General features: G+C 46.3%; 1 protein-coding gene and 1 long non-coding RNA gene across 3 annotated transcripts; one reads left to right on the top strand and one right to left on the bottom strand.

The window, feature by feature from the left end:
• Nucleotides 1–45,118: 45,118 nt before the first annotated feature.
• six6a (SIX homeobox 6a) lies at nt 45,119–47,493 on the bottom strand. Its single transcript, XM_072491794.1, has 2 exons — nt 46,635–47,493; nt 45,119–45,791 (listed from the first exon to the last, which is right to left on the bottom strand). Exons 1-2 carry the CDS (start codon nt 47,204–47,206, stop codon nt 45,611–45,613), a joined length of 753 nt encoding a protein of 250 aa, XP_072347895.1. The 5' UTR covers nt 47,207–47,493; the 3' UTR covers nt 45,119–45,610.
• A 46-nt stretch (nt 47,494–47,539) lies between these two features.
• On the top strand, nt 47,540–60,906 carry LOC140403651 (uncharacterized). 2 transcript variants are annotated; one of them, XR_011938373.1, is made up of 4 exons: nt 47,540–47,680; nt 54,641–54,912; nt 59,913–60,052; nt 60,232–60,906. It is a non-coding gene; the product is annotated as an uncharacterized lncRNA (long non-coding RNA). The 2 variants fall into 2 exon arrangements; XR_011938371.1 differs by having other exon boundaries at nt 47,542–47,680; nt 59,913–60,906.
• Nucleotides 60,907–72,089: the final 11,183 nt, after the last annotated feature.

Genomic DNA, 72,089 nt, shown 5'->3' with positions numbered 1-72,089 from the left:
TAAGGGAATGATGAAGGCGACAGACGGAGTTTGGGGTGTTGTCACAAGTAAGGCGGTGGAGCACCTTAGGAAAGCGAGGGGCACGATCTCCGAGCATGTGGAGAAAACCAGTAGAATGCTGGTACAGCAACTGAGGAAGAGGGAGGCGGCTAGGGAAATAGGGTAGGTAGTCAACGGGGGGAGGGGAACTTGGTAGGGGATCCGGAAGGGCTGAACAAGGTGTTCAGGAACTTCTTTAGTAAGCTTTATACCTCGGAACCTCCCGTGGGGCCGGAGGGGATGAGACGCTTTTTGGACGGACTGACCTTTCCAAAAGTGGGTAGGGGGTTGGTAGACGGGCTGGGGGCCCCGATTAGGACCGAAGAAATATTGGAGGGCTTGAGGGCCATGCAATCGGGCAAAGCCCTGGGGCCAGATGGGTATCCGGTGGAGTTCTATAAAAAGGATCTCTGAGATAGTGGGGCCGGTGATGGTTAGGGTTTTTAATGAGGCAAGAGACAGAGGGGTTTTACCCCCTACGATGTCAGAGGCCACCATCTCCCTGATACTGAAACGGGACAAAGACCCGGAGGCATGCGGATCCTATAGGCCAATCTCTCTGCTCAATGTAGATGCAAAATTACTGGCCAAGCGTTTGGCTTCTAGTATTGAGGACTGTGTGCCGGACGTTATTATGGAAGACCAAACCGGGTTAGTCAAGGGCAGGCAGCAGGTGGCCAATCTAAGAAGGCTGCTAAATGTGATCATGATGCCCCCAGAGAGTAGGGAGCTAGAGGTAGCCGTGGCAATGGATGCCGAAAAGGCTTTTGACCGGGTTGAGTGGGACTATTTATGGGAGGTGTTGGGGCGATTTGGATTCGGGGAGGGCTTTATCGACTGGGTTAGGCTGCTGTACCAGGCTCCGGAGGTGAGTGTAAGGACGAATAGGACGACGCCTGACTATTTTAGACTGTACCGAGGGACAAGGCAGGGGCGCCCCCTCTCCCCACTGCTGTTTGCGTAAGCAATAGAGCCGCTGGCAATTGCCCTGAGAGCTTCTAGGGGTTGGAAGGGGCTGATACGGGGGGGTCGGGGGGGGGGGGGGGGGGGGGGGGTGGAACACAGAGTTTTGTTATACATCGACGACCTGCTCTTATACATCACGGATCCAGTGGCTGGGATGGATGGAATCATGGGAATCTTAAGGGAATTCGGCCGGTATAAACTGAACATGGCAAAGAGTGAGTTGTTTGTAGTCCAGGCGAGGGGCCAGGAGGGTCGCCTGAGGGGGCTGCCGTTTAGGTTAGTAGGGGACAGTTTCAGATACTTAGGGATAGAGGTGGCACGGGACTGGAGTCGGTTGCACAAGTTGAACTTATCCCGGTTGGTGGAGCAAATGAGGGTCGAGTTCCGGAGGTGGGATGCACTCCCATTGACACTAGCCGGCAAAGTGCAGATGGTTAAAATGACGATCCTCCCGAGATTCTTGTTCGTATTCCAGTGTCTCCCCATTTTCATTCCGTGGTCCTTTTTTAAGAAGGTCAATAAAATGATTATGGGCAGGAAAGTCCCCGCAGGTGAAGTGGGTGATGCTCGAGAGGAACTGAGGGGAAAGGGCCAAATTTTAATAATTACTATTGGGAGGCCAACATAGCTATGATAAGGAAATGGATGGTGGGTGGGGGGTCGGTTTGGGGGCGGATGGAGGCTGCTTCGTGCAGGGGCACCAGTTTGGAAGCTCTGGTTACGGCGCCCTTGCCGCTCCCGCCGGCACGCTACGCCACCAGCCCTATAGTGGTGGCGAATTTGTGGATTTGGGGCCAATGGAGAAGGCATGTGGGGGAAGTGAGAGCATCGGTTTGGTCCCCAATTTGCGACAATCACCGGTTTGCCCCAGGGAATATGGACGGTGGGTTCAGAATATGGCGGAGGGCTGGGATTGAGAGGATGGGGGATCTGTTCTTAAAAGGGAGCTTCCCAAGCATGAGGGCGCTGGAGGAGAAATTTGGGCTGGCAAGAGGGAATGATTTCAGGTACTTGCAGGTACTTTCTACACAGGCAGATTCCATCCTTCCCACGCCTGCCACTTAGGGGGATCCAGGACAGGGTAGTGTCCAGTGGATGAGTGGGGGAGGGGAGGGTCTCGAATATATATAAGGAACTTATGGGGGCAGAGCAGACGCTGACCGAGGAGCTGAAGCTTAAGTGGGAAGAGGAGCTCGGAGGTGAGATAGAAGAGGGCTTATGGGTGGAGGCGTTGAGTAGGGTAAGCGCGACCGCAACATGCGCTAGGCTCAGCCTGATCCAATTCAAGGTCGTCCACCGGGCCCACATGACAGTGGCCCGGATGAGTAAATTCTTTGGACTGGAGGATAGGTGTGCCAGATGTGCGGGAGGACCAGCGAACCACGTCCACATGTTCTGGGCATGTCCAAAACTCAGGGGGTAATGGCAGGGATTCGCGGACGTTATGTCCCGGGTACTGAAAACAAGGGTGGTGATGAGTCCAGAGGTGGCAATTTTTGGGCTTTCGGAGGACCCGGAAGTTCAGGAGGAGAGAGAGGCCGACGTCCTAGCCTTTGCTTCTCTGATAGCCCGGCGACGAATACTTCTGGCATGGAGGGACTCAAAGCCCCCAAAGTCGGAGGCCTGGCTATTGGACATGGCGAGCTTCCTCGGTCTGGAGAAAATTAAGTTCGCCCTGAGAGGGTCACTGTCAGGGTTCGCCCGGAGGTGGCAACCATTTATCGACTTCTTTGCGGAAAATTAATCGTCAGCAGGGGGGGGGGGGGGGGGAGAAGCGGGTGCGGGGGGTTAGGGCAACGTAGCTTAGGGGGTTAATTAGGCGGGTCCTTGTGGGATGGGAGCTGATTTTTGCACTATGTTGATTGTTCTTTGTACACTGTTCTGTACTGTTGCTGTTTACTATGCCAAAATGCCTCAATAAAATTGTTTATTAAATTAAGATGTAGCGCTTGAAGATTTTGTTGGTGTCCACCTCACAGTGGCTGTCAAATTTGTCCAGGATGGTTTGGGACTTTGTTTTGCCCTGCCCTTCGGAAAAGTGAAAGGAGTTGAAGATCTCTATCGCATGGTCATCCACAGTGGTGAGTAGAAGAGCTATCTTCCACGCATCGGTTGCGCCATTGAGGTCGGATACTTCCACGTATAGTTGAAATTTCTGCTTGAATGATCGCCAGTTGGCACTAAGATTGCCGGTGGTCCTGAGCTGATGAGGAGCCTGAATCTTGTCCATTGTGCCTGTATTCAGTAGCTGGTTGTCACGGATCTTGCTGTGTTGAACTAAATAGATTGAACAGTCACTCCTGGTATCACGTTGTGTTATGCTGCTTCGGATAACACAGGCTGCTACTTAATGCAGTCTTAACTAAAGGATGCTCCAGACTCTGAAATGAGTTCAATGTGTTTATTGAACTATTAACACAGTTCTCAAATGAGTTCGGCTCTCTGCTAATCTAATTGTAGTAACTCAGTCTAACTGTACCAGCTTGCTCTAAGCCACGTGCTGGGGTGTGATGTTGCTGATCAACCCTGTCTAACTCTCTAGATGTGGAAAGAAGCAGGGTGTGAGTGCCTCATCCCTTTTATAGTGTTTATGTCATGCCCCCTTGTGGTGATGCAACATCTGAGTGTCCTGACTGTCCATTGGTTGTGCCCTATTCCGAGTGTTCATTGGTTGCATGTTTGCATGACCACGCTGTCGGAGGATGTGGTGGAAGCAGGCACATTAGCAACATTTTAAGAGGAGTCAATGGGTACATGAATAGGGAGGAAATAGAGAGACACGGACCAAGTAAGGACAGAAGGTATTTTTTAGTTAGGGCATCATGATCAGCACAGGCTTGGAGGGCTGAAGGGCCTGTTCCGGTGCTGTACTTTTCTTTGTTCTTCTTCTTTGTGAGCCAAACTTCTGCTGGCGCAGAGGGCACATTGGCCTCAATAGTCCAGGTGCTTTGGTGCCAGCTGACTCCTGCTATACTGAGTCCCATCATCGGACTGTTTCCCCACATCACCCCAGTCTAGACTGCTTTCCCCTGATGGCGTGAGGTTAATCACATCCCTGGCCCCTGATAATTCTGGGGTCAGTTTACAGATCTTTTCTCTACAAGGTCCATGGTCAGTTTTTTCATGTGCCTGATTCTGCGTACCTTGTAAGCTGTCATACCAACTTCCAGCTGTTCCTCAGCCTTGCTGGCTTTCTCCAGATTCCTGAAATTTTGCTCCTGCTGAGCCTGGCATTCCCTCTTACTCTCCGTAGATTGGTATTGCAAATATTTTACCTCGCTCCTTGAAGCATCATCCTACCTTTCACTACTTAATTCTACAGCACGGTAGCATTGTGGATAGCACAATTGCTTCACAGCTCCAGGGTCCCAGGTTCGATTCCGGCTTGGGTCATTGTGTGTGCGGAGTCTGCACATCCTCCCCGTGTGTGCGTGGGTTTCCTCCGGGTGCTCCGGTTTCCTCCCACAGTCCAAAGATGTGCAGGTTAGGTGGATTGGCCATGCTAAATTGTCCTTAGTGTCCAAAATTGCCCTTAGTGTTGGGTGGGGTTGCTGGGTTATGGGGATAGGGTGGAAGTGTTGACCTTGGGTAGGGTGCTCTGTCCAAGAGCCGGTGCAGACTCGATGGGCCGAATGGCCTCCTTCTGCACTGTAAATTCTATGATAATCTATGATCCTGTCAGCTAGTCCACTTTGCCTTCCCAATTGTTTTCCCTGTTTTCACACTCTTCTTCCTTCTGTACTTGCTTAAGTCTGTTAGAATTCCTCATGCACAGGGCTAAGCCTCATGCAGCTGAAAGCGGTGCACAGAGCGCACCCGACAAGAACCCAATTGAGCAGGTTCTTCCCAGAGGTGGAGGAAAATGTGAACGGTGCCAGGGAGGCCCAGCCAACCACACCCACATATTCTGGGCATGCCCCAGACTTGCCGGGTTTTGGACAGCCTTCTTCAAGACAATGTCCAAGGTTGTGGGGGTGAGAGTGGAGCCGTGCCCAAGAGTGCCAGTCGTTGGGGTATTGGGCCAGCCAGAACTACTTATAGGAAGAGGGCGGATGCCCTTGCCTTTGCTTCTCTAATCGCCCACTGGACAATTCTGCCCGGCTGGCGATCAGCAGCACCACCCACAACTGCAGACTGGCTGGCAGACCTGTCGGAATTTCTCCACCCAGAGAGACCTTGATGCTAACAGCCAATAAAGTGAGGGGTGTTGTTGGGGTTGGGGGGTGTTGTTGGGGTTGGGGGGGGGGGGTGTAAACAGGGGAGCCTACGAGACTGCAAGGAGAGGACAGGGAAGTGGGGGGAGGCCAGAGAGAGAGGAGGAGGAGGCCTGAAAACAGTCAAAACAGATATCGGGGGCCCAGAGCAACATAACAAGAAACAGAACCCCCAAAGTGAGGTGGGCAGGGGGGTGGGTGGGTGGGAGGAGGAGGAAGGGCAAAACATCGCACACATTTAAATAGAAGATAACTGCCCACTTTATAATAAGCGACCCAAGAAAAGACCCTAAAACAAGAGGGGAGTGGGTGGATCACGCGCGGCACCAGCATGCCAACTCCTGGATCATGTGTACCCACTCCGGGGGCAACCCTAGCCCATGCCCCACTGACCACCCATAAAGCCCACCGACTGCTGAGGCCTCTGGCCATGAGGTGAAGACTATTGCTAATAGGGAATTGGCAATCGTGGTTAAGTGAGCACTTCAAACATCCCAAGTGGGTCCCCGTGGGTGGGCGGGCTATGGTGCATGTGGGAATCATTGCCTAGCATCCTGATCACACCTTGATGCATGGACACACGGAGACTGTGCTTGAACACTGCGGGAGGCAACACCACACACGCAGCAGCCAACATCCGAACACCCAGGGGATGGGACACAGCTCCGGGGACATGACCATGGCCGGAGGGTGAGTAAGTGCTACGGGAAGGTGGAGGGGGGATGTCTGGAAAGATGGGCCAAGGATTCGGAGGTCAGCAGAAGAGGGTGACAAAGGCATCATACTGGTTGTGCTCAAGTGTTTTTAATACGTCACAGGTGTCATACAATTCCCCACTCCCGACGGTGCCAGCCCACTCTCCCATCACCCTGATGTGTTGGGTACTCTGCTACACAGACGAAACCAACACGGTTGCGAATGGTACAACTCAGTTTTATTGCTAACATTTATATACAGTGGTAAACTGGTTACTGAGGTTCGATCATTACCCTAGAATCTGTGGACCTATTCCTAATTCTATCCTGCTGGAATGCTCAGGAAGTGTCGTGTTCCCTGTTTTGTACTGTGTATGCTCTTGCCTGTGATTGGCTGTGGTGTTGTGTGTGTGTTGATTGGTCCATTGATCTGTCCATCAGTATGTATGTGTGTTTGCACTATGATATTTGCCTGAATATCATGACACACCCTTTACCTACTGTCCCAACCTCTCACTCCTCCTCCGGTGCCCTCAATGATCCTCAATGTGCTTAACCTTCCTCTACCACTACATCTAGGTGTTTCCCCAGGATGCACATTTGGGGTGGCGGCAGCCAGCTGCTTACCTCATCCCATGGCCTTCAATGGCCCTGGCGGGCATCTTCGGGAGCTCTGGGGCCGCAGTTGTCGATAGCACATGCACAGTTGAGCCGACCTGTCACGTGTTCTGACCTTGAGAGGCGGCCTCATCAGAGGGGTGGAACTCAGGGGTGATGGTGGCCTCCAACTACACTCCATGGGACGGGTCCGGCTTGGCACCCAGCGCCCCTCCTCCTGCTCAGTGCCCATAGGGTCCTGGGGTTCACCTCAAGACGGAGGGGTAGCTGGTTCGAGCCCCGGCTGCCCCTGCATCATCTGGCTCTGCCAACCCTGGCTGCTCCCCAATATCTGCACCAAGGTGTCAATGCCCTCGGTGACTGGGACATGCTCTGCAGTGCCTCGGCAATGCCCAACTGCAGCTGGGACAAGCTGCACAGCACCTCGGTCCTTCCCATCTGACAGTGGGACATGTCCCGCAGCACCTCATCAAGGTCAGCCTGGTACTGGCTGACATCGCCCAGCGTGTTGGACATTCTGTAAAGGCCCTCAGCCGTGGCTGTCACCGACTGCGCGATGTTTTGGACACCTTCACTAATGCTGCCGACGTTGTGCACCAAGCTCTCCATTGCGGAGAGTGGTGAGGATCCTGATGTCTGGCACACCACCGCCAGTCTGGACCCTCTCCCAACAATTGCGGGAGAGCTTTTCCCGAGGAGACACAGAGGGGGCATTGTTAGCCACACGTGTTGTTCACAGTGGTGGGAGGAGAGTCTGAAGGAGGAGTTGGGGGGGTTGAAGGGGAGGGTTTGGAGGAAGGGTTGGGTGGTTGAAGGGGGAATAGATGCTTCTCTGGCGGGGGGGGGGAGGGGGAGAAGAGGTCTCGGGGCGGGGGGCATTGTTGTCTACTCATTTGTGCTGCCCAAACTTCTTCCTGCACTGGAGGCCAGTCCTCATGGTCACACTCCCGATGCTCACAGCCGCCCCTACCTCACCCCAGGCAGCACTGGCTGCCCTATGGTTGACCCTCCTGGACCCTCGGGGGAACAGGACATCTCTCCTGGCCTCCACAACATCCAACAGCCACCCCAGGTCAGCATCCCCGAATCTTGGGGCTGGTCGATGCCATTGTTGCGAGTGGGCTGGGGTTGGCTGAGCAATTGCACCTTAAGTGCTGTTCAACCTTGTTAGTGGGGAGCTGGAGAATGCGGTGCCAGCGAATCAGCTGGTGAGCATTCATCTGCAACGAGTAGCCAGTGTGGCCTCATTAAATGGACAAACTAATGTAGAATAGCGTTGCAAGCCTAACTGGGCTAAGCACTGGGAAGCTCGCTGCAATTCCCGCTCGCTACAACACTTATAAATCTTTCCGGAGTGTCACGCCCTTAGAGATCGGGGCAACCTTTCAAAATGATGGTCCAATCTCTGAGTTCAGCTCCCAGTGCTAAAAAAAAATCGAAATTTCTTGGGCTAAACCGGTGAGAAACTCCCCAGAGTCCAAAAAAGTGATTGTCATTGAATAGCGGTGGAAAGCTCACTGGCAGAAACGGCGGGAAATTCCCTGAAAAGCCTGCCACAAATGAACTTAGAAAGTTTTACGGAGAATCATGCCCATGGTATTGCTTCAGAGGCAATTGGGAGCAGGTGAAGCTCATTGGAGATTGAGCGCTGGGTTTTTCCCCAGTCGACGAAGGCTTCTGGAAAGGGAGCGGATCCAGAATGGATAAGTGGAAACCTCAATAAAACAGTTATTGATCATCAAAATGTCTTCTGCTGCCTATTTCGATACATGGATTTTCACCTATAAACAATTGATGCATGCTCGGAGGGTATTCGTGGGCTGGGCACACTGGAGTGCTTTCACTGGATTTCTGGACATGTGCAGACCAGTGCTCATGCACTGATGGGCATTGGTGGCCATACTGCGTTGGCAAGAAGCACAGTCCTTAATTGGAAAATGAGATGTGGGTGTACGTGAATGATTAATTTAGTATAACTCAGTCATTTTTAATTCTGGGAAAGGTATACGAAGAGGGTGGAAGTGGGTAGAGAATATTTCAGAGCACATTCAAGAACATATGAGTCAGAAACAGCAACCAAAGAGTGAAAAGATGTGTAAGTTCAACCTGTACCCAAGATATAAAAGGGGTGATGCACGATCAATTGCACAAAGACGAGAGTTGAATACAACTGAGGCTTTATTGCTCTAAGATGTGTGGCCTCCCACAGCAGCTGGCGAAATGGCTGCTGCACGGAGGACACACATATTTATACTCCGCCTACTGGGCGGAGCCAGCAGGCAGGGACTACCGTCGTACCTGTAGTATAGGTCCTTCCATACATCACCTAATATAGGTGCAACTGTGCTTTACCACATTCACCCCCTGTTAAAATTGACTCAGGCGGGGGTGGTGGAGAATTATATACAACAACTGAATTTGACACGTACAATTTTTGTGAGAACAAAAAATTTAGTTTGAAGTCCAGTGGACCAGTAAGAGATTCAACCGGGCCGGGGCCTTGATGTGCCGCTGAGAGCGACGCAGTGTTGGCGGTGATGCCGATGCTGGTCTGGTCTTCGGTGACTCCGGGAGCGTGCCAAAATCCTCTTCATCCTTGGGCGTGGGCAGGGGGAGGACGGATGGTCCTGGGGGGGTTGCTGCTGGGAGCACCGGGGGAGGGGAGGGTGGCGCCGGACCGGAGGGGGTTGTGGGGAACCTACTGGTGCCAGATCCCTGAGGGAGACAGTATCCTGGCGGCCGTCGGGGTACGCCACGTCGGCATACTGGGGGTTCGCATGGAGCAACTGCACCCTCTCCACCAACGGGTCCGCCTTGTGGATTCGGACGTGCCAACGGAGAAGGACGGGTCCTGGAGCTGCGAGCCAAATCGGGAGCGACATCCCGGATGTGGACTTCCTGAGGAAGGCAAGAGATGTTCATGGGGTGTGTTGTTAGTGGCGGTGCACAGCAGTGACCGAATGGAGTGGAGTGCATCTGGGAGGACCTCCTGCCAGCGAGAGGCTGGGAGGTTCCTGGACTGTAGGGCCAGTTGGACGGCCCTCCATACCGTCCCGTTCTCCCTCTCTACCTGTCCATTTCCCGGGGGTTATAGCTGGTCGTCCTGCTGGAGGCGATACCCCTGCTGAGCAGGAACTGACGCAGCTCATCGCTCATGAATGAGGATCCCCTATCACTGTGGATGTAGGTGGGGAAACCGAACAGAGCGAAGATAGTGTTTAGGGCTTTGATGACGGTGGCAGGCGTCATGGGATGGCGAAGGGGAATCTGGAGTACTCATCGACCACACTGAGAAAATACGTGTTTCGGTCGGTGGAGGGGAGGGGCCCTTTGAAATCTACGCTGAGGCGCTCAAAGGGGGGGGGGGGAGGCCTTCACCAGGCATGCACGGTCCGGCTGGTAGAAGTGTGGCTTGCACTCCGCACAGACCTGGCAGTCCCTGGTGATTGTCCGTACTTCCTCGACGGAGTAGGGCAGATTGTGGGCCTTTATAAAATGGTACAACCGTGTGACTCCCGGGTGACAAAGGCTGTCGTGCAGGGCCCGGAGTCGGTCTACTTGTGCGCTGGCACATGTACCTCGGGATAGGGCGTCTGGGGGCTCGTTGAGCTTGCCAGGGCGATACAAAATCTCGTAATTGTAGGTGGAGAGCTCGATCCTCCACCTCAAGATCTTATCATTCTTGATCTTGCCCCGCTGTGTGTTATTGAACATGAAGGCTACCGACCGTTAGTCAGTGAGGAGAGTGAATCTCCTGCCGGCCAGGTAATGCCTCCAATGCTGCACAGCTTCAACGATAGCTTGGGCCTCTTCTTCGACGGAAGAGTGCTGAATTTCTGAGGCATGAAGGGTGCGGGAAAAGAATGCCACGGGTCTGCTTGCCTGATTGAGGGTGGCGGCTAGGGCGATGTCTGATGTGTCGCTCTCCACTTAAAAGGGCAGCGTCTCACCTTGCCGATATCGGCTCTGATATAGGCGAAGGCCTGTTGAGCCTCGGCTGTCAGGGGAAAATGGGTGGACTGTATGAGTGGGCGGGCCTTGTCCGCATAGTTTGGGACCCACTGGGCGTAGTATGAAAAGAATCCCAGGCAGCGCTTGAGGGCCTTGGGGCAGCGGGGGAGGGGGAGCAACATGAGGGGGCGCATGCGGTCGGGATCGGGCCCCAGAACTCCGTTCTGGACCACATAGCCGAGGATGGCTAAGCGGTTTGTGCTGAACATGCACTTCTCTTCGTTGTAGGTGAGGTTTAGGAGAGTGGCGGTGTGGAGAAATTGGGAAAGGTTGCCGTCGTGGTCCTGCTGATCATGGCCGCAGATGGTGACGTTGTCTAGGTACGGGAAGGTGGCCCGCAAACCGTGCCGGTCGACCATTCGGTCCATCTCCCTTTGGAAGACCGTGACCCCGTTAGTGACGCCAAAGGGAACCCTGAGGAAGTGATAGAGGCGACCGCCTGCCTCGAAGGCAGTGTATGGACGGTCAGCTTTACGGATGGGGAGCTGGTGGTAGGTGGATTTGAGGTCTACCGTTGAGAAGACCCGGTACTGTGCAATCTGATTGACCATATCTGATATGCGTGGGAGGGGGTACGCATCGAGCTGCGTGTACTGATTGATGGCCTGGCTGTAGTCCACGACCATTGTGTTTCTCCCCAGTTTTAACTACTACCACTTGGGCTCTCCAGGGGCTGTTGCTGGCCTCGATGATGCCTTCCCGAAGCAGCCGCTGGACCTCGGATCTGATGAAGGTCCTGTCCTGGGTGCTGTACCGTCTGCTCCTGGTGGCGACGGGTTTGCAATCCGGGGTTAGGTTTGCTATAAGGGAAGGTGGATCGACCTTTAGGGTCGCGAGGCCGCGCACAGTAAGGGGTGGTAGGGGCCCGCCGAATTTCAGGGTTCGGCTCTGGAGGTTACACTGGAAGTCCAGGCCGAGTAGTAGGGCAGCGCAGAGATTAGGGAGGACGTAGAGGCGGAAGCCGCTGAATTCTACACCCTGGACCGTGAGTGTGACCGTCCAATACCCCCGGATTGCCACGGAATGGGATCCGGAGGCCAGGAAGATTCTTTGATTGACGGGGTGTACCACGAGGGAGCAGCGCCTTACCGTATATGGGTGGATGAAGCTTTTGGTGCTCCCGGAGTCCAGCAGGCAAGAGATCACGTGTCCATCGATTTTAACGCTGGTCGATGCGGTAGCCAGGTTGCGCGGACGAGACTGGTCGATGGTCACTGAGGCGAGTCGTGGTTGGTCGTCACTGATGTCGGATGATGGGGTGCCCGAGTCCTGGAACGCTGGTGGTGCCCATGTGCCATGTGGGAGACAAGGTGGCGGCGCCTGAAGACCTGAGGGAGGACAAAATGGCAGCGCCCATGGGCCGCACGTGGCAGGGGTTGAAAAAGATGATGGCGCTTGGTCTGAGGGGGAGAAGATGGCGGCGCCCACTGGCCGCGCGTGGTCTGGGGAGGTGAAGATGGTGGCGCCCATTGTCCGTAAACGAGGGGGGTGGGGACGATAGCAGCGACTGCGCGGGCCTGGCACACCGCGGCGAAGTGCCCCTTCTTACCGCAAGCGGGCTGGGCAGCGTTGGCAGGGGTGTTTCTGCTGGCCGCAAAAGTAACATCGGGGACCCCCGGGGTTCGCTGGCTGGCGTGTTGGCTGGATAAGGCCCCCGCTGGGGCGGCTGTCTGTGTGGTCCACGATGCGTAGGAGGGGTGGGCTGCGTTGCTGGGGGTGTAGGCCTGGATATTGCGCGAGGCGACCGTCATAGAGAGCATTAGCTTCTTTGTCTCTGTGAGATCGAGCGTGGACCCCTCTAGAAGTCACTGGCGTATGAGGACCGACCCAATCCCCGTAACAAAAGCGTCCCGCATAAGGAGGTTTGAATGTTCCGTGGCCATAATGGCCTGACAGTCACAGTCCCGCACTAGTGGGATTAGGGCCCACCAGAAGTCTCACCAGGGAGTTGAGAGCGAGTGGCGAGTACATTCCTGGCGAAGAGCATGTTAGTCTTCTGGGCGTAATTTTCTTTGAGTAGCGTCACGGCTTCGGCGTAGTTTGGCGCATCCTGGATCAGCGGAAAGACGTTGGAGCTCAATCTCGAGTACAGTATCTGTATTTTCTGAGCCTCCGGAAGAGGGCTTGGCGCTGAGTTTATGTCCACCTCGAAACAAGCTAGCCAGTGCTGAAAGTCCTTTTTGGCGTCGCTTGATTGCGGATCCAGCTGCAGGCGATACGGAGGTCCATCTTCTGAAAATCATAGAGCAATAAATTGATGCACGATCAATTGCACAAAGACGAAAGTTGAATACAACTGAGGCTTTAGTGCTCCAAGATGTGTGGCCTCCCACAGCAGCTGGCGAAATGGCTGCTGCACGGAGGACACACATATTTATACTCCGCCTACTGGGCGGAGCCAGCAGGCAGGGACTACCGTCGTACCTGTAGTACAGGTCCTACCATTCATCACCTAATAAAGGTGCAACAGTGGTTTACCACATTGGGTAATATCACTTAAATTATATTTTGAAAGCTACTGGTCAGTTACTGTGCTGAATAAAATTAATTACAGCCGCCAAACTAGATCAATGTTGAATCACTGGATATCATTGAGTGGTGACTCACAAACACAATGGCCCGGAACTTCCTGCTAGTAGCAGGAAGCCACAAACCACCTATTTTAAAAGAGAAATGTACGCACTTACCTGCGCTCCGGTGATACAACAAACCTTCCTTCTTCTTGGGCAGCCTCCAGTGCCCCGGACTGCAGAGTCTCCAGCATGGTGCAGGAGGAGTGCAGCCCCACCCCATTATGACGCAGCCAGCTTGGAAATGCCCATTGAGGGCAGGCATTTAAACAATAGATTTATATAGAAAATAACAGGTTAACCTTTTTAATAAATGTTTTAAAGGTATGTAGACTTTTTTTCAAACAGGCATTACTATTGTTATTAATTCATTTAAAGTAATTTTTAATTTTTTTATGATTAGAAGTGATTATTTATAAGTGAACATAGGTTTGGCTACTTGTTTTAAATCTGTGAAACTATTTAAATCTGCACTATATTATTATATAATGTTATGCGTTGCATGCTTAAAAATGTTTGTATGTTTTAATTTAGGTTATGGTCTTAAGAATTTAAAAGCACCCCTGGGCTTTTTGCTGTCACTGAACTTGTAACATCTGTTTTTTTTTATTAGTGTTTAAGATCACTGCAGCGCAGAAGAAAGCCATTTGGCCCATCAAGTCTGCACTGACACTCCGAAAGAACACCTTACCCAGGTCCACGCCTCTGCCCTATTCCCATAACACAACCTAACCTTTGAACACTAAGGGGTACTTCAGCAAGGCTAATCCACTTAACCTGCACCTCTTTGGACTGTGGGAGGATACCAAAGCACTTGTAGGAAACAGCAGTGGTTAGCACTGCTGACCCATAGCAGCAGAGACCTGAGTTCAATTCCAGCCCTGGGTGACTGCCTGTGTGGACTTTGTACATTTTCCCAATGACTGTGTGTGTTTCCTCCAGGTTCTTGAAAAGTTTAATGATGGGCTGACTGGCCTCCTTCTGCACTGTAAGAATTCTATGGTTCTATTCCATGGTTCTAGGAAACCCATGCAGACACAGGGAGAGGGTACGAACACCACACAGTCACCCAAGATCAGAATTGTACATAGGTCCCTGTTCTTGTGAGGCAACAATGCTAACTAGTGTGCTACTGTGTTAAATATGTTTCTGCTTTGTTTACTTTCATTAACTTATTCATTTAGAATTATCTCAATTAAATGTTGTGTTCTGATGTTTCAGTAAGACATTTGTAGAAGCTTCCAACGTTTAATGTAAAACTTTTATGAACAAAATTAATTTTATAAATACAAATCTTTGAAACACGTTTTTAAAAAAATAATTTAGAGTACCCAATTCTTTTTTTTCCAATTAAGGGGCAATTTAGTGCAGCCAATCTACCTACCCTGCACATCTTTGGGTCGTGGTGGTTAGACTCATGCAGACACAGGGAGGATGTGCAAACTCCACAGAGACAATGACCCGGAGGCGGAATCGAATCCGTGTCCTCGGTGCCGTGAGGCAACAGTGCTAACCACTGTGCCACCGTGCTGCCCAACTTTGAATCACGTTAATATTTAAGTTAACATTTAACTTTATTAGCTGAACAATGACATAAAACTACCTCAACTTTTACATATATCTTACAATAAAATATATTTTCTCATTTAAACACAATTGTTCTGTCTATTTGTAAAGAGGAGGGGCGAGGGGAAGGGGAGGGCTTTGACAATTGTTAATTGACAAGCTCAACATCTGAAAGCAGCAGCTGCTGATGTACAGTTTTGAGATGTCGTTTGGCAGGATACTCTTAGGGGTGGTGATTGATTCACTGCAATACCTGTCACACAGATAGTTCACATTAGCTTAAAGAGGCTTGCATATATCAACTAAACTTTGTTCAACCATTTGAATAATTACTGAGGCTTCTAAGAATGAACATTACATCAGGGAGACTCGTAAACAACTCATCTTGAAATACATTGCAAAATCCAAATGTACTTTAGCTCTAAATCAGCTGGGAGGATAGGCATGCTAACATTAGTGTCCTAGGAAGGAGTCAATATCACCAGTATCAAGGCCATGATCATCTGAAAGCAACTCTGCTGGGCTGTCTATATGCTTAGGATGTCAGAGTCCTGACTGCCAAAGCAAATCTTCTTCCCCCAGCTCAAGGAAGGATCCCGAACAAGAGGAGGACAAGGATCCACAGAACCCATAACCAGTAACATTGAGTATCTTAGGTGGGCAATCATACCCATTAGTGAGTAATCACTGCATTCAATTCATCAGAGTTCCTTTAATGGAATTAACAACCTCTTGACAACCAAATTTTAAGAAAAAAATGATTTCACCTTCTGTGACTTCAAACTCACTTTATACAGTAAAGTACCATTTTAATGGAATTAACAGCCTTATGGCAAACTAAAGTTTTAAAAAATAAATTCATTTTATTTGCATTTTAAACATATTAACAAACATTAAACACTAAGAATATAAAACATTAACCTACCAAAAAAACTGTCTCCCAATGTCTCCTGCCTCTGCTAGACTGAAAAATGTCTGTGTAAATAAAAAGTTGTAAAACTCACCAAATATCCGGGTAAGTGGTCCAGGTTAGCACTGTGGCTGGATTTTTCATTCAGCTGCTCCAGCGCAGCGCAGGGATTCAAGCAGTCAAAGTAAAGCCAGCCGGGAATTTGAACAGCGCGTGTTTCCAGTGCGCATGCTTGAAGGCCCGCACTTCCGGGACATCACGGCGCAGCAGTGACTTAAGTTGCGTCTCATGCAAGAAGTTACGGGCTAATGAGAGCATACCGAAAGCAGCTGTGACTGGAGAATGCAGCAAGATCTCTGCATTGCTCCAAATCTGATCTCTCGCACTTTCTAGTTTTCTTTCTGCAGCTTTGTCAGCCTTACCTTCAGCTACCTAAGCCCTAAGCTCTGGAATTTCTTCCCTAAGACTTCTACCTCTTTATCCTCCTTCAAGATGTTTCTTAAAATCTACCTCATTGTCTTGTCCTTTGGGCACTTGTCCTACTAGCTATTTGAGTGTCAAATTGTCACTTGTGCCATTATCAATCCCTATTGTCTTGTACCTTTCTTGTTTTTAATTACTCCTACTTTCCATCCTATCACAGGCATTTGCTTTTCTTTTTTCTTCCACCAACTTTCCCTGTCTCTATACTTAAAAACTGTTCTTCTAACTTTTCCAGTTTTCATGAAAGATCATCAACTTAAAACACTAACTCTCTTCTCTCCACAGCCGATTACTGTATTTCCAGCATTTTCTGTTTCTATTATTGATTGATAAAGCTCCCATCTTAATCAATAGAAAGCCCTGGGAAGCATGGTGGTGAAGAGACAACAGAGTAATCAGTAAACCACTTGAATTTTAACTCTGCTAGCACCCGTTCCTGCTGGGTGGAAGGGTTTTAAAACAAAAACCCCTTTAGCTTTTGGTTTCTTTAAGCTTCAGCTCATCCAAAGCAGGGGTCCTTACGTCACACCGGAGTTTTAAAATTTGCAATCTGGTTTTCAAATCCCACAGTGGCCTTGCCCTTTCCTATCTCTGTGAACACTTTCAGCCCCACAACTCAACAAAATGTCAATGTTCCTCCAATTCTAGCCTTTGTGAATCACAGATTTTCATTACCCAATCATTGGTGGCTATGGTTTCGGGTATCTGGATCCTAAACCCTGGAGTTCCTCCCTAAAACACTCCAACTCTGTTTCTTTAAGATGTTCCTTAAAATCTACCTCTTCAGCCAAACTTTCCCACTTGTCCAAGTATTCCCTTTGGGGCTCAGTGACAAATTTTGTTGAATAATACTCCAGTTTGTTGTGATATGTTGAGTGCAATGCTCCTATATTAAAGACACAATATATTGTTCAATATACGAGCATATTGGGACAGTAAATTGCCGACAGAAATCCCTCATTGGAGGTTTTTACCTGGTTTTGCTCACAGTGCAAATGGCGCAGGGATGTAATATCATATAGAACATAGAACAGTCCCGTACAGAACAGGCCCTTCAGCCCTCGATGTTGTGCCGAGCATTGTCCGAAACCAAGATCAAGCTATCCCACTCCCTGTCATTCTGGTGTGCTCCATGTGCCTATCCAATAACCGCTTGAAAGTTCCTAAAGTGTCCGACTCCACTATCACAGCAGGCAGTCCATTCCACACCCTAACCACTCTCTGAGTAAATAACCTACCTCGGACATCCCTCCTATATCTCCCACCCTGAACCTTATAGTTATGCCCCCTTGTAACAGCTACATCCACCCGAGGAAATAGTCTCTGAACGTCCACTCTATCTATCCCCCTCATCATCTTATAAACCTCTATTAAGTCACCTCTCATCCTCCTCCGCTCCAAAGAGAAAAGCCCTTGTTCCCTCAACCTTTCCTCATAAGACCTATTCTGCAAATCCGGCAGCATCTTGGTAAATCTCCTTTGCACCATTTCCAATGCTTCCACATCCTTCCTATAGTGAGGTGACCAGAACTGCACACAATACTCCAAATGTGGTCTCACCAGGGTCATGTACAGTTGCAGCATAACCCCACGGCTCTTAAACTCAAGCCCCCTGTTAATAAACACACTATAGGCCTTCTTCACGGCTCTATCCACTTGAGTGGCAACCTTCAGAGATCTGTGGACATGAACCCCAAGATCTCTCTGTTCCTCCACATTCCTCAGAACCCTGCCGTTGACCCTGTAATCCGCATTCAAACGTTTTCTACCAAAATGAATCACCTCGCACTTATCAGGGTTAAACTCCATCTGCCATTTTTCAGCCCAGCTCTGCATCCTATCAATGCCTCTTTGCAGCCTACAACAGCCCTCCACCTCATCCACTACTCCACCAATCTTGGTGTCATCAGCAAATTTACTGACCCACCCTTCAGCCCCCTCCTCCAAGTCATTGATAAAAATCACAAATAGCAGAGGACCAGCACTGATCCCTGTGGTACACCGCTGGTAACTGGTCTCCAGTCTGAAAATTTTCCATCCACCACCACCCTCTGCCTTCTATGTGATAGCCAGTTATTTATCCAATTGGCCAAATTTACCTCTATCCCACACCTCCTTACTTTCTTCATAAGCCAACCATGGGGAACCTTATCAAACGCCTTACTAAAATCCATGTATATGACATCAACTGCTCTACCTTCATCTACACACTTAGTTACCTCCTCAAAGAATTCAATCAAATTTGTGAGGCAAGACTTACCCTTCACAAATCTGTGTTGACTATCCCGGATTAAGCTGCATCTTTCCAAATGGTCATAAATCCTATCCTTCAGGACCTTTTCCATTAACTTATGACCACCGAAGTAAGACTAACCGGCCTATAATTACCAGGGTCATTCCTATTCCTTTCTTGAACAGAGGAACAACATTCGCCACTCTCCAGTCCTCTGGCACTTTCCCCTTGGACAGTGAGGACCCAAAGGTCAAAGCCAAAGGCTCTGCAATCTCATCCATTGCCTCCCAAAGAATCCTTGGATATATTCCATCTGGCCCAGTGGACTTGTCGACCCTCAGGTTTTTCAAAATTGCTAATACATCCTTCCTCAGAACATCTACCTCCTCCAGCCTACCCGCCTGTATCACACTCTCATCCTCAAAAACATGGCCCCTCTCCTTGGTGAACACTGAAGAAAAGTATTCATTCAACGCCTCTCCTATTTCTTCTGACTCCATGCACAAGTTCCCACTACTGTCCTTGACCGGCCTTAACCTCACGCTGGTCATTCTTTTATTTCTCACATAAGAGTAAAAAGCCTTGGGGTTTTCCTTGATCCGACCCGCCAAGGACTTCTCATGCCCCCTCCTAGCTCTCCTAAGCCCTTTTATTTAGCTCATTCCTTGCTACCTTGTAACCCTCAAGCGACCCAACTGAACCTTGTTTTCTCATCCTTACATATGCTTTCTTTTTCCTCTTGACAAGACATTCAACCTCTTTTGTGAACCATGGTTCCCTCACATGGCCATTTCCTCCCTGCCTGACAGGGACACACCTATCAAGAACACGCAATATTTGTTCCTTGAACAAGCTCCACTTTTCATTTGTGCCTTTCCCTGAGAGTTTCTGTTCCCATCTTATGCTCCCTAATTCTTGCCTAATCGCATCATAATTACCCCTCCCCCAATTATAAACCTTGCCCTGCTGAATGGCCCTATCCCTCTCCATTGCAATAGTGAAAGACATCGAATTGTGGTCATTATCTCCAAAGTGCTCTCCCACAAACAAATCTAACACTTGGCCCGGTTCATTACCCAGTACCAAATCCAATGTGGCCTCCCCTCTTGTCGGCCTATCCACATATTGTGTCAGGAAACCCTCCTGCACACACTGTACAAAAACTGCCCCATCCGAACTGTTCGACCTTTAGAGGTTCCAATCAATATTTGGAAAATTAAAGTCACCCATGACAACTACCCTGAGACCTCCACACCTATCCATAATCTGTTTTGTAATTTCTTCCTCCACATCTCTATTACTATTTGGGGGCCAAAGAAAACTCCTAACAACGTGACCGCCCCTTTCCTATTTCTAACTTCGGTCCATATTACCTCAGTAGGCAGGTCCCCTTCGAACTGCCTTTCTGCAGCCGTTAAACTATCCTTGATTAACAATGCTACTCCTCCATCTCTTTTACCACCTTCCCTATTCTTACTGAAACATCTATACCCCGGAACTTCCAGCAACCATTCCTGTCCCTGTCCTCCGTATTGGCCACAACAGCGTAGTCCCAAGTACCAATTCACGCTCCAAGTTCACCTACCTTATTCCGGATGCTCCTTGCATTGAAGTAGACACACTTCAACCCACCTTTCTGTCTGCTGGTACACTCCTGCGGCCTTGATACCCTCCTCAGTACCTCACTACTCTCAACACTGGCTTCTGGACTACAGCTCGTTTTCCCATCCCCCTGACAAATTAGTTTAAACCCCCCAAAGAGCCGTAGCAAATTTCCCTCCCAGGATATTGGTGCTCCTCTGGTTCAGGTGCAAACCATCCTGTCTGTACAGGTCCCACCTTCCCCAGAATGTGCTCCAATTATCCACGTAACTGAAACCCTCCCTCCTACACCAGAACTGCAGCCACGTGTTTATCTGCACTCGCTCCCTGTTCCCCATCTTGTTAGCATGTGGCACCAGCAACAAACCAGAGATGACACAAGGCACAATTCTACTGTTGAAGCCTAGCTGTCTTTAACTGGCCCATTTATTTGAAGCTACACCATTCCATTACTGCAAAGAGACACATGCTTTTATAAAAATAAATTTTGAGTACCCAAGTCTTTTTTCCAATTAAGGGGCAATTTAGCATGACCAATTCACCTACCCTGCACATCTTTTTGGTTGTGGGGGTGAGGCCCATGCAGACATGGGGAAAATGCGCAAACTCCACAGGGACAGTAGCCCAGAGCCAGGGGTGAACTTGGGTCCTCGGCGTTGTGAGGCAGCAGTGCTAACCACTAGGCCACTGTGCTTGCCCTGCAAATAGACACATCCTGAGGTCAATACAGAGTTATTTACACTTGGAGGACGTTTGTAACTTGGTAAGTGCTTGTAACTTCCAGCCGAAGGACAATCTTGGCTGGTTTTCTTTCATTCTTTCCATACTCCAAACTATAATGGGCTGGGACCAGCGAATATATTATATTATAATGAATGTAGGAAATTTACATATATTGTCATGTATATATTGTATTCTGTGTCTGTTGCAGTAATGTTATTTTAAAAAAACTTAGGTGAAAGTATCCAGATTATATGTCTGCCAAAGCTGTGATTAAGGGGTTAACAGCTAGGCAGGCTGTGAGGTCACTCATGGGAGCAGCTGTGTCTGTTTTTAGTTTTGTTTTCAGCCCTGCCCTGTATCTGTTGTTTTAGTTTCATTTTTAGAGTTCTGCTCTGGGTTCTGAGGAAAGGATGCATATTTCTCAGACTGACTTCTGAAAGCTTCTCTCCCAAGGTCTTTATGAATAAATCTGTAAGCCACTGAGTGTTAAATTTATTAATGTGGCATTTGACCTGTGTGTGTGGATTTTTTCTTAATTTACATTTTTATAGTAGATGGAAAAGTAAACACAAAGACCTTTTTCTAAAAAAATGTATTTTGTTCCAAATTTATGTAAAAGGTTACAAAACATAAACAATTTCAGGGAGCGAACTCCCCAACATGTAACTATACAGTTTCAGATTTTCACGCCCCCCACGACAAACAACTCCTCAAACACGGCCACGAACATCCCCCACCTTGCCTCAAAGCCCTCCGCTAAAACCCTTAATTCATATTTGATCGTTTCCAGCCGAAGGAAGACATATATAAGTCACGCCCGGTGGCGTTGCAGCCTGCCACTCCAATAAAATTTTTTGCTCAGCAATCAAAGAGGCGAAGGCCACAACGTCGGCCTTCCTCCCCTCCCTCAGCTCCGGCTTCTCCGATATCCCAAATATCGCCACCAAAGGGTCCGGCTCAACCTCTTCCCCCACTATCCTTATTAGCGCCGCAAACACTCCCGCCCAGAATCCCACCAAGTTTTCGCAGCCCCAGTACATATGTGCGTGATTCACTGGTCCCCGCCCACACTTCTCACACTCGGCTGCCACCCCTGAAAGAACCCACTCATTCTTGCCTGAGTCATATGTACCCTGTGTACCACCTTGAATAGTATCAGACTCATCTTTGCACACGAGGAAGTCGCATTCATTTTTCATAGCGCCTCACTCCATACTCCCCAGTTTATCTCCCCTCCCAGCTCCCTCTCCCACTTGTACTTAATCTTCATCACCTGCTCACCTCCCTGCTCTCCCAGCCACCCCTATATGTCCCTGATCCTGCCCTCTCCTTCCGCATCTGGAAGCAGCAATCGCTCCAACTGGGTGTACCTCGGTAACCTTGGGAATTCTTTCCAAACCTTCCGTGCGAAGTCCCTTACCTGGCTGTATCTAAACTCACTTCCTCTCGGGAGCTCTACCCTCTCCTTCAGTTCCTCTATACTTGCAAACCCCTCTTCCAGGTACAGATCCCTCACCCTAACCAGCCCACTTCTCTCCACTTCCTATACATACTGTCTATCCTCCCCCGGTTCGAAACTGTGGTTTTCGCACCACGGCACCAACATCGACATCCCTTCTACCTTGAAATGTCTCCTCAGCTGGTTCCAGACCTTTACTCTGGACTGCACCACTGGGCTCTCCACATATTTCCTTGGCACCATTGGGAATTCTGTCATCACCATAGGCCTCAAGCTGGAACCCCTACATGATTCTTCCTCCATCCTAACCCATTCTGCCCCCTCTCCTTCCCACCACCGCCTCACCTTCTCCACGTTCGCCGCCCAGTAGTAATGCAGCAGGTTCAGCAACACCAACTCTCCCTTCTGCAACTGTCTCTGTGACAGGGTCCACTTAACACTTGGCACCTTCTCTGCCCATCAAAGTCTGAGGGGCAGCACGGTAGCACAAGTGACTAGCACTGTGGCTTCACAGTGCCAGGGTCCCAGGTTCGATTCCCCGCTGGGTCACTGTCTGCGCGGAACCTGCACGTTCTCCCCGTGTTTGCGTGGGTTTCCTCCGGGTGCTCCGGTTTCTTCCCACAGTCCAAAGACGTGCAGGTTAGGTGGATTAGTCATGCTAAATTACCCTCAGTGTCCAAAAGCTCAGGAGAGGTTATTAGGTTACGGGTATAGGGTGGAAGTGAGGGCTTAAGTGGGTCAGTGCAGACTCGATTGGCCGAATGGCCTCCTTCTGCACTGTATGTTCTATGTTCTATAATCAGATACAGTTTTCAAAAGAAGGTCTTCGGTACAAAGATCGGAAGTGTCTGGAACATTAACAGGAACCTCGGCAAAATGTCCATCTTCACCACTTGGACCCTCCCTGCCAGAGTGAAGTGAACCATGTCCCACCTCTTCAGATCCTCCTTGACCTCCTCCACCAGCTTTGTTAGATTCCATTTGTGTATCATCGCCCATTCCATCGCTACCTGAATCCCCAGGTATTAAACCTGCCTCAGGCTACCTTAAATGGCAACCCCCCTAGGTTGGCTCGCGGGCCCAGCTTGTTCATTTGGAACATTTCGCTTTTCCCTATGTTTAGCTTATATCCCGAGAATGCCCCGAACTTCCCAACAGGCCCATGATCCTCTTCATGCTCTCCAGTGAGTCCGACACATACAAAGTAGGTCGTCCGCGAACAACAACACCCGATGCTCCCTTCGGCTCCTCGTAATCCCTCGCCACTCTGTCGACTCCCTAAGAGCCATTGCCAGAGGCTCTAACGCTAGCACAAACAACATTGGTGCCAGCGGGCACCCCTGCCTTGTTTCCCCTGTGCAGTTCAACGTTTCATGAGCCCATATCGCTGGTCTGTACACTCACCACCGGTGCTGCGTATAACAGGTGCAACCATATCACAAACTACAGCCCATCCCGAACCTTCCCAGGACCTCAAACAGGTACCACCACTCCGTCCGGTCTAATGCCTTCTCCGCATCCATGGACACCGTTACCTCTGGTCATGATCACGTTTTAAAGCCTCCTTTTATTACTAGAAAGCTGCCGGCCCTTTACGAAACCTGTTGGATCCTCCGCAACCACCCCCAGGACACAACTTTCCATCCTTCCCACCACCAACTTAGCCAGCATTTCACATCCATATTTAACAGTGATATGGGCCTATATGACCCACATTCCAATGGGTCCTTCCACTTCTTTGGTATCAATGTGATTGTTGCCTGAGTTATCAACTCTGGCAGCTATCCTACCGCCCTCCCTGGCGTCAACCGATCGAATGTCCTCTGCAACCTTTTCCTCCTTGCCAATCTCTCATCGGTGGATGCCCTCGAATACTCCCTATCTCCCTCAACTATCTTGTTCATTAGCCATTCATGTTCCTCCCTCCCTTTCCTATCCACATGTGCCTTGAACGAGATAATCTCCCCTCGGACGACCGCTTTTAGTGCGTCCTGTTTTGGTTCAATTCGACATAATCGTTAATCACAGCCGCACTTTATCACAAACCCTCTAGCTGCCAACAACCCCGAATTGAGCCTCAGCCCCAGCCTCTGCTCCTGTCCCGATCTAAGCCGAATATCCAGCCAGTGGGGCGCATGGTCCAAGATTACTATCCCTGCGTACTCTGCCCCCTTCACCCCAACCAGAACGGGCTCACCACAAAAAAGTTGATTCTTGAATACACCCTATAAACATGTGAGAAAAAGGAATACTCTCCTCCCTCTGGGTTCTTGAAGCACCATGGGCCCACCATACCCATCTTTTTCATAAACCCACCCAGTTCCTTTGTCTTTCGTATCCGACCCATCAACCTGGGGCTCGATCTGTCTACCCTCGGCTCTAGGACACAATTGAAATCTCCTCCCATAATCAACTGGTACGTGGTCAAGTCTGGTATCGATGCCAGCAACCCCCTCATAAAACCTACATCGTCCCAATTCGGTACATTCACCAACACCACCGGCATCCCCTCCAATACTCCACTCACCGTCACATATCTCCCATCCGGGTCCCTACTGCCTTCGCGCCCACAAACTCTGTTTTCTTGCTCATCAAAATTACCACCCCTCATGCCTTTGAATCAAACACCAAATAGAAACCCTGACCCACCCATCCCTTTCTTAGCCTAACCTGGTCCCTCACGTAGAGGTGTGTCTCCTGCAGAAAGACCATCTCCGCTTTTAAACTCCTGAGGTACGCAAAGACCCAAGATCTTTTCACCGGCCCTTTGAGCCCTTGCACATTCCATGTTATCAGCCTTACCGGGGGCTTGCACCTCCATTCCCCTCCCCCATCTACCATCCACCATCCTCCCCTTTCGGCTCTACCCCCGTTAATTTCACCCTGTACCTGGCCCATCCATGATGGCCCCTTTCTCGGCCCCTGACCATGTTTCTTCTCCAACCTCATCGTGTTGCATCTCCCTCCCTTCCTCCAAATCCGAACCCCTTCCCCCTCCCGCCACGGCCACCTCTCTCGGCCTTCTCCCCCAACTCACCCGTTTACCAGCATTACCTGCCAGCATGGCAACTCCTGCACCTCCTACCGACCCCCCACCCCTCCCCACCCTCACCTGTCTGTTCTCTGAAGAAGCCTCCCCATGGACTGCACCCTCCCCCACCCAAAAAATGACTCATCTCGAACCACAGGTCACTCCCCCAAAAACACAGCCACAGTCATCCCCTTACAAACTTTTCACCCCTTACCCTTTGTCGACCCAGCTAAAAAAAAAAAGAAAAACCCTCCACATTGGAGGAAAAGAAAGAAAAACCTCCCTCCAACCCCCATTCTACCCGTATTCTCCATTACTCCAAAGTGCCAGCACCTCTGTCTCCCAAAATTGTTCAGTTCTCCCCCAGTTTATGCTCCTTGATAAAGCTGCTTCTGGGGTCTCAAAATAGTATTCCCAGCCTTCATAAGCCACCCATAGCTTCACCAGGTAGAGCACTCCAAACCTGATCTGCCGTCGATACAACATCGCCTTGGCCCTGTTGAAGCCTGCACGCCGTTTTGCCAGTTCTGCTCCAATGTCCTGATATATTCGGATCTTATTCCCCTCCCATTCTTGTTCCGCTTCTCCCTGGCCCACTGCAAAATCTTCTCTTTCTTCACCAACTTGTGGAGTCTCACGGTCACCGCCCGTGGCGGCTCCCCAGCTCTTGGCTTCTGCCTCAGAGATCTGTGCACTCTGTCCACCTCAGAGGGATTGTCCAGCACCCCCTCTGCTACCAGCTCCACCCCGCCAGCATTCTCAAAACATACCTCTTGGCACTCGCACCTTCCATTCCTTCAGGCAGGCCCACTATCCGCAGATTCTGCCCTCACGACCTGTTTTCCTGCTCCTCCATCTTTGCTCTCGATGTCTTGCAAAGGCCTCCTAAGAGCCACACCTCCGTCTCCAGTGCCATCACCCGATCACTGTGTGTAGCGCACAAAGACTCACGAGAGACGAATAGCGATGAAGTCGATGAGGCTTTATTAAGCGTGACGTAGTTCCCCGCAGTTCAGTAGCTGACTGGCCTGCGGGGGAGAACTCCAGGTTCTTATACTCCGCCTTCAGGGCGGAGCTAGAGGTTAACAGCCAACCAGGACCCGGGATCTGTCAGCCAATGACATCACGGCTTCACAGTCCCACATGACCCCTAATGCATACTACCACATTCATCCCTTGTTAAAAATGAACCCGGCGGGGTGGTGCTTCGTATGGTGGTAAGGGTTTACAAGGCTGGTCCTGGGAGGAAAACTTTTGCATGTACAGATGTTTTTTTTTGTGTTTTGAACTATTTACAGTAAAGGGGGGAAAAGGAAAACGTTCTTGTTACAGTCCACAATATAGTAATGTTACATTGATGCCACAAGTCGGTCGGGCGGTCTGGTCGTCCTCGTCGATCGCCTCGGCCCCGGTGGTGGTGCTTGTTCCCGTGTTGTCGTCTCCGGGAGCCTTACGGTTTCTGCTTCCGCTTCACTTCTGGTCGGACCTGGGAGGAGGACCGATCCCCCCGGGAAGGGGGCGCTCGCAGGGTGCGCCGGTGGCAGGGAGGGGGTGATTGGTGTCGGGGGGGTGTGTGTGTTGCCGGCGGGCGCCAGATCTCGCAGGGAGACCGTGTCCTGTCGGCCGTCGGGGTACTCCACGTAAGCGTACTGCGGGTTCGCGTGGAGTAGGCGAACCCTCTCGACCAACGGGTCCGACGTGTGCGCCCGCACATGTTTTCGGAGCAGGATGGGTCCTGGGACCGCCAGCCAGGTCGGCAGCGACGTTCCAGAGGAGGACTTCCTGGGGAAGACAAGGAGGCGCTCATGAGGCGTTTGGTTAGTGCTAGTACACAGTAGCGACCGGATGGAGTGGAGAGCGTCCGGGAGGGTTTGGAGGCGGTCAATTTGTGCGTTGGCACATGTGCCGCGGGATAGGGCGTCGGACGGCTCGTTCAGCTTTCCGGGACGATACATGATCTCATAGTTGAAGGTGGAGAGCTCGATCCTCCACCTTAAGATCTTGTCGTTCTTAATTTTGCCCCGCTGTGCATTATCGAACATGAAGGCTACCGACCGTTGGTCCGTGAGGAGAGTGAATCTCCTGCCGGCCAGCTAATGCCTCCAATGTCGCACAGCTTCCACTATGGCTTGGGCTTCCTTTTCAACTGAGGAGTGGCGGATTTCTGAAGCGTGGAGGGTTCGGGAGAAAAAGGCCACGGGCGTGCCCGTTTGGTTAAGGGTGGCCGCTAGAGCTACATCGGAGGCGTCGCTCTCGACCTGGAAGGGGAGGGACTCGTCGATGGCGCGCATCGTGGCCTTTGCGATATCCGCTTTGATGCGGTAGAAGGCCTGGCAAGCCTCTGTCGACAGGGGGAAGGTCGTGGTCTGTATTAGGGGGCAGGCCTTGTCTGCGTACTGGGGGACCCACTGGGCGTAATATGAAAAAAAACCCAGGCAGCGTTTTAGGGCTTTTGAGCAGTGCGGGAGGGGAAATTCCATGAGGAGGCGCATGCGTTCGGGGTCGGGGCCTATTATCCCATTGCGCACTACATATCCCAAGATGGCTAGCCGGTTTGTGCTAAACACGCACTTGTCCTCGTTGTATGTGAGGTTCAAGGCTTTAGCGGTCTGGAGGAATTTTTGGAGGTTGGCGTCGTGGTCCTGCTGATCGCGGCCGCAGATGGTCACGTTGTCAAGGTACGGGAACGTGGCCTCCAACCCGTGTTGATCAACCATTCAGTCCATCTCTCGTTGGAAGACCGAGACCCCGTTTGTGACGCCAAATGGGACCCTTAGGAAGTGGTACAATCGCCCGTCGGCCTCGAAGGCTGTGTACTTGCGGTCACTTGGGCGGATGGGGAGCTGATGGTAGGCGGACTTGAGGTCCACGGTGGAGAAGACCTTATATTGGGCAATCCGATTGACCATGTTGGATATGCGGGTGAGAGGGTACGCATCTAGTTGTGTGTACCTGTTGATGGTCTGGCTATAGTCTATGACCATCCTTTGCTTCTCCCCTGTCTTGACTACTACCACCTGTGCTCTCCAGGGACTGTTGCTGGCCTGGATTATGCCTTCCTTCAGTAGCCGCTGGACTTCGGACCGAATGAATGTCCGGTCCTGGGCGCTGTATCGTCTGCTCCTAGTGGCGACGGGTTTGCAATCCGGGGTGAGGTTTGCAAACAAGGATGGGGGCTCAACCTTGAGAGTTGCGAGGCTGCAGATAGTGAGTGGGGGTATTGGGCCGCCGAATTGAAACGTTAGGCTCTGCAGGTTGCACTGGAAATCTAATCCCAGTAATGTGGGCGCGCAGAGTTGGGGAAGGATGTAGAGCCTGTAGTTTTTAAACTCCCTCCCTTGCACCGTTAGGGTCACTATGCAGAAACCTTTAATCTGTACGGAGTGGGATCCTGCAGCTAGGGAAATCTTTTGCGCACTGGGACGGATGGTCAAAGAACAGCGTCTTACCGTGTCGGGGTGGATGAGGCTTTCCGTGCTCCCGGAGTCGACTAGGCATGGTGTCTCGTGCCCGTTTATCAGCACCGTTGTTGTCGTCGTCTGGAGCGTCCGGTGCCGTGCTTGGTCCAGCGTCATTGAGGCCAGACGTGATTGTAGTGTTTGAACTTCTTCCTCGAACCCCGTGGAGCCGTCGACACTGGGGTCCGTTGTTGCCGTCCAAGATGGCGGCGGGGGTGAACAAAATGGCCACCCCCATGCATCGCACATGGCTGGGGGATCACAAGATGGCGGCGGGGGTGGACAAAATGGCTGTCCCCCTGCATCGCACAGGTCTGGGGGAATCCCAAGATGGCGGCGCCCCTCCTCCCCTCGTGGTGGCCGGGACCCAAAATGGCGGCGCCTGTGGGTCACACATGGGGCACTGGGGGGGGTTGGGGAGCGTCAGAAACGCGCAGCTCACCTTGTTCTCCGGGGACAGTGGTAGTCGGGACCCAAACTGGCTGCGCCTGCGGGTCGTACATGGGGCGCTGGACAGCGGTGGCCGGGACCCAAACTGGTTGCGCCTGCGGGTCGTACATGGGGCGCTGGGGGGGGTTGGGGAGCATTATAAGCGCGCAGGAATCCTTGTTCGCCGGGGACCGCGGCGACCTCCCGGGACCGGCACACAGCCGCGAAATGGCCCTTTTTCCCGCAGCTCTTACAAGTCGCTGCGCGGGCCGGGCAGCGCTGCCGGGGGTGTTTCGCCTGGCCGCAGAAATAGCAGCGGGCTCCCCCGGGACGACTTGGCATCTGAACCGCGCAAGCCTGTGGGGTGGGGGGGGTTTGTCGCGATGGGGGTCCACGGAGCCCAAGGGGCTGCCGCGCGGTCGGGGCCATAGGCGCGGGCATTTCGCGCAGCCACATCTAGTGAGGCTGCAAGGGCCCGTGCCTCTGAGAGTCCTAGCGACTCTTTTTCTAAAAGTCTTTGGCGGATTTGGGAAGAGTTCATACCAGCCACAAAAGCATCACGCATCTACATGTCCGTGTGTTCCATCGCGTTTACCAGCGGGCAGCCGCAGGCCTGTCCCAAAATTAGTAGCGCGGCATAGAAATCATCTATCGATTCTCCGGGACTTTGCCGTCTCGTTGCGAGTTGGTAGCGTGCGTAGATCTGGTTCACTGGGCGAACATAGATGCTTTTTAGTGCTGCGAACGCCGTCTGGTAATCCTCTGCGTCTTCGATGAGAGGGAAAATTTCCGGGCTTACCCTCGAGTGCAGGACCTGTAGTTTCTGATCTTCTGTGACCCGGCCGGGGGCCGTTCTGAGGTAGGCCTCAAAACAAGTCTGCCAGTGTTTGAAAACTGCTGCTGAGTTTACTGCGTTGGGGCTGATCCTCAGGCATTCCGGGATGATCCTGAGCTCCATAGTTCTTTTAAGCACGCTTAATAAATTGTAGCGCACAAAGACTCACGAGAGACGAATAGAGATGAAGTCGATGAGGCTTTATTAAGCGTGACTTAGTTCCCCGCAGTTCAGTAGTTGACTGGCCTGCGGGGGAGAACTCCAGGTTCTTATACTCCGCCTTCAGGGCGGAGCTAGAGGTTAACAGCCAACCAGGACCCGGGATCTGTCAGCCAATGACATCACGGCTTCACAGTCCCACATGACCCCTAATGCATACTACCACACTGTGGTCCGACATCACCCTCTCAATCTCTCCGATCTGTGACCCCTGTGCCTCTAAACATTTTTCCATCCTCTCCATCAAGCCCTTCAGGGGTGCCTTAGCCCCTTTGGTGGCCTTCGATCGATCCTCCTTCATCTCCTTCCTCTGCTGGTGGAACTCTTCCTTGATGTAGGCCATCAACTGTTCCATCTGGGGATTTGCTACTTGCACTGACCCTTCCCCCTCCGGCATCTTTCCACTAGATGCTGTGCCACAGGTCTCTTCCCAATTCCTTGCCAGGTCCTTCACCTTCTTCTGCCGGATTTGATAACCAACAGACATGACACTCTCGGGGGGGGGGGGAAGCTTTTCCTCTGACCTTCAGCTACACTTTTCCGTCGAAGTCACTCTGTCCACCTCAGGTAAAAATACCCCTTCAAGCAGGAGCTGCCCTGTGTGTGACCACTCACACCATGGCCGCCACCGGAAGTCCATCCACCTTTTTTTTGGTGAACTGTTTAACAGTTAATTGAAAAGCTGTTTTCCCTTGAATGTTAATTGGGTTAACCTTTTGTTAATAATAAAGTTTGTTTTAATGTAAAAGGTCCCTAGTTGTCAGTGGAATCACTGCTGGAGCGAAGCATCCTTTCCTACAGTTTACAAATTGAAACATTGTTGGGGTCTCGTCCGGTTTCTTAATATTAATTGGGATCTGGTCCAGTTACTGTAACAATATATGTACTTGGATATATGTTGTTTGGAAACTTTGAAGATTATTACTGATACACCCGCTTTAAAAGAATTTGACGAGCTTCACTAACTTACAGGTTCAACTATGCCACAACACTTCCAAACACCAGACTAAATAGTCCATTACCGTAATAACTTTTATTTCCAACGCTACTTACTGTGTTTACTTTATAACTGCTGTGGAATTAACTTTTATTTATAAGAAGAAAAGGGTCTTGCAGAAATGTTGCTTGTTTCAAAATAAAACCTGCAGTTAGCTGAAATGATTGTTCCATTTCGCTCACAATGATGTCTTCTGGTGTTTACTTTGAAGAAGCAAATGGTGTGTGACTGAATGACGGGAGTGAAGCCAGAATTCATGATTACATTTCCAAAGCAATACATGCTCTGAAGAACTCAGTCACCGCTTTGAGTACAAACAGGTTAAAATGTTTACCTTGAGTTGTGATTATCACTGCACGCCAATTCGACATAATGACAAGATTTTCAAAGGAGTGATTTTATACTGGCACCTCGGCCACAAATCTAGTAAATAGGGCCAGTTTGTTGTTATCTGTCAATTGCAACCCTCCGAGAAACGGGATGTTGGATGTCAATTAGACGTAGCGCATTGTGAATGCCAATGAACTCATTTCGGCTTTAGGCTTCCATTGGAGCCAAACAAAGGCGAGAAGTATATGCCGAATGAGGAGTAGACAATCAGCAATTTATTGCACGAAACGTGTCGTGCAAAGGGAATAAAAGCTAATATGACATATTTTCCTTTAAAATTGTCCAGCAACAATAAACTCTAGTTGAAAAGGCTCCTTTGTTAAGATGTAGAAGATTATTTACAGAAGCAGCCAATTCGCAAATTGTTTCCTGATTGCCATGTTGGATTCCCTGCAGAGGCTAAAGAGAAAGAAGGGCAAATACCAAGGACAGCGGCTGAGTGAACAATAAACAGCTCCAGCGGGGCTACTAATTGACAAGGCGGAGCTCGAGATTAGGAATTGTACAGTGGCAGTAAGGGCTCTGGTTGAGAGCATTGCTGCAGTAGTTGCCAATACGCGGAAAGCTAGAGGTTATAATTACTGCTTCAGGGTAACATATAGCTTCTAAACAGAAAGAAGGAAGAAACACAGAGCGACATATATGACAGACAGTATCATTTTAAAAGTGTCTGATATAACTTTTTATACCATTCTGTTCAGTTATGTCTCTGAACATTTTGTTTTAAAGCTGAGGTTTTATTTTTCTTTGAGCGGGACCATTTCGAATCACATGTCGATTAAATGGCAAGTAATTTTGCATCACCTCCAATTAACCACGTGTAAAGGTTCCCCCTTCGTTATTTTTTGCTTGACTAATCGAATTTCACATTCGACCGAATAACCACTTCGAGGCCGCGAGTCAATTCTTCATTCGAGCCCATTGGCAGGGCCAAATGCCCACCACACTTATCCGGGTATCTGCGTTTTAAAATCGATTACATTAAAAGATGCCATGAAAATTGATAGAAAGTTGGTTCTCATCCAGGACCATGGTAGGAGAAGGCAAAATCTGCAGTGATTTATTTAGCAACAGCAGCATTCTTGGAATATGCATGTTGTGGTATGGACGTAGGGTTCGCAGAGAGATACATTGGAGGAGATATATCCACATCTGGGAGATGGTACCACATGGAGTACCCCTCCCTTAGGTTGTCTGAGCAAGACAGTATACATTCAACCGGGCACATCTTGCCGGTAAGGCGTTTTGAACCACATCTTGAGATCGTACCTTTAATTCCTCTATTAACGAGTAAGTTGTGGAACAAACAACACAATCTAAAAGCAAATTACTGTGGATACAGGGATCTGAAACAAAAACAGAAAATACTAGACAATCTCAGCAGGTCTGACAGTATCTGTGGAGAGAAATTAGAATTAACGTTTCGAGTCTGGATGACTCTTTGTCAAAGCTCCATAAAATCTTTGTCAAAGATGAGAACAACGTAATCTGCAGGCTGTAATTAAATGGTTTAAAACAGTGCGCCCATTTAAATAAATGATAAATTATTTCACACCATATTTTGAAATATATAGAACAGAAAAAGCTGTGAAAATCCTGCGCTGCGTCTTGGCCATCAGAGTAACGGCATAACTCAAGTAAGTTCAGCGAACGAACTCCCGAGGGCAGTAAATAAATTTCTGTGGAGTTGTGTTGGCGAGTGCAACTGCTATGCCGTGTTCAGACATATTTCAATGGCGGTCTGGAACTATATTGGATTTTCAAAGGCTTAATATCCAGGATGGTACGCCACAGCTGTACTGAGGGAGTGCTGCAATATTGGAGATGCTGTATTTCACATGCGACGTTAAACCAAGGCCCAGTCTGTTAATTGTCACTTTACTGTCTGTGTTGGCCGCCGTGATTCCTGCAATACAACGGTGAACACCATGTTAAAAGTGCCCAGCTGACTATAAAACGTCCAGGGCATCCTAAGGTGGTGAATGGCGTTATATCAATGCAAGTCTTTATTTTTCCTAGGGACTTTTCCTTTTATTTTTCAATATTTATATTGTTAGGAGAAACCGGATACTCCTAAAGTCCTTCCCTTGAAAAATGAAGTTGGGGCCAGGGAACAGAGTTCTGTATATACACCCGAGCACACATATCGTGGCACTGAGTTAACTGGAAGGCATAGCCAGTTTGCTGAAAAAAAAAAGAATATTGTAAGTGCTGTATCATGGTACCCACCTCTTTCTTCATATCATAGTGGGGTTGAAACCCAGATTCACTCGCAGAAAATGGTGTGTCTTATTTCGATGCACAATAACCCCAGAATATGGATGTTAAGACTGATTCGGTATCTGAGCCTGGGGCAAAACCAAACCTTTTGCATGTTTTATTGGAAAAAACGTTTTGCATTGTATAAGAAATGTGTATTTCAAGTATCCTTTGTCCTTGTCAAATTTTGACAAATGCTTCTCAGTCTACCGTTTTCCAATAGAGCATCTATCCGAAGCTGTTGCGAGAGCAAGAAAGAGAGGCTTGGTAGATGGTAGGCATGAAATCGCCATAAAACGTTTTGTACTCAGGGACATTTGTGTCTGACGATTTTACTTTGTAGTTTAGTACAGAAGATGTGACTGTTATTTTCTATCTTCTGAGGAAGATAATGGTAATAATGGTAGATCTCAAGTGTGTCATTATTTCTGTTCATTTAACCATTTACAATTAAATAAATCTATTTGCCAATTTCTGGCTTAAGTCTTCTGAAATATCTTATTCATTTACATGATGCAGGCATCGTTGACTGGGCCAGCATTTTATTGCCCATTCTTAAGCGCTCTCCATTTCAAAAAGCATTTGAGAGTCAGCTACATTGCTATGGATCTGGATTCACATGTAGGCCAGACCAGGTAAAGATGGAAGATTTCCTTCCCTGAAGGACATTAATGAACCAGATGGGCGTTTATGACAATTAACAATGGTTACGTGGTCATTGCTAGACTTTTAAATTGAATTCGAATTTCATCATCCGCCTTGGTGAGATTTGAACCTGGGTCCCGAGATCTTGGCCTGGGTCTCTGGATTACTAGTCCAGTGACAATACCACTATGCGACTCCCTCACCAATTATGCCTATTTTCCCACCCTTCAAGATTGGGAAAGCAAACAAAACCTATAAGATGAAAAAAATAACGATTCAAATATAAATTATATATATTTATTTCAGAATATAACATTTTTGGAATTGTATACGACTAATTTGAAATGTGGAATGTGTTAAATGTAGCATGATTGATAGAAAAAAAGATACATTTGCATCTATGGTTCCCTAGATTTTCCAGTACTGTGCTTTTCCTCATAATTTCTGGATTTGCTGTAAACTAATTGCCAACTTATTGCTCCGATTAATCAACAACTCAGTATTGGGCGGGATGGTGGCACAGTGGTTACCACAGCTGCCTCAGCGCCAGAGACCCAGGTTCAATTCCAGCCTGGGTGACTGTCAGGAGTTTGTACTTTCTCCCCTTGTATGTGTGGGTTTCCTCCGGATGCTCCCGTTTCCTCCCACAGTCCAAAGGTGTGCAGGTGGGTGAATTGGCCATGGTAAATTGCCCCTTAATGTTCAGGGACGTATAGGTTAGGCAGGGTCACGGGGATGGGGCGGAGGTGTGCATAGGTAGGGTGCTGATGTGGAGGGTCGATGCAGACTCGATGGGCTGAATGGCACAGTAGGCATTCTATTCTATGAACTTGGTTATCCAATCTTATTTTTCTACGCTCCTAAGAGTGTTCTATTTGATTCCAAATCTCATGGCATAGATATTGGCCAAGTAAAGATATAGATTGAGGGCTTGCCTCGGAATTATCTGAGACATTGAGTCATACAAGTTATGTCATGTTGAAATGTTTAAAGCCAGGTACGTAGATAGAATTTACATAGAATTTACAGTGCAGAAGGAGGCCATTCGGCCCATCGAGTCTGCACCAGCTCTTGGAAAGAGTACCCAACCCAAGCTCCACACCTCCACCCTAGCCCCATAACCCAGTAACCCCACCCAGCACTAAGGGTAGTTTTGACACTATGGGCAATTTAGCATGGCCAATCCACCTAACCCGCACATCTTTGGACTGTGGGAGGAAACTGGAGGACCCGGAAGAAACCCACCCATACACAGGGAGAATGTGCAGACTCCGCACAGACAGTGACCCAAGCCGGGAATCGAACCTGGGACCCTGGAGCTGTGAAGCAATTGTGCTATCCACAATGCTACCGTGCTGCCCACTTGATGATGCGGTAATCTCACACTCACTTGTCCTGAGCTTCAGGTGAAGAGAACTTGGTGGTCAAATTACTTTCTACCACTCCACACCTCCTTATGTGGTAATAACTTAATAATTTTAACGATGGGATGCGCCCTACAATGAAAAATCATTGCAATGTTACTGTCAGTTCTTGGTAACTAAGTTTATTCACTTAACAGTCTGTTCCACGGGGACACTGATCATGTTATGTGATTACAATCCAAATTTGTATACACTAAATAAAAATACTGAAAACTCTAAACTTTTTTTAAAATTTAGAGTATCTGATTCTTTTTTTTTTGCAATTAAGGGGCAATTTACTGTGGCCAATTCACCTACCTGGCATATTTTGGGGTTGTGGATGTGAAAACCATGCAGACATGAGGAGAATGTACAAACTCCACATAGACAGCACGGTAGCACAGTGGTTAGCACAGTTGCTACACACATCCAGGGTCCCATATTTGACTCCCGGCTTGGGTGACCATCTGTGCGGAGTCTGCACGTTCTCTCCGTTGGATGTGTGGATTTAAATGGGGTGCGCTTTCCAAGGCCTTTCACGCCTTTTGTTCTCTCTGGGGATTGCCATTAGTACTCTTTCCACGTGGTTCCTGTGGCTATTAGCACCCTGTTTCTCTGGGTTTCTGTGGCTATGACTCATCTTTCATTCTCACTCCACAGTATAAATATTTCCCACTTTCTCTGTCTTTAGCTTTGACAAAGAGTCATTGGATTCAAAACGTTAGCTCTTTTCTCTCCCCACAGATGCTGTCAGACCTGCTGAGATTTTCCAGCATTTTCTCTCTGCTCTTTCCAAGGCCGGTGCAGACCCGATGGGCCGAATGGCCTAATTCTGCACTGTAAATTCTATGCTAAGCCAGCGACCCGGGGCCGGGTCGAACCCGTGTCCTCGGCGCCGTGAGGCAGCAGTGCTAACCACTGCGCCACCGTGCCGCCCTGAAAAATCTATACTTGTCCTAATTCAAAAATAGTGCTTTCTTTTTTTTAATTTAGAAGAGGTTAGTGAAATCCAACAACAGGACAATATAGCGACTGCAAACCAAGAACAACTCAATATCGGCCATCCTCTAGGGTCCCAGCCACGTTATTCGAAAAGAGTGCTTGATCCAATTTGAATCTTCTGCACGTTGTCCATTCTGTTCCCGCTCCGTGTACACAGGAGCATAAACCAGTTGTCGGTTATATTATCTAGTTTTACTATACAGTAACCCAAGTTGAAAATTATACTCCGAGAGAAACCATTTTATTTGCTTATAATTTTGCACAACCAGTTAATATCAATTATATTTTTTAACTTAACTGCAAAATAAGCATTGTGTGAAACTCAGTGTACAACATTTATAATTTTCTTTCATTGTTACATTCGCCCATTTGTTTACAAAGACCAATGAGATATTCTACAGTGAACTGATAGTAATCTCACGATATCAAGTAAATCTGCGATATTAGTATTGCGTTACGATCAATGAGGCAACTGCCTATCTGACCTCGCTATTTTTTACCATATTTATCGTTAAAACATTGTTTTGGGGCATATATATATATAAATATTTTTTAATTGTGCCCTCCATATATGTAATGATTGCATGACTTCGAGAAAGGGGTATTTCGGCAGTGATCCAGGTAGCAATCAAATTCGTTGCAGGCGATGCAGTTGCCAAACCAATACGGAGCGAGGGGTTGCATTTAATCTGTGAATAGAAACAATTATTTTCCATTTGCGTTAAGATACCCTCGCAGTATTGATAAGCACAAGTTCCCTGGTCTTGCTATTATAGATCTCAGAATCAGAACATTAAAGTTGTTAGAAACTAGCTATTTGAAAATCAATAATTCAACCCAAGCATATCCATATTAACATTTGTGCAGGTTTGTCTCTGAAAGTTGCGTCAAAAAGTAAGCAGAATGTTACATCTGTAAGCAATTGAATTGATTAAACATGGATATAATTATGTGAAGAGGGGAGTTTCTAAAGTATCCAGCATTCCCTAACTTTCTGATATCAGATTGAAAAACTATTTTGTCCAGGTGTCTAATAATAATTGGTAGGCTTATCACGATGTTTACAGTTGGTAGTAAATATATAAAGAAAACTTGGAAACTTTGATCAAAACTAAATGTTTGATTAGCAGCATGAAATATTGTTGCTGACCATGAACTGTGACTTGTTATAAAAGAACCGTGACATTAAAAAAATCCGTTGCAAGTTTAAGTACCTAAAAACGGTATCAATTTAATGAATACTACTACGCATGTTTCTAATGTGTCTTCCTCAGCGAATATTGCGGGTTCAGAAAGAAGGACGAAATAATTGAGCAAAATAATCGACAGCCTGACAACAAAAATATAATTGTAGAAAAAAAACACTTCGATGTCATCCATCTAAAGCTAGAGATGTGCAAATATTGCCAGTATTATTTTAAAATTATGGTGGTCTGAGAATGTTAGGCGTTGTACTAGAAGGATGTGTTTATTTGCACTTAACAAATGTGTTGCAATAACTCTAATACAATTTGCATGTTATAATATGACAGGATCAACGTACCCCGTCAAATCCACCTTTGGAAAACTTTTTTGGATATAGTTTTAGGTTAAATGCCTTTTGGTTTGAAGCACCGCCACTCGAACGTTGCACCAGTCTATGTTTTTAGCTCTAAAATTGCTTCACTCAATTATTCATAACGGTATTGCAATCTTCAGATTTTTTTATGTGGCATATTCAATCTGAATCATTCAGCCATGACTGACAGAAACTCTAAGAATTATATTGAGAGGAAGCATCAACAAATCGCAAATATAATCAAGGTATAGTCTATTATTTTCCTATTTGGTATTTTATACAGTATATCCTCTTTAGTATTATATTTCAATGGATAACTTGCAGCAGCATACTCTATGGGGCCAAGAGAAACCAATGTTGCTCGGATTCGTTTCTGGTGATCTGAAAGGGAAACAGATAACATGATCATAAGGCACGTCTTTGATGTAATTTAAATATAGACCCGCGTTTACATCCAGAAAGGTTGCTAGAAACGTCAAAGAGTATGGTATGTTTAAAAATGTAATTAATGATTTATTATAATGGTTAATCCGTAAACAGAATTTTACATTTAAAAACGCATAGAATAAGTGCGTTATTAATCAAAGTTTTTTTTACCAATATGATTATATTGCAAAATGTTGTATATGTTCATGTATTAGTGATTATCTTAAACAATTGCAAATTCATAATTTTATGCTGCAGTAGTCGTTAGCAAGGATCGCAATCCATTTCGTCAAGTGTGTTAATCTGAAAATTGCTGAAATAATTCCAGCAGCATGTTTATACTTATATCAAGATTTAAAACTAAAACTCGGTTCACCTGAGGAAGGAGCAGTGCTCCGAAAGCTAATGATTTGAAACAAACCTGTTGGACTTTAACCTGGTGTTGTAAGACTTCTTACTGTAAAACTAAAAACTTCGATACGCTCTCAACACATTGGCAGTCAGCATGAATACATTTCTCACTGTATGCATAAGACCGAATGATTACTATACATTCATTTACACTGTGGACAACTTTAAAATGTTCCCTATACTTTGTCCACTCACAACTAATGTAATAGAAGTTACTGGGTCAACTCACAAGCAATGTAAAGAAGTTTTATAAATTAACCTGTCACTGTCAGCTACATGCTCAATCGTCAATAACAATTGTAACCACTTTAAGGAAATTAGGCTGCAGGAGTGTGTGCGTGTGTGTGTGTGTGGGGGGGGGGGCGTAAACTATCCTTGGCAAATCTTTTGCCTTTTCAAGAATGCCACAAAATAGGTAGCAAACATCAATGGTGTTAATCGTTTTCACTGGAGGTTGGTGACATATTTCCCATGGAAAACTTTTAATGAACCAAAATCAGATCTTAGGTTGAGGGCTGATTTAAAACTGCAACCACACTCCTGGTGAGAAAGGACCAATGTAGATATTTCTCCTAAGCACTGGCGATACAAAATCTAATTATATTCTTGTCAATTCTGATGTCACTGAAACAGTGGAAGACAAAGAATGCCACAGAAAATTTAAAGAAAATGTTCAGTAGTTAGAGCAGAGAAGTGACAAATCAAATTTAGTGCTGATCAATATAAAATATAGAGCATTAGTTGAAAATGTATCAGATAAGTAAGCAGCCAAATGCAAGAGGGAAATTTTGAATGGCCATTTTCAATGTGACTGAGCAATGTGACGAGGCATCTGAATAGGTTAATAGAATGATAGGACATTTAGCAGAATAATACTCCAGACTTACTCACTGGTTCCACCAAACTTGAACGTTTAATTCTCGTCCCCAACCTCAAGAATATACAGAGATTGGGGGAGGTGGACAGAATAGCAAAAGGACATCTCATTAAAGGGTTGAGTTCTGAGGTACAGGTCTGTCATCTAGAAAGTAGACTAATGCAGAAGTTACCATTATCAAAACTGTAAATTATAAAGTTGTTATGGGTAAGACTCAGATTAAGCCAAGGAAATAGAGTCACTTTATTTAATTTAAATCAGTCGTAAATGTAAACAAATATTATGAAGAACACCTTTATTCAAATAATGACGAACGTTTGGAGTGGTGTACCAGTTAAGATCTTGGAGATTAAAACATTGTCACATTCAGAATAATAGTTGGTACCAATAGAAGCGTTATGGACAAGCGGGCCTTGCCGGATCCTTGAAATGGCGTATGTTTACAACTCATAATGCAATGAATTACTTGTATCAATAGATTCATAAATGGAATTGATCAATATAGCAAAGGTTTCAGTGATGTTTTTTTGGTGGTAACTTTTAATTTTCAAGAGTAAGATAATCAAAACTTTTTACAGTTAAATGCTATAGGTGGAGAGGCTAAACATTTTCCAAAATAAATCTCTGTATTTAAAATATTATTTATTGTGGCTATCAGAATGTGTTAACGCCCTATTACTAATGCTTGTATTTCTCGTTACAGATTAGTAAATTAAATGTAAAGAATGCACTGTGACTAGTTTTAGATTCATATTCTGTATTTAAATACTTCAAGTTCGGCAACGTGTGTAAGTGAAAAGTCCAGTTCTGTTGTCATGTGAGCCTAACTTCAGTATCAAAGGATGTCCACGTGAGAAAGAGAAATCTATTCACATGTACCGTTTATCGCCCATAAAATCAACACCTGGGCATTAAATTGACATTATTAAACATTTTCCCCACAATCCCATGCTATTTCCACGCCAGATTTCAGTTTGGTCGCTTGATTTGAAGAAATGTGACATTTTGCTTCAATTCACTTCAATTAGAATGTTAGCAAATTATGTCCACCGAAATCACATTTTTTGAATCCTTTGCAACAATACGCTTGTCAATTCAGGTCAATTTCATGGACTCAAAATCAGCCAACCAGTACCCAGCCTAAATTGGAATGAACCGGTAAACTCATCCAATGTTGGCGGAAAAAAAGGAACGAATTCCCGTCGTTTAAGTTGGAACTGAATGCTGTTGCCTTAAAGTAACTAACTGGACTCTAAAATATTTTCATTTAAAGAAATGCACTCACCCATTCAGTCGTACGCTTGCCATTCACTTTTCCTTCTCCCTTGTATATAGTTCAATGCTGTCTGAACCCCTGCCTTTTGCTTTCCTTACCTCTTGCGGATTCAAAATGCTGCATGGTAAATCTTTTGTAAACTCCTCGTTAGCCAATACAACATCACAGAATACTGAAAGCGCCCTTTGTTCACCAGGGACTCGAGATCCCATCATTAGCGTTTATTACTCAGAGAAGTTTGACAACGTTATTGACTACTTAGAATACTTTTCCATTCATTCCCGTTGAGGTCTATCTCACGCTTGAATAGAAACGGAAATATTTTCAAATATTTCCCTAGGTCGCGCACAAAGGAGAACACGCTGTCGCACATCTCCTCCCCTAATCACGTTAGAGTACAATGTTTTCTTTCTCTTTAAGACCACAACAGATCGAGAAAGCTATACTTGCGCTTTTTGGTAATATTGTTCCTCCATGTAGTTCGAACATGCCTGGAAAACCGCAAACAAGTGATGAATTTAAAATCGTTTTGTACCGCGTATTAAAAATAAGACCAGTAGTTATTCGTCAATGTCCTTTGTTATGTAATACACAGTTTATATGTTCGGCAGCTACTTCTTATTCATGTGTTGCTAAGCAGCTGGAAGTTTCCACCATTTGACTCCAACAGGAATCATTTCTAGATCTTTGGTTGCAATACAAAATTCATATGCACATGTGGATAACATTTTTTTTTCATTATTAAAACGCAATTTCGCTGGAAAGCTAAGTCGTTCAAACCTAATCTTAAGAATATGTGCAATTAAGGGAAAACACATTCCTTAGCTGCAGTGAACCGCGGAACAGTAAATAGAAAATGAGTTATTTACATACATAATCATCGATCATGCAACTAATTATTTAACAGTGAATTTTCCAACGATATAATGCCGTGACTCAATATTGTTACACTTAATCCCTACAAATTGAGAGAGCCTCACTCAGCCTTGCATCGTAACCACATCAATTCATAGTCTATAAATTACATATTTCTGATGTTCTTATTAATTCAACAGATCGCATTTTCCTAAAGAGTCGACAAACTTTTCACCGATGTGTTTCCACCAAGTTAAAAGCTGGTGAAGGTTCTTCCTTTGTAGATTGGGTGATTACTGCCACATTGATAATGATTGGTCACATGGCCAATCAGTATCACTTGCCCGGTACACGGGATGCTAGTAAAATTCATAACTCTCATACAAAATGCTCCACGTTCATTGGCTCTCGATGATGTCATAAATAGACAAATATTAGCTCAAAACGACGGTGGATTTGTTGGAGTTATGTACACTAAAAGAAAAGCATCGATCCATTCGAAAAACTGTGATCGTTTGATTTGAAAAATAAACAGTAATTGCATGCCGTTTAATCGCGAATTTGATCAGGTAACACGGATATTTAATCTTGGCTGTTTTGCGGCTACAGATCTCTTCCGGGTGAAGTCGCACCGTGCTAGGTTTGAGTCGAATTGCATTTGGCAAAATGACTAGAGTTTAAAAAAGAACAACTACACTGATGGTTTCTATATAACATATGAAAAAAATCTGTGAAAATAGGCACCCACAGTAATTGCCAAACCCATTAATGTCCACCAGTTTATTTCTGAAGTCTCTTTTGGATCACTCCGAGACAGTCGTTATGCATAAGGCAACAGCAATGAAATGCACAGTCCTGAAAATAAATCTTGGGGCTCAGCAAGTGAATAGGACGTTCAATAAGCGTGCTGGCAAATAACGACACAAAGCGATGTTTTGAGCATCATTACCTAAAAGCTGCAAAATTCTTTGCGGTTCATTAAAACATGAAAGAATGACATGTACATAAATTTGTACCGTCCCATATGGTTAAACCTTTGCCTGGGGTAACACGGCTGGAACAACACGATTGTTGTTCATCAGTAGCAATATCTCCTTACCGCCCTGATCGTTTGAATTGGAGAACAGAACTGCATTTTAGCAATTATCCTTTAACTTGATTGTAATAATGTGGCCAATCATAGGGGACCCCACGGTAAAACAGGACAATTATAGGCAATAATGTCCAACAATACTGTGCTTCGATATGAAAATAATCCATCAATAATTGCCCCCAAATTGGAAAGCGCGTCTTTGAAAAACCATAGTTACTATTTATGTCTTCATGCCTATATTTTATACAAATAAACACACCACCTCATTGCTGATAGGTATAGTTTAAAATTCACAACAGACACAAGGAAGAAATCGACACATTTAGTCAGCATGTTGCCATTTGAGTGCGGTTCAACGTCAGTAGTACGTGGTTGTTGTAGCTTTTGTGATGATTGCTGGGCAGCCGATCTTGCGTGAATGAACACAGCGTGAGGCATAAGGCTCTTAGCAAAGACAAAATATCAGCACAAATTGAGTTCATAAACATCTAATTTATTTTAACCATGTCATCTGACCTGACCGCAGATTTCAAAGTAGGCTTTATGATTTACTAAAATCGCCAATTATGGAATTATTTAACACTCGGCAGATATTAACAAGTAAATAGTGTTGACTTCTATCAGTCTAAACTTTGATGTGTTCCTCATACACCATGCGTTGAATTAAAATATGCATGTTGGTGCATACTGCAGAATATGGTCATTTGAACAAATGAAGATCCCGTTTCCTCTAATTTAAAGATAATTTTCAAATGGTATCGTTATGTTATGTTTAAACCGCATGTGTGGGACATGTTACAAATTTAAATAAAATACATATACAAATAAAGCAACACTAAATGGTTCATACAAAAATAGAACTTCACCTTACCTTTTCTGTAACGCTTAAATTTACTTTGGCTGTACGAAGAACTGTTTTCATCTGAGGTGCTTTACATCAAATGCAAAGAGGAATTTTCGAATATTTCTCAGCAGTTAGGTGTTCGGAGTTAATACTCGAGTATTGTTTTAGAACTTTATCATCTGAATTATGGAAGTAATTGAAATCCACGGCTACCCTCTTCTTACGGTTCAAAAAGGTTACACAACAACGTTTGTGGTATTGAAATAGAGCATTGTCCTACTCTACAGCAATTTTGTCTCGGACTGATGACAATCCTTCGATTTGCAGTTGTAATGGTTACTGGGGTACAGAATCCCCCCTTACATTTTACATACCGTTTCAAAATCCGTAAACGCATAACCGAATAGCTCAGCTGATTGTAAACATTAGCAGGCTTTACAAGGTTAAAGAAAATACGCGGTGAATATTTTCAATTATCTTTCACTCTCTATAGTAAACACAAATTGCAACCATTGCAGCTATAAAGCAGGCCGCCTATGCTGTTAACACTATTCAATAAGCGGAACTGTCCGTGGCCAAGGCATGCAGTGTAGTTCACATCTTTTGTATCCCTCTAATTTTTAAGTGTTTTTGCAGCAGACAAAAAAGTCAAATCAAGTCGAAGGACTGAATCATTCATTTTCCTAATACGGGAAACGCAAATGAAATTAATCGGAGCGAGCAAAAAAGAGCACAGCTCAAGCGATTTAAAGATCAACGTCAAATTGTATAATACAACGCTGTTTCGGCTCCCCGAGGTTTAGCCAGCCTGTGGCATGGCGCTTGGCTTTAACAATGTCGGATTAACAGATCCCTTCCAAATCCAGGTGATTCAGATTAAATCTGAAATTCTCCTCGGCTAATCCGAAATATTTATGTAAAACACCCCCCCCCGCTCTCCCCTCCCCCCAAGGTCTTTACAATTACAAGGACAATTTATTCAGCAAAACGCAGACCAACCGAAAATTCGGGAAAGAAAATGTTCATTGTTAAATATTTTATTTATCTTTCAAACTGTGTATCCACTACCCAATGAATAATACTCTACAGACTGTGCACAAACGAACAAACAAATAATGCAAAAAGCTAACAAAGCAATTATTTTAAATAGATAAACAAACATATATATGTATATATATATAAAACTTTAAAGTAAAGTAAAAAAATAACACCGTCTTTCAACATGAAATACCCACGAAGATACAGGGCAGGTGCTCAGAATTTTGCAGCTTGACAGAAATGGTTATGGAGGCATCACTTCGGTCATTTCTTTTCTATAGGTATCCTTTAAAGAAAGGTAACAGCCAGTTTTTGATTGAAAGAACGTGGTCGTTAAAGTCTTCTGCCCGTGAAAGGAGCACAGCCGTTCCTCAGAGGTCGTGGCGACTGGTGTCCTCCACTGTGGCGACTGGACGTCCGTACTCGACTCACTGTGCAGGCATTTGGAGGCACTCTCAGGGTGCGGGCACTCCTCTCAGATGTCGCAATCACTGTCGCTCGATGTAATGGAGATAGCCGAAGTGGCCGCTTTGCTCCTCTCCGAGACGCTGCACAGGCTGGCAGCGGGACTTGAAGCACCTACCAGCGGCTCCACCGCAGCGTCTTCCTCGCTCAGTGAACGCACGGACGCCTGTGACAGAATCTGCTGCTGCAGCCTGTTCTCGTGGGGAAAACACAACGAGGAATTACAATCTAAACGGGGGGGGGGGGGATGTCCACCCATACACACACCCACATACACGCACTTCAAGACCGGCAGCTAAAATCAAATACACGACTCTCACTTTGAAGATTTGTACTATGGAAGGTGAGCAGCAATGTCAACAACGAAGCAGATCAAACACTTTAAAGACTTAAGCCTTAAAAAAAACTGGTAGCGTTTCCAAATATGTACGCTGAAGCTGCTAAAGGCTCCCTCAAAGCAATTGGGATTGGGGCATTGGTTCATAAAGTGTTAAAGGCAGGGGAAACAGTTGGCAGGAGAGTAACACTAACGTTTATCAACATCGAATATCTCCCAACACACGTGTTTCACAGAGGAATCTAAGGAAATAAATCCAGCCCCTTTATTGAGACACAAAGAGTTAATCTGGAAGGTTTGACTCAATCGCGTTACAAAAACTGAATTTTGAAGTATTTCCCTGTCAGATATGGTTTGCAGGAATCCGCTTCACGGTGAGATACAAGACCGCTGTGGGCAGACACAGCTAAGTATCCATATATTAACCAATTCAGGTTATTTTTTTTGCCTATTCATGTAATGCAATTACAGATGTTTTCACCTTACAGACGATTTTCCAAATTGCATAAAGACAAACACGGATACTTTTATATTTTGTTAAACTGACACCATAAAATCATTTGGATATTAAAATGTTCAATCGCAGTTGGTCCCTACTTGATGTATTGCAGCTGATGTTGACAAAGCAGTCTGCCTTTTTGTTTTAACCCAACACACTATTTACAGACAGGTAAAACGTTGTGCCGATAATACCGACCTGTTTTTAGCTGCTGCGGCTCTGTCCCTTTGTCTACGGTTCTTAAACCAGTTACCCACTTGTGTAGGTGTAAGTCCGGTGGCTTGGGCAAGCTCTCGCTTTTTGCTGGGATTTGGGTAGGGGTCCTGCAGGTACCACTCTCTCAATAAATGCCTCGTCCTCTCCTTGAAGCAATGAGTCTTTTGTTCTCCGTCCCAGATGGTCCTGGGTAGGGGAAACTTCTTTCGAACTCTGTACTTGTCCACAGGACCCAAGGGACGGCCCCTCAGTTTCTCCGCTTCCTGGTAGTGCGCTTCCAGCCAAAGGGCCTGCAGCTTGCCGTGTGACTCCTTGGTGAACTTGTGATTCTCCAGGAGATGATATAGCTCTCGGAAGTTGCCCGTGTGGAATGCCACGATCGCCCTAGCTCTGAGGACTGACTCGTTCTTGTTGAGCGCCTCGCATGCTGCTGGAGCCACTGGTAGGGACCAGAGGAAGCGACCCAGGCGCTCAATGTCTCCGCTTTCCTCCAGGGTCTCACAAACCCCCGCCACCTGCTGAGGGCTGAAATTCAGAATTGGCAGCTGGAACATTGATTTTTTTTTGAGGGGGTGGGAAGGGGAGGTAAATCAAAGGCAAAGCTAGATAAATGCAAACAATAAAAGTCAACGGAACGACTTCCAACCAGCAAAACAAGCAGCCGGTGCGTCCGAGTTAGGTTCCCAGACGCCAGATATGAACTTGGTTGTTCCAAGTGCCAGGGTTAGATCCTCTGCAGTTTCGATGATGAGCCGCTGTTAAAAGGAGGAACACATTCATCCCATATCTGATTTTCTATTGGACTTGGCAGATTCGGTATGTGGTTGCCATGGCTGCCTGTCAATCACTGTCAAGTTTGCCAATCAACCAGAAGCAAGGATAAGGATTTCATCACCTCCTGAGAAGCAGCGCTGTTGTTTGGAAATGCAAGCACTCTGATCTTCGTTTCTATATACGATCGATCTAACAGAACATAGGAAATTAAAAATTGACGGCATGGATAAGAAAAAGTTCCGGGTAGGGGGGCGGTGAGTGTCTGCAGATCATAATGCTGGTGGATTCGGATGTAGATTCAAATATTCAAATATCGATTAGCGTGATAGCCTTCGTATCAGTCTGAAATATTCACATATGAGACAAAATGTGGCTCTCTCCATTATCGGTTCAGTATTTATATTTTAAATTACTTCTTATATCTGCAACGTGCAACGATGCCCATACGTGTAAAACATTGCGTTGCTTTGATCTATTCCCCAATCGCTCTGCGGTTAGGATATAACATTTTTATGTCAACTTGGTACGCGGTAATCTGGAGCATCAGCTGAAAGACCCGCTGTCTGTGATTTACAGATTCTGGCACATTTTCAACAAGCTGAAGTCCAGCTAATAAATACGATCCATTTCATCAAATTTAATTTGCCATTTTCTTTGATGATAAGACACAGAATTTCTGGGGTGAACAGTCAAGTTCAATGTAATGTAATCATTTTACTTGCCCCATTGATGTACTGCGGATTGATCTTCAATGCAGTCTTAAGTAAATGTTATTGTAAACGATCTACGATGCTTTGAACACTGGTCATTATTTGAGTTTCTGCAATTATACCTTTCCCTTTACACCTGACCATTAAACCGACTGTTTTAAGATTGAGCAACGTAATTCAAGGAGCTGTAACCCCTTTAACACTGGGTTCAATATTCGCATCTCGAGTTCCGAATGGGAAGGGGGGAGGGGGAATGGAGTTGGGGTCGGAGATGGAGAATGTTGCTGCTTCCAGTTAATTAAAAAAACATAACATACATCCGAAGCTTTACATGGAATGAATCGCTTTTGGATTAAAAAAAAGGTCCGGTTTGTTTGAAATTAAGAGTCCTGATTATATTTTTGCAGTTCCACACAGTATGAATTGAAGAAATCCCTTGCAGCCATTTCGAGTGATTTCCGAGGCTGTACATTAAACTATTGCACAGTCCGACGCGAGCCGGTGATGCGTGAAAGCCAAGCGCCAGGTCTCATGGCAACTGTTTCAGCTATAACAAACGGTCAGTTATTGAAAAGATAAAACCCCGGTTTGAAAAAGGACACAACCTCCTTAGAGCAAGGTGGCTGCATGACGGCTTCGGGTTCATGATGGTGATTTTCCAAGAGGATAAAGATTTTTTTAATTCACCACCAAATTGAACACACTTCAGCGGGATTATGATGATTGGTGGAAGCGCTGCTTTTTGAAAGATAAAATGAGCATGCTTTAAAGTACACGAGAAATATTGGTTCATATGAACCACGTTTAATACCGAGAGGGCCTTTAATAATGCAACAAACACAAAATATTTTACATCTATCAAGAAACGTGTAAAATGCGTCATATATGCTTTCATATATGTTTCATCATTTTTAATTTGGAGGTAAAATTAAATTTTTCTCGATTGAAGGCCCATTGTAATGAGGATTACTTGCATTTTTAAAGAATTGGATTACGATGTGATAATAATTGGCGTTCTGCGCCTTTTTATTGCGTACGTTATTTCCACACGTTTACAATCGGTACTGTATCAGCCAAGCAAATAAAATGCTCTCTGTACTCACTTGTCAGAAAGCATCAATTTAATCTGCTATAATACGTAGCCAGTTTGCGCCAGAAAGCTTGTAGCAAAATAACAGTAGCAATATAACATCCCAGTGTGAATGTTTCTGCGCTGCAACAAAAAGATATTCCAAGTCGCTGAACTGAATTATTGGCGCACATTGGATGACTCCATTGCTCAGCAGTATTTCTGCACAAACACGTGAAAATAATAAAGGTGAGGTTGATTTAAAGATGCGTGCATATATGTTCGGCATATAACAATCTTAGTTAAATCGATCACATTGGAACATATATCTTGTGTGATCTAACTACCAAAAATCATTGAGCTAATCTTTATTGACCTTCTCATTATAGATGGCTACAAAAACAACCCACCTTTGCAGAGATTATTCAAATATAGCGATGTCTTTCCGTGCAATAAAAAAATAAACATAGACTAACTTATTTAATTTAACACTTATTTATGGCATTAAGAATTCATCATATGGCGCGGAATTATATTCAGCTTGTTTGGTAACATTCCGGTGAAGCACGTTTTACTGATTAAGTGTGCTATATAAATGCAATACGTTGCTATTGCTATGTATCTTCCTTCTCAACGGATTTGGAAAATGCAACCTGACAGTTTCATAAACTGTGTGCACCGGTGCATACATTAAATATCGTCTGTAAAAGCTGCATCACCTCAGACTGGGAGTGGAAGGTTATTCAAATTCATAAACATAGCGGACTATGCTCTAAGTCTTGGGCGACTGATTTAAAAAATCAACTGGGATAATAACATCATAGTATCACGAGAAGAATCTACTCGATCTGGATAATATCTGTGAGCGACATTTTAGTGACTAAGTATAATATGGACGAATTCTCTTTGGAAATGTGCGCAGATTGTGGAAGATTCTACTTCACTGGCCTAACTAACATATTTAACAATTAACATATTTGCTGTTTTTTTCAAGGATGTCAAAATGAATTTGACACATGCTAGTTTATAAAGGTTAAATGTTTTAAAATATATGTAATCTCAGAAAGGGTTTTACTGCCCCTGCTGTAAGGTAATATTACAGTGGAAAATGCCCAAGCCTTCTCCAGGAATGGCAGTAATATTTCTATTCAACAGTGCCACACATATACTTGTTTATTTGCATTCATTCGCAGGATGTGGACTCACTGCAAAGACTCGGGTATTGCCCATTCCTAGTTGAATTGGGAAGTAGTGATAAACCTGAATGCCTTGCAGGGCCTCTTCAAATGGCAATTAAGGGTTAATTATCTGCATTGGTGTGGGGCTGGATTCTCATATAGGCCAGACCTAGTGAGTATGTCAGGTTTTCATCCCTGAAGGATATGAATCAAGCATTTATTGAGTTGGGATTTTAGGAAAATCTAGCAGATTCATGGCCACTTTTACTGATACCAGCTTCATTATTTCCAGGTTTTTAAAAACAGAATTCAAATGATTAAACTGACACCACACAACGTTTTTTTGTTTTCAGTAATAAAAGTATTTGATTAGAAACAGGTACATCTTTTCTTACTAGGACCATGACAATCACAGAATAAATTTCGCAATCTCCATGAAATAATCCCTGACGGAAGCAAAATACCGCGGATACTGGGAATCTGAAAGCGGCAAACTGCTGGAAATAGGTTCTGGCAGCATCTGTGGGGATAGGAAAAAGAGTTAGCGACTTAGATCGATAACATTTCGTCAGAATTCAGGGACAGTCTTTAACTGGTTTGAGAGGTCCTCGAATACTATATTGGATATTTTGAAATGTGTCTTTATAGGGGGAAAAAACAGTTTGTATTGAAATTTTTTAATGTTTGATCGATTTTAAGCAATGGGTTGGCGAATCACTGCACGTCGAAATTAAATTAAATATCTTTCAAATTAATATTTAACGTCTTTGGGAGACGGCATTGGTGCTGATAGTATACACAATCGAAGAAGTGTAGACTGATACACCCGACAGACTTTTTCCATCAACACTATCACAACTAATGCAAAAGTACAAAAGGTTCCTGGGGGATTTTTCACAGTAACTTCATTGCAGTGTTAATGTAAGCCTACTTGTGACAATAAAGAATATTTATTATCAAAGGGAGAGCTGTATCTTAAGAACTGATAGACAATAAACGCGTGCAAGGAATCGTTTGTCTCCACTCTAAATCATATGAAGTTTATATTCCCCCAAAATTAGTGCAACCGTCTCAATCGCATTTTAGGAGACAAATATAGCAATGCATTCAACAATCTTTAGAAAGTATCAAAGGTTCTATGTTAAAGATGACTAAAGTTCCTCGCATGCCGTAAATAAGTAAAACAATATTGGGCTGAGAACCTAAGCTACTACCCAGCACGCCTGCCACCTGTATTGGCCATCCAACCACTGTTATATGCAAATACTTTTTCCAACCTTGTCGCTTGTTTCGGCTAACTGCGATTGTCATATCGTCGACACACATATATTGTTTCGAATCGGGTCTGCTCCTCCGGATGTTGCAAAGGCCGTGACCGATTTCAGCACTGTCCGGCTTACAGCCTCCAACGTCGGAGCAAAACGCACCAATCACCCTTCCTCTTTCCTTTATGCTTGGGAGATCGCCACCATTCTCAAGAGGATGTAAAGATGTAAGGTGCCTTACCCGCAGGCATTTACTGCCAAACACCCAGCCCAGTTAGAAATATGTCTTGGGACTGCAAAAGCCAAAGTATCTCACGATGAGTACTTCCGCCAAGTTTGAACTGGCATTGAGGGTTTGAGAAACCAGTTCAGGTCATCAACTGTTGCTGTGCACACTGCTAAAATCAGATACATTTTAAAAACAATTCTCTGGTAATTAAATGTATTAACTTTATTAAAAAGTACGCGATTGTTTGAATTTTCGTAATATGACATTTTCGCACTATCATTCCCATTTTACAGGACTATTATTAAATATCGCCTTTGTTATATTTTTACTGGTCTTATGGTGATCAAAACGTTCATGTAAAAAGAGGGCGTTTCTGCAAGTAAATTGTACTTCCGAGTTTGTTGAGGTTTTTTTCACTGAAATGTTTCAAGAAAAAGACCACCTGTTAAACGCAATAAACGTACCGTTTTAGGAATCCGAGTTTCCGGAAAATGTATCCAAGCAGTTTGACCGTTTACATTTAGCCTTCGTATAATCGAAATCTGGGATTGTCTTCAACCTCCATTCAAACATAAATTATGGCGCGCTACCACAATAATTATCTTCGATAATAACAAATTCACAAATCAAAATGTTTACTTAACTAAAAAAAACAATTAATAAATAATTCTGATTCCAGTGGACACTTATTGTCTGTCACACAGTCAGTCTCTGGGAACTTTAGAATCTGTGGTTATAAAGCAGCTGAGAAAAGTACGGAGGCAACCATGGAAACATTAATTTAAAATCCTGCTTTACACAGGCGAGCTATTTCGGAAAGTAAGACGCGTCCTGATCCTGAGTAAGACGTTTATAAATGGCACAGTTCGAGATTAAAAACTATAATAAACAAGAGAGGTAATCATAGTTGCTTTACAAAATTGAACTCTGAAATAATTCAAATAATTTCAGCTAACCTATCCTTTAGAAAATAAATGTAAGCAAATAAACAAAAACAAGAAAGTATATCAATCTTTTTTTCTCTCTTTTCAACCGCAGTGGTGACCTGACCTTGGCTTTTCACTTTTCTCGTCAACCCTTTGTGTTCCTTGATAAAATAGCTGTTGCTCTTCATAATTAAATTTCGACACCTCTGCTATCTTGTTTTCTTGAAAATTGATTTATCGACCAATCTTTACTTAATGCAAAATAATTGATACACCCGCCAATGCAACAAGTTGGTTTTATGTCGCATACTCTGTCATTAGGTGGCACTTTCTCCGGGGAAAATGGATTTTTGAGATCACATACTGAATGGTAAGCAAACCAGGTTTAAAATAAATTAGCAGTAAAGCTCACAATGGAACATTGCCTTAGTAAGTACAACGGCCACTGCCCGTCCGTTTATTTGTATGTTAGCAGGTTTGTAAGTTCAGTTACGTTCTTGGGATTTTTGATTTATGTCGGTTATGTATAAACGCCAGCCCGAATTGTTGGAATGAATTTTCTGGCGTTGCTGATATTTAGATTGCAATTAGGCTCTATTCCGCCTCTCTTACAGTTCTTATAACGTATTAATTATGGGTAAAACATGGAAAGCCGTTTCATTTCTCAACACTAGACAAAAACATTCCCTCAAACTTACAAAGGAAATAACTATTTTAGTTAAGTTCTAAATCTATTTTTGAAATTATCAGTATATATTTGATGAATGCAGAGCAGTGATCTACTATACCACTGTATAAAATAATCTTTGTCCTTTGGTCAATTAGTTGTCATTTTCAAAAAAGACTAAACAGGTGTCCAAATATCACATTGCCTCTGTCTTCTCTTTAATGCTGAAAGACGGACAAAAGCACTTATGGACAAATCCAGTCCAACAAAAATAACATCCGAATAACAGCCGACACTTTTATCGTAGTTTTCCATAGTTCCATGTAACGTGAAATGAAAGGTGCCATAGTCCGCGAGGACCATAAGCCGCTTTCGTCTTTTTTGAGAGCGAGCTGACTGCTGGTAATTTAACCTGACGGTCATCGCATCTCATTCGAGGGGCAAGGTTGAGAAGGCGGGACCTTCGTGGACAACCTCAACCAGTACGGGTACCGTTCACACTTTCACACTAAGCCCTCACAGACTTCAGTTTGACATATTGGCTACTTTTTAGCAGACCAATTGTATTACTTCCATTTGCACATCTTAATTCATTTTGTTTTCCTATACAGTAAGACGATATTCTTTTATTTCCATCCATGTACTGTGAACACTGCTTCTAATATTCATCTGCGAAAGTAGGAACACGCTATAACTGGGTGGGCTGCTCAAAATGGCCGCCCGCACTGGGAGCACATTTCTTATTTAGCTGCATCACCACATTAATGACCTCTGCCACCTCTTCAGCCTTCGCACCAAAACTACGTGTCCAACTGCTTTGCAGCAAGCTCATTAGCGTTACATATTTGAACAGCCTACTTTCGTATTGGAGATTTCAAAAACTATCATCTGCGACTGGAGTGTGCCGAAGTTGCGCGACTGCGCTTTTTAAAAATAAATTTAGAGTACACAATTCATTTTTCCAATTGAGGGACAATTTAGCGTGGCCAATCCACCTAGCCCGCACATCTTTAGGTTGTGGGGGTGAAACCCACGCAAACACGGAGAGAATGTGCAAACCATGACTGCGCTTTCAATCGCAAGTCAGTGAGGAAGTTATCGAAAACCTCTTCTGCGTTCTGCGTGCACATATGGAATTTATAGCACTCAATGGTTTTGTTTTTTTCCTAGGGGAGCAATGCTGATCGAATCTTTTAAGCACTTCTTTGAAGCTTTTGCTGTCAGCCTCGTCTTCAAATTGTGAAGTATTGAAGATCTCAATTGCTTGGGGACCTGCTACAGTGAGCAGCAACGTGATATGCCTTGCAACGGGCTTGGCTTGCCACCCTCCTTTTTTGTCTACATTACCGGTAAACCGAAGCTGTTGAGGTGCCTTGATATCTTCCATTTCAGGCTTTGAAGATTTACCACGCATTGAGCACAAGATGCCAGTTGCTTGCAAGGTTAGTCGCAAAGATTTGTTTTCTTTCTTATCCTGCAGAGTTATCTTCAGTGGTTCGAATTTTCTTTACAGAATCTTCAAGTTCTGGCTAAATCATCAATCCTGGTACCAAGTCATGTTCTGTTGACTGGCCAAAGTGAATGATAAACCACAGAACATGTAATTTAAAATAACTTATTATAGAACAAACTGCATGGTAAGATGACTAGACTAAATTAACTAACACTGAACAACTCTTGTGGAAATATGTTTATCTCCCAGCACGACTAACTCCCAATCGCAGATCATAGAACAGAGAACATAGAACGATACAGCGCAGTACAGGCCCTTCGGCCCACGATGTTGCACCGAAACAAAAGCCATCTAACCTACACTATGCCATTATCATCCACATGCTTATCCAATAACTTTTAAATGCCCTCAATGTTGGTGAGTTCACTACTGTTGCAGGTAGGGCATTCCACGGCCTCACCACTCTTTGCGTAAAGAACCTACCTCTGACCTCTGTCCTATATCTATTACCCCTCAGTTTAAAGCTATGTCCCCTCGTGCCAGCCATTTCCATCCGCGGGAGAAGGCTCTCACTGTCCACCCTATCTAACCCCCTGATCATTTTGTATGCCTCTATTAAGTCTCCACTTAACCTTCTTCTCTCCAACAAAAACAACCTCAAGTCCATCAGCCTTTCCTCATAAGATTTTCCCTCCATACCAGGCAACATCCTGGTAAATCTCCTCTGCACCCGCTCCAAAGCCTCCACGTCCTTCCTATAATGCGGTGACCAGAACTGTACGCAATACTCCAAATGCGGCCGTACCAGAGTTTTGTACAGCTGCAACATGACCTCCTGACTCCGGAACTCAATCCCTCTACCAATAAAGGCCAACACTCCATAGGCCTTCTTCACAACCCTATCAACCTGGGTGGCAACTTTCAGGGATCTATGTACATGGACACCTAGATCCCTCTGCTCATCCACACTTCCAAGAACTTTACCATTAGCCAAATATTCCGCATTCCTGTTATTCCTTCCAAAGTGAATCACCTCACACTTCTCTACATTAAACTCAATTTGCCACCTCTCAGCCCAGCTCTGCAGCTTATCTATGTCCCTCTGTAACCTGCTACATCCTTCCGCACTGTCGACAACACCACCAACTTTAGTGTCGTCTGCAAATTTACTCACCCACCCTTCTGCGCCTTCCTCTAGGTCATTGATAAAAATGACAAACAGCAATGGCCCCAGAACAGATCCTTGTGGTACTCCACTTGTAACTGAACTCCATTCTGAACATTTCCCATCAACCACCACCCTCTGTCTTTCAGCTAGCCAATTTCTGATCCACATCTCTAAATCACCCTCAATCCCCAGCTTCCGTATTTTCTGCAATAGCCTACCGTGGGGAACCTTATCAAACGCTTTACTGAAATCCATATATACCTCATCAACTGCTCTACCCTCGTCTACCTGTTCAGTCACCTTCTCAAAGAACTCGATAAGGTTTGTGAGGCATGACCTACCCTTCACAAAGCCATGCTGACTATCCCTGATCATATTATTCCTATCTAGATGATTATAAATCTTGTCTCTTTTAATCCCCTCCAAGACTTTACCCATTACAGACGTGAGGCTCACCGGTCTATAGTTGCCGGGGTTGTCCATGCTCCCCTTTTTGAACAAAGGGACCACATTTGCTATCCTCCAGTCCTCTGGCACTATTCCTGTAGCCAATGATGACATAAAAATCAAAGCCAAAGGTCCAGCAATCTCTTCCCTGGCATCCCAGAGAATCCTAGGATAAATCTCATCAGGCCCCAGGGACTTATTTATTTCCAGCCTGTCCAGGATTGCCAACACCTCTTCCCTACGTACCTCAATGCCATCTAATCTATTTACCTGGAGCTCAGCATTCTCCTCCACAACATTATCTTTTTCCTGAGTGAATACTGACGAAAATATTCATTTAGTATCTCGCCTATCTCTTCAGACTCCACACACAACTTCCAATCCCTGTCCTTGACTGGTCCTACTCTTACCCTAGTCATTCGCTTATTCCTGACATACCTATAGAAAGGTTTTGGGTTTTCCTTGATCCTACCTGCCAAATACTTCTCATGTCCCCTCCTTGCTCGTCTTAGCTCTCTCTTTAGATCCTTCCTCGCTACCTTGTAACTATCCATCGCCCCAACTGAAACTTCACACCTCATCTTCACATAGGCCTCCTTCTTCCTCTTAATAAGAGATTCCACTTCTTTGGTAAACCACGGTTCCCTCGCTCTACGCCTTCCTCCCTGCCTGACCGGTACGTACTTATCAAGAACACGCAGTAGCTGATCCTTGAACAAGCTCCACTTATCCAGTGTGCCCAATACTTGCAGCCTACTTCTCCAACCTATCCCCCCCAAGTCACGTCTAATGGCATCATAATTGCCCTTCCCCCAGCTATGACTCTTGCCCTGCGGTGTATACTTATCCCTTTCCATCACTAACATAAACGTCACCGAATTGTGGTCACTGTCCCCAAAGTGCTCTCCTACCTCCAAATCCAACACCTTGCCTGGTTCATTACCCAAAACCAAATCCAACGTGGCCTCTCCTCTTGTTGGCCTGTCAACATATTGTGTCAGGAAACCCTCCTGCACACACTGTACAAAAAACGACCCATCTAATGTACTCGAACTATATCTTTTCCAGTCAATATTTGGAAAGTTAAAGTCTCCCATAATTACTACCCTGTTACTTTCGCTCTCATCCAGGATCATCCTCACCATCCTTTCCTCTACATCCCTAGAACTATTTGGAGGCCTATAGAAAACCCCCAACAGGGTGACCTCTCCTTTCCTGTTTCTAACCTCAGGCCATACTACCTCGGAAGATGAGTCCCCATCTAGCATCCTCTCCGCCACCGTAATACTGCTCTTGACTAGCAGCGCCACACCTCCCCCTCTTTTGCCTCCTTCTCTGAGCTTACTAAAACACCTAAACCCCGGAACCTGCAACATCCATTCCTGTCCCTGCTCTATCCATGTCTCCAAAATGGCCACAACATCGAAGTCCCAGGTACCAACCCATGCTGCCAGTTCCCCTACCTTATTTCGTATACTCCTGGCATTGAAGTAGACACACTTCAAACCACCTACCTGAACACTGGCCCCCTCCTGCGACATCAAATCTGTGCTCCTGACCTCTATCCTCTCATTCTCCCATACCCTAAAACTACAATCCAGGTTCCCACATGGTGATGTGATGGGTTTGCAATGCCACCTAGCAGTCGGAGATTGTGCATAACATTATGTACAAACTTACATTATGCATATTATCACAAGTATTAATTACACTTATATGTGGTTGACTCAAGCATTATATTAATTAAAAAATCAACACATCACCATTTCACTAAGACTGACATGGGTGCTTGATGACAATTTTAAACCATATCCTAGATCCACAACTATCATTGTAGATACCACAACTAGTGTGACATGAAATCATGAATTAGCATTGTGCATTTTAAAATGTACTGGTGCACAGAAAGTATTTTGATGATGTTTACATAGTGGTGACCAAGGAAGGTTAAAAGCCCATTGTGCTAAAATGAATGCCTTCACTTGTAGCTTCCATAACAAATTATGTTCACAACCTTGACTTCCTGTCGCTAATATGAGGTTTCAGAAATACAGAAGAATCAATGGATCTGGAAAATTCTATTTGTTTATCCACCTGTAAATATATGATTCTGTCATTCATGAAACCAGGATCCTTTGGAAATAATACTAATTTTCTGCATTAGGTAATAGCTTAATCTACACATTTTGCCCCAAAGGAGGAATTTATTCGAAATTCAAACTTTTTCATTTATAAAGGATTTTCTCTTGTCTGACATTCTCGATTCAGATAGAAAGCTATTTACATACTTCATTATATAAATAGCATGATGGCACAGTGGTTAGCACTGCTGCCTCACAGCACCAAGGACCCGGGTTCGATTCCAGCCTTGGGTCATTGTCTGTGTGGAGTTTGCACGTTCTCTCCGTGACAGCGTGGGTTTCCCCTGGGTCCTCCGGTATCCTCCCACAGTTGAAAGATGTGCAGGTCTTAGGTGGATTGGCCATGCTAAATTGCCCCTTAGTGTCCAAAGCTGTGTGGGTTAGGTGGGGTTATGGGGGTAGGTGGGGGAGTGGGCTTGGTAGGGTGGTCTTTCAGAGGGTTGGTGCGGACTCGATGGGCCGAACTAGCCCATTCTGCATGGTAGGGATTCTATGATTCTATTATTTAAAACATTTGATTATATCTTTCCTCATCCTAACTTTACTGAAAGCCAGTCATTGTTGCCAATCATTATAGAATCATTAAGAAGGGTGGAAATGTTGCACAGTGGTTAGCACTGATGCCTCACAGCACCAGGGGCCATGTTCAATTCCAACCTTGGGTGACTTTATGGAGTTTGCACATTTTCCCCATGTCTATGTGGGTTTCCTTCGGGTGCTGCAATTTCCTTCCACAGTCCAAAGAAGCACAGGTTAGGTGGATTGGTCATGCTAAATTGCTCATTAGTGTCCAATGGTGTGCAGGTTAGGTGGGTTTACGTGGATAGGGCAGGGGAGTGGGCCTAGGTATGCTGTTCTTTCAGTAGGTCGGTGCAGACTCAATGGGCCAAATGGCTCCTTCTGCGCTGTAGGAATTATATGGTTCTAATGCCTATGATAAAATTCTCTTTACCACACTTTGTTCTTCACATCATTCCAAAATTAATTTAAGGAAGATACCATAATATTTGCATTGGACTCCTATTTAGGATACCTGAAAATGATTTTTAAAAATGTGTGCACTGCAAAATTTTGCCATACTGTATATTAGTCATCCTATTTGGTATGTTGTGCGGACAACATTTTGGGTATTTCTACTTTATGAATTCTTTATTGTTTCTCTATGTCTTGATGTATCCATATATTTTTCATTTGGCGAGCATATCATTAACCCTCATTTGCATTCATTTTCAGCTCACCAACGAGATTGAAGTCGAATGGAACGGACTCCTGGAATTAATTGGTTCCCCAGTGAAAAATAAAGTGGGCGCCGTTTAGCAATCCTTTTTAAAATCGTGAAGCTGGCGCAATGACTGCTGAGGAGAACTGAGGAGGTGAGTAGTCATTTTCCTTTCCGGCACACAGCTCAAGGGCACTGGAGTTGCTGTCCCAGTGGTTGGGGGTGGAGGAAAGTGGGGGACCCCTCAGAGGGGTTGTCTTGTTTGGGGTCTTGGTGGCTGCAGATGCCTGAAGACTGCTTTTGCTGTTTCCTTCCTTTTCTGGACCTGCAAAGAAGGACATTTTTTTCAAAGATACCTGGGTCCTGGAACACCAGCTCAAGGGGATGTACGAGTGCAGAGGGCAATTTAGTTTGAAGCAAGAAGACGCTGCGGGACCTGGTGTGCGATATTGTTCCAAATGGACCACCTGCTAACGTCGTTGAAGAAATGCTTTTGCAGATTGCTGATGCTTTTGTTGCTGGTGTGATGAGTGCTGCATTTAACTGTCCCGTCACCACAGGTTAAACACGCTCGAAGTCAAGTATGTTAAACTGCACCTTGAGCGCTAGTGGAATATGTGGATGCCAGAATTTGGTTCCGGTGAGATTGGGCCATGTGGGAGGACCTGCACAGCCTTGGCTCCTGGATGGAGAATGGCACTAATATATGGAACAAGTCACATATTGATGACCAGATCCTATCTATGACAAAGTTCTGGACATGATAACACATCCTCAGGCGTATCCTCTGTTTATGTTGATGGACTGCGGGGGGTGGTACTGTGTGTTTCTTTGTTTGTGAAAATTAGCTAATATAGCTTTGTATTGGTACCAAAATGGAATGGTGACTTTTCCTGTTGTTTAATAGTTAGTGTGATATGTGGAATGTTGCGTATTTGATTTTCAAACCTTTGTTGCTATTTACCGTTTAATAAACAAAATATTCTCAAGTAGTTTCTTGTGAGTACACATGCCATGTCTCAGACAATGATTATTGCATTGCATTTCAATCAAACATTGAAGCTGGAACACTTTGCCTGAGCTCTAGAAGCGTCAGTACCATAGAGGCAGCAGTCAACAATCAAACACTCAAGAAATGGGCTTCAGCACTGGGGATATCCTCATGACCAAAGGGTAAGTGTGTGGATCAGGGGAGGGCACTTGAGCACAGCCTCTGTAATGTTCCCAGCAGAGGTCTGGGGTCTAGGGGCTCCTGATCTGGTCAGGGGTGAGTGTGCAGAGTGAGGTTTTCCAGCACAAGTGGCTTGGTGGATGCCACTCTGAGGGAAGGTGGGACACTAAAGATGGGGGAGGCCTGGGGGACTTGTGGGTCCCGGGGTGGAAGCCCAAACTGATTGTAGGTCTCTCTTTCTCCAATTCCTTACAGATGTAATAATATTACTGATGCTGTCAGTCCCACAAAGGCTGCCCTTGCGGTGCTGAGGCAGGCAGATACCGGAGAAGGCAGCAGCATCGACGTAGGCTGGAGGAGGCACCCCAAGTGCAGGCGGCAGCCGCACACTTTGGAGACCCGGCCGCCCATCAGGCAGAGGTGGAACCCCAAGGGAGATGCCAGTAATGGTTCAAGGTGTACAGGCATCATTGGTCATTGGAGAAGATGACGAACTGCATGTGCCACAGGAGATTCCAACTCAACAAAGAGACAGTGCGTCATTGCTGCCACATCATCGCAAACTTGGCATACCATGGAGGAGGAGGACATCTGTTCCTGGTGGCCGTGAAGGTCACCACAGCCCTGAATATGCAACTGGTTCATTCCAGGGCTCAAATGGGGACTTGAGTGGCTTTTGACAAGCTACAACTCACAAGTGCATCCATGAGGTCACGGATGCCCTGTGCGGGCATCAGACCTTATCAACTTTGAGCTGGTCCAGGCCCACCAAGATGCCTGGGCTGCAGGATTGTCCGCCATCGGTGGGATGCTCCCGGTCCAGGAGGTAATTGATGGCACACATGTCGCCTTGCGCACACTGGGGCATCAAGGAGTGCCCTTCATTAACATGAAGGGGTTCCGTTCCTTGAATGTTCAACTCATGTTCAACCACTACCTCCAGATCATGCACCTGTGTGCATGCTTCCCAGGGAGCGTGCATGAGTTACATCCTGGGACACCAGGAGATCCCCGGCACCTTCGAGGACCACCCTAGGATGGTGGATTGGCTCTTGGGGGATAAGGGGTATCTTCTGAGGTCCTGGCTGATGGCACCAGTGCGGAAACTGGAGACCAAGATGGAGACCCAATATAACAAGGCTCATGCTGCCATCCGTGCTGTCATTGAGTGGTACATTGGACTGCTCAAAATGCAGTTCTGGTGCTTGGACCGCTCTGGTGGTATACTGCAGTACACCACCACCCCCCCCCCCCCCCCCCAACCTCCCCAAGAGGGTCTCCCACGTTGTGGTGGTCTGTTATGCCCTCCACGCAACCTGCCACAACAGTGAGACTTCATGCCTGGAGGAGGAGGAGGTACATGCGGCCCTGTCTGGGGAGGAGGCGGACCAGGAGGGGATGGAGGATGAACCCGGGGAGAACCTGCAGTAGGAACTGGAGAATGGTGGACAGGCAAAGACACGGGTCCGGCATGCCCGGTGGACTGGGGAGGCCCTCATTCTCACTCGGTGCTCATTGGACGAGGCTTGGTCCGTCAGCTCCACCCCTCCATCCCTCCTTCTCACCCAATCCCCTCCCTGAATCCCTCCTTTCCCCAAATCATTCTACTTCCCCATTGCCCTCCTTCCCATCCATTTACCTCCTTCCACCCACCCCCCCACATTTGCCAACTTGCCAACATCCCCCGCCTCCTCGACGACCCTGTTCCACCTTCCAAGTGTCTGTGTAACAGTACCCCAAGATGACGGGCCTGTGTCAGCACTGTCAGCGGGTCAATATACCTGGCAGGAGAGTGATGATAACCCGCTGTGAGGTTAACTCTGGTGCTCCTCGGTTTATGCCAAAGTCTGACTCTTGTCAGACACAAGGGATGAGGTGTCATAGTGGTTTTATTGCTGGACTAGTAATTCAGAGACCCAGGATAATAATGCTCTGGGGACCAGGGTTCAAATCCCACCATGGCAGATGATAACATTTGAATTCAATAAAGTTCTGGTATTGAAATGAAATCACTGTTGATTGTCATAAAAACCCATCTGGTTCACTAATGTGTGAACTTTAGGGAAGGAAATCTGTCGTCCTTAGTGGTCTGGCCAAAATGTGACTCCAGATCCATAGCAATGGGGTGACTCATAGATGCCTTCTGGGATGGGCAATAAATGCCAGCCACATCCCATGAAAGGATAAAAGAAAACACCCCTGGGTCTGCATCAGGGGTATTGATCTTGGTCCACTGTGTTTGGGAGCAATAGGAGTTGGGAGTGCAGGCAGGCTCGCTTTGAAGATTAACGTCCCAGAGGCTTCACGTCTATAATGTGTAACATGTTTTAATTGTGAACATTCAACATTTCCATTCCCCTATCTACAGATAGTGCTCCCCCCCCCCCCCCCCCCCCCCACCCACCCCCACCCCTCAACAGTGATCCTCAATCTTCTTGATCATTCATGGTCTATTGCAATGTCTAGGTGTGCCCCCAGGATGCACACTGGAGGTGGAGGCAGCATGCTGCTTTCCGTGCTCTGAGGCCTTTGGTGCCCTTGGTGGTCTCCTTGATAGCAGGCCCATTTTGGCCTCCAGCGATTCCTCCCCCCTGATGGTGCCCGTAAGGCCCTGAGGTTCTCCATTGAATGGAGGGCAGCTAGAGCGAGATCCAGAGGCCTCAGAGTCTTCTGGCTCTGCCAGTCCTGGAGGCTCCCCATTGTCTGCACCATGTTGTCAATGTCCTCAGCGATGCTCCTCAATGACTGGGCCATGCTCTGGAGTGCCTCGATAATGTCCACCGCATATGGGACATGTCCCTCAGCGACTGGAACATGATGTCGAGGCACTCAGCCATGTTCGTCACAGACTGAGCCATGCCTTGGACACCATCACTCAAGATGTGGGCCTTGTGCTTCAGGCTTTCCACTGCGGTCACCACCCTAGCAGTGGTGGCCTTGGTGCCACATATTGTTGGCATCATCTCCTGCAACTGCAGCCTTTGACACTTCTCCAATTGGTTATGCACTCACTGGAATGTCTCAGACATCCCCTCTTGAATCTCACTGTTGTGTCCTATCATCTGAATCTGTTCTGGGAGAACCTTGTCCAGGGGCTCGGCATCTGACTTGGACTCAGCTGAGTCTTGGAATCTAGCAGATCTCTGATTGCTGACTCCCTTGGATGCTCCTGCCTCTACCTGATTGATGTGCATCAACAACTGTGTGGTGCTCACCAGATTGTGCTCCAAAAGCCTGTCCACTAATGCTGCCCACCGAGGTGTATGTATCCGCGCTTGTGGAAGGTGGGGGTGATAGCTGTGACATCTCGATTGTGCTCTCCTCAGAGCTCTTCTCTGAGGTGGTCTCTTGAGTGGTGTTGAGGGGGGGGATGACTCCAAATAATCTGGCAACATCAGATGGAAATCCTGTGAGATAATGGACATGTGGTCAGTGAGAGGGAAGGATAATTTTGTCTGACATGAACAGCTCACTTGAGACAGATCATCTGGTTGAAGGGGCAGTGGATTCTCACATCTGTGGCGCAGGCCAACCTTGCTGTCAGTGGCTGTTTTCTCCTCAGGTCAACCCTGAGATTTCCAGGGCATGTTCCTCATAGGGGGTGAGGACCCGAATCTCTGGTACTTCACTCCCCGTCTTGGCCCTTTTCCGTTTATTATGGGCTATCTTCTCCTGCAGGGACAAAGAGACGGCATTGTGAGCCACAAATCTGATGGGTCAGAGGGGCCTATAGCAGGTGGCATGCATGGGCAACGCACTTGGACAAGAAGGGGTTGTGCTGGTGGGTGCCAGTGGGTTCTGAGGAGCAAGCACAAGATTACATGTGGGGAGGGTGAGAGGTGTCAGCCATTAATTTTTTTTGTGGGGGAGTGGTTTGGGAATTTGAGTGGTGGCAGGCGGAACTGATGTGAGGGGAGAGGTGGTAACTTACCTTGCATCTCGGAGGAGGTCGTTGGTCTTCTTCCGACATTGTACAGCGGTCCTCCTGTTCATGCTCCCAGCACTGACAGCCGCTGCCACTCACTCCCAGATAGTATTGGTGACCCTGCTGTTGATCCTCTGACCCGATCGGGGAACAGAATGTCCCGTCTCTCATCAATGGCGTTGAGAAGCCTGGCCAGGTCGGCAACACCAAAGCGAGGATCAGGTCTGCTATGCTTGTCTGTTGACTGAGTGAGTGGCGAGGGAGCGTTTAAAAGCAGTTCCCCCTTGTTAGCGGTGGGATGCTGAGACACGAATCTGCCGAATCAGACGGTAAGACAACCAGTAATGGCGAGAAGCACTAAGTGCCATTAAATACGGGCCCCAAGTTCGCCAATGTGGCTGTCGAGAAACACCCACTTAACACGCTCAAAATCACACTTAGAAATATTTCCATTAAATCGTGTCACAGGTTTGTAAATTTAACACACAAATAACCTTTTATTGTTTAACAGTAATATAACTAAATCAACAAAAATGTAACTGACTACCTAATACCCCCTACCCATCCCCACACCTTTCCAACTTGCCCCATTCCACACACATGAAACATAGAGGAAAAGGGTGATGGGGAGGGAAGAAAAAATAATAAATTAGAAAAGATAAAAGATCTCCAATGCACTATGATGATTTTCAGTTAAAGTCTTTCAGGAGTTCAAGCTTTTGCTTCGATGCTTCTTCCTTCTAAACTTGAGATGGTTTTCTCTGGCAAGGCTGCCTACTTTCTTTGTAGAGTCAAGGTCACTTCAACTAAACAGTAAAGATGTGCCAAGCACTCAGTGGCTGTAGAACATTAAAGCAGCCCTTTACTTCAGCAGAGGGAGAGAGCTTCTTCTTTGTTCAAGGTGTAATCACTTCTGCCCAGCTCTCTCGCTGGAACCATTAACTGGCTGTTGGTCAGCCAGAACACTGTCCCTGGCCAACCCACAGGTTGCAGCCAGCCAATCAAACTAGCTTCCTCCAAAGCTGGCTCTTTAGATTCCCTCAGCGCAGCGAGTCTGTATTCTCCTCTCCAAAATCAAATCCTGGAACACTGTCCTGACTAGCAGGCTTCCTCAGCTTAAGTCCACTACTTAAAGGTGGATTCCGATTATGAGTCCACGGACCAAAAATAACAAAACATCTATGACTCTATAAATACTGGCAAGTGGGACTAGCTTAGTGATAGAAACTGGGCGGCATGGTCAAGCTGGGCCTAAGGGCCTGTTTCTATGCTGTAAACATCTATAAAATAAAACCAAAAGAAATGGGAACAAAGGGAAATTAAAAGGAAGGACTTTAACAGTCTTTACACAGACCCTTTGATGCCTCTTTAGTTCCATTAAAGTTTCACTCCCGGCATTCTTAACTTTAACCTACAGAATCCTAATCATAGAATATTACAGCACAAGAGGAAGCAATCTGTGCTCTCTCCCAGAGCACTGGGGTAACCTTCCTGTGAGGACATTGAGATGCAACCCCTCCATCTAGAGCAGGTCCCTCCCAGTTCTGTGCAAAAAGCTCACAGATTGCTTAAACACAAGGCTGAACCAGAGACCTTTTTGTTGTAAGGTTGTTTGATGTCCAACTAAGGTCTGGAGGCTTGTAACATTGAACATAAACTATTTATTGATAACACATAACTACATTTCCTATATACAGCCCTGCAAGGGTTGTCTCCAAGCTGGCTCCTTTCAGACTTCGCTGGCAACCATCATGAGACTCTCAAAGTCACTTTGTTAGTGGTACTGTTCTCCAGTCCCACAATGACCCTTGCTCTGCCTAACCACCCAGACTGTATCTCCCCTCAAGTCCTTACCAAAATATTTTAACAAGACAGTCTTCTTTACTTGCTACCCCTTCTCCCCATCTCCCCCACCACACCTGTTTAGATCTCTGACTTTATAAATTTAGACAGTCTGGAAACTTTGCAATTCTTCCAGATATTGCTTTGTCACATTTGTCGTACTGTGTTAAGATAGTGACCAGATCTCAACTTTTGTTAGGATACCGGGCGAGAACCCCAAACAATTGTTCTATTTGTAAAACGGCGAGGAAAGGATACTTCACGCCAGGAGTTATGACTCTGACTAATAGGTATCTTTAATTTTAAAACAAACTTTAATTTAAATACAGAATTAACCACATTAACATCCAAGAAATAGCTTTACAATTATCAATTAAACAGTTTTTAAACAAAATGTAAAAACTTGAATGTATTATGTACCCCTGCCACTAATTCTAAGTAAGAAACCAAATACAATTCAACTGCTATTTATAAATAAAGTTAACAAAACGGGTTGCTTGCTTAGCTGTACAGATCTTTGAAGAGAGTTCCTTTCAAGAGCAGATCCAATACACCTCTGCTCAACCTAACTGCATTTGGGCTTCCGGTGACGACGATGTGCTGAGCAGTCGCACATCAGGTGGCTCTCCCGCGGACCTGCAAAATAGCCACTTTTCACCAAACATTCGCCTAAAAACTTATAACTCATCCCCCCGACTTTAGAAGGGGGTAAAAAAGAGAGAAGGGAAATAAATGCCTTGCAAAAGTTAATCCAGGGGCTGAGCATAAACCAGGGGCTGAATTCTCCGCACCCGACACCAAAATTGCGTTCAACGACGGGGGCGGAGAATCCGTTTTCCCGCACGAAATCGGAACCGGCGCCAGTTCCGCGATTCTCCACCCTCTGAAAAGCGGCGTACTCGGGAAGTACGTCGCGCCGAGTATCCACCACCTGAGGCCATTGCCTGAGGCCTGCCCCTCTATTCTCTGTCCCCGACAGGCCGAATTGCCAATGTGGTCCTGCCATTTGGGAAATTCGCATGGCGGCTATGGACTCAATCCGCGGCCGTCATAGTCAGGGGAGAGCTGATTGGAGGGCAGGGAGGATCTTATTCGCTACTGGGGTTTTTTATGCGGGCGGTCCGAGTCGGGTGAGCGGCCGATCAGGGGCACTATTTCCACAGTCCTGGTCCGCGGGTTGAGACCGCCATGGAACACGGCACGGACGCTGGAGGCCACCGCCGTGCGCATGCGCGGCCTCTGACCCGGACGTGCGGGGTCCATATCGGTAGCTGGAGCTGCAAGCTCCACAACAGCTCCCTGGTAGCCCCCTGCAGGGCTGTGAATCTGTGGCCTTTTGACGCCAGTTTTCCTGGCGTAAAAGACCATAGTTGTCACGACGGCGTGGGGACATAGTCCCGAAGATGGAGAATCCAGCCCCAGAAGTGGAAAGAGCCTGGAGCAGAAGCGAACGGAAGAGCTGATCGCCTTACAAGGCGGGGAAGCCCAAGTTTCGCTGGAGCGAGAAGGGCAGACCAGCCGCAGACAAAACCCTCCCTCACCGGGGAGTGGCTGGATGGCGTTCCTCTCAGAAGCACTGAAGGAACACAGGCAAAAAACAAAAACAGAAAGAAAAGAGACTGGAGGCCCAAGAAGCGACGATCATTGACCTGGAAAGGGCCGCAATGGACCAAAGTGACCGGATCGTCACTCTAGAAAAAGTGGTGGCAAGGCTGGTCGTGAAACACGCCAGCCTAAAAGGAAAGATCGAGGACCAAGAAAACCAGTCGAGCCGACAGACCCTGTGGATTGTGGGCATACCAGAGGGGATCGAAGGTAGGGACCCCACAAACTATGTGGCCCAAATGCTGGGCAACCTGGTGGGCAGGGAGACCTTCCCCAACCCACCAGAAATAGACAGAGCACACTGGTCGCTGCGACCAAAGCCCAAAGCCGGGACCAAACAAGGTGATAGCGAAATTGCACCGTTACTAAGACTGGGAGAGAATCCTGTGCTGGGTCAGGCCAAGAACTGCAGCTGGGAAGGACACAAGATAAGAATTTATCAGGGCAGTGGGGCTGACCTGGCCAAGTATCGGGCCAAATTCAATAAGGCTGCGATGTTCAAGAACACCATACATTTTGATATGCTGTACCCAGCCAAGCTCTGGGTCACATAACAGGGCAAACTCATTTCTTTACAGCCCCGGTGGAGGCGGATATGTTTGTCGTGGCATGTGGGCTGAAGCAGCGGCAACAAGGAAAGCGATGAGGAGCCCACTGGAAAATACGGCAACATGGCAATGGGCTGACATGGGGGGGGGGAGAGAAGAACCTCTCCCCCCCCCCCCCCCCCCCCCCCCCCCCACCACAACCTGTACAACCAACAGCAAGTCACCACCAAAGAGACCACTTTACGCGGGAGAACGTTGCCTCCTTCGGGACAACAAGGTAGCGACAGAGGGAAGGCGGAGTGGCACCCAGGAAAAGTACAGGGTAAGATGGTGATAGAGCAGCTAGGAAATCCAGAGAGCAGGCGAGAAAAATAAGGCCAGTAACTCCCGGGAGGGGAGTCACCACACTAGCGGGATAGCTAGCACCGGAACTGATGCAGCTGACATGGGCTGTGGTGCGCCCCCCGCAGGGGGACAGTGGCAGGCAGGGAGGGGGAGGAGCAGAGAAAAGGGTGATAGAGGGGAGCGGGCTAATGGAAGGTGGGAAAGGGGACGGGAGGAGGGCACGGGGACATAGAAACAGATAAGGGCAGAATGAGAACGGCAGTATGACTACAACGGACCGCAAGCAGGGGCCCGGAACAAAATGGCAATGTAAGCAACCTCCTGGAACGGTCCCTGGGCGAAGGGAGAACCTGGAGTTCAGGGGCATATCCATGTGGCGGACGCACAGTTGGCGAAAAACATGGGAAAACAGTGACCGAGGCATTTTGGATGGCCCTGAACAAAGGGAAACCCCGAAATGCTGGGGTACATCCACCAGGTAAGTATGGTTAATCCCACAGGAGCGGAGTGGGACAAAAAACACCCACCAGGATAGTCACTTGGAATGTCAGGGGACTTTTTTTTGGAAAATAATTTATTGAGGCATTTATCATTTAAACAATTTTAAACATCAAATTTCAATAAAACAAAACCACAATAATATACCCAACAAACCCCCCGGGCACAAACTCCAGCCAACATGGCTTACACAAATAGTACCACCTTCCCCAACCACCGCCCATGCCTCCCCTTTCCCCCCTTCCCCTCCTTTCTGCTGACAACTTAATTTTTCTCAAAGTAATCTATGAATGACTGGCACCACCGAGCAAATCCCTGCAATGAAACCCTCAAGGCGAATTTAATTTTTTCCAGTCTGAGAGACCCCTCCATGTCACAAACCCACACCCACGACTTTGGGGGCTCCAAGTCCCTCCACCCTGGTAAGATCCATCTCCGGGCCACCAGGGAGGCAAAGGCCAGAATACCAGGGGACTTAACGGCCCAGTGAAAAGATCCAGAGTCTTCATACCTGAGGAACATTAAAGTCGACATAGTCTTCCTCCAAGAGCTGCACGTGAGGGAGAAGGACCGACTGCAGGTAAGGAAGGGCTGGGTGGGACAGATTTACCATTCCTGCTACGGGACGAGGGCCGGGGGGTAGTCATACTAATTAATAAGTGGATGGTGACAAGGACGGTTACGGACCCAGGGGGAAGGCACGTCATGGTCAGCGGTGCCCTAGATAATAAAGACCATGGCGGAAATCCCCGACATAGACACGCACCGACATCCCATGGCGATTCACCCACCCATGGGAGAAGGATTTCTCCTTCTCCTCCCCAGTACATAATGTATATTCAAGGACCGACTACTTTATAGTGGGGAAATCGATGCTTCCGGGGCTGGCCAAGGCAAAATATTCCACGATTGTAATCTCCGACCATGCTCCACATTATATGGAGGTGAGGTTGGAGAAAGGCAGTTTCCAACGCCCCACATGGAGGTTGGACATGGCCCTACTGGCGACAAGGCCTTCAGCGATAAAATATCACAGGCCATAGACGAATACATAAAGAACAACCAGAACGGGGAGGTCTGACCTGTCAGGTGGATGTACCTTTAAGAAATGGGTGTTTATCAAATAGCTGAAGTGATGTCAGTGTGTGGGTGGAGCTGGGTTGTCTGTCTCTGCTTTTACTTTCGTTTTGAGCTGGGAGCTGTAGTGTGTTTAGTTTTGTTTTCAGAGTTGGAGAGCTACATTCACAGCAAGAAGATGTTATGATCTCTCTCTCTCTGCAATCTAAAGAATGTCTCCAAATCACTTGATGATTTCAAAGTAATACCTGTTTCTGTAGAAAATTTAAATCTGCTGTCTTTATTTAAAAAGGGTTTAACTTATGGATGTTGTTTGGGAAGTTATTTAGGGTTATCTATAGAGTACTGTATCTTTTGGGGGGTGGTCAGGTGGTCATCTATTAAAAGTTGTGGGTCAGGTGAACTCCATGGTATACTTTGGTGTTCTCTAATAATAATAATCATTTATTGTCACAAGTAGGCTTCAATGAAGTTACTGTGAAAAGCCCCTAGTCGCCACATTCTGGCGCCTGTTCGGGGAGGCCGGTACGGGAATTGAACCCGCACTGCTGGCCTTGTTCTGCATTACAAGCCAGTGATTTAGCCCACTGTGCTAAACCAGTCCCTGTAATAAATTGGGGGCTCGTGGGATAAAAGTCTATCTTTCGTGATTGGGTTGGCTGAGTGAACTTAAAGACAGTGGGGTGAGCATATTTGTGTTTGCTTTTCAGGTGTGGCATTCCAGTTTAAGTAGGGAGTGTGTTGTGGACAATGGCTCTGTCAGAGGATCGGAAGTTTTTGGGGGTGGAGAAGGTCACACACAGTACCTTAAGAACAGAGACAAAAATGCTTTTACATTTGGCAAAAACATTGCTGTTAGCGTTACCTGATGGCACACGAAAAGAAGAGGTACTTACAGCGTTAGCTGAGCATTTAAAATTGCCTGAAATACAGTCTGACTCATTAGAAATGGCAAAAATTCAGTTACAGATTAAACAACTGGAACATGAAAAAGAATTAAAGCAGCTTGAATACGAAATGAGAGAAAAAGAAAGAATAGCCCAAGCAGTACCAAAAGAAAAAGAGCGAGAGGACAGAGAAAAAGAGAGAGAGGAAAGAGAAAGAGAGAGAGAGGAAAAAGAGAAAGAGAGAGAGGAAAGGGAAAAAGAGAGAGAGTTTGAACTTCAAAAAATGGCCATGA

Source organism: Scyliorhinus torazame, chromosome 2, assembly GCF_047496885.1.
Source record: "Scyliorhinus torazame isolate Kashiwa2021f chromosome 2, sScyTor2.1, whole genome shotgun sequence".
NCBI classification, from domain to species: domain Eukaryota; kingdom Metazoa; phylum Chordata; class Chondrichthyes; order Carcharhiniformes; family Scyliorhinidae; genus Scyliorhinus; species Scyliorhinus torazame.
The sequence above is the reverse complement of the archived record's forward strand: the minus strand, read 5'-3'. Positions and strand labels throughout refer to the sequence as shown.

What these genes read in the sequence shown, in the direction of transcription:
- six6a (XM_072491794.1), bottom strand. Translation starts at nt 47,206, where the DNA reads ATGTTCCAGCTGCCAATTCTGAATTTCAGCCCTCAGCAGGTGGCGGGG. An exon ending in GCCGCAGCAGCTAAAAACAG is followed by an intron (nt 45,792 to 46,634) that starts GTCGGTATTATC and finishes CCACGAGAACAG; the next exon opens with GCTGCAGCAGCAGATTCTGT.